The 72,089-nt window shown below is 37.3% G+C and overlaps 1 protein-coding gene and 1 long non-coding RNA gene across 2 annotated transcripts; both read right to left on the bottom strand.

Annotated features, from left to right (window-relative positions):
- Nucleotides 1-32,165: 32,165 nt before the first annotated feature.
- Nucleotides 32,166-52,270, bottom strand: LOC113599748 (uncharacterized). Its single transcript, XM_053221895.1, has 4 exons — nt 52,171-52,270; nt 34,457-34,622; nt 32,896-34,119; nt 32,166-32,296 (listed from the first exon to the last, which is right to left on the bottom strand). The coding sequence occupies exons 1-3, from the start codon at nt 52,268-52,270 to the stop codon at nt 33,375-33,377; spliced, it is 1,011 nt and encodes a 336-aa protein (XP_053077870.1). The 3' UTR covers nt 32,166-32,296; nt 32,896-33,374.
- A 225-nt stretch (nt 52,271-52,495) lies between these two features.
- Nucleotides 52,496-65,240, bottom strand: LOC128315183 (uncharacterized). The gene is made up of 3 exons (XR_008297673.1): nt 65,028-65,240; nt 55,929-56,050; nt 52,496-52,931 (listed from the first exon to the last, which is right to left on the bottom strand). It is a non-coding gene; the product is annotated as an uncharacterized LOC128315183 (long non-coding RNA).
- Between the last annotated feature and the right edge of the window lie 6,849 nt (nt 65,241-72,089).

Genomic DNA, 72,089 nt, shown 5'->3' with positions numbered 1-72,089 from the left:
AGAGTATGAGTGGGGAGAGGGGCAGAGAGAGAGAGAGAAAGAGAGAGAGAGAGAGAGAGAAAGAGAGAGAGAGAGAGAGAGAGAAGCAAGCAAGCAGGCTCCTGACATGGAGCCTGATGTGGGGCTCAATTTTATGACCCTAAGATCATGACCTGAGCTGAAATCAAGAGTCTGGCACTCAACCAACTGAGCCACCCAGGTACCCCAGTTTCTCAGTGTCCTTAAACTCAGCTTTATTGAGGTTTACGTTACATACAATAAAATTCACTAATTTTAACTGCACATTTTGATTAGTATTGAGAAATGTACAGTGTTGTGTATTCTCAGTTAAAATCATGATATAGACCATTTCCTTTAACCTAAGAGTGGCGTTAAGTGCTTTTGTATGTCCTTCCCTCACTCCTAGTTCCTGGCAACGACTGATCTTTCTGTCACTCTGGGTTTTGCCCTTTCTAGAATTTTACGTAAATGGAATAAGACAGCATATTTTGATTTTTGGCTATCGTCTTTCAAATAGTGTAATGCTTTATAGATTCAGTTGTGTTGTTCCATGTATTATGTTTGGAATGTTTAATTCCTGAAAGGTATTCCACTATATGGATATACCACAAATTATTTATCAACTTGTCTAGTTGATGAACATCTGATTTTTTCTAGTACATTGGATATTATAAATAAAGCATCTATGAACATCCACATACAAATCTTTTTGTGATCATATGTTTTCATTTTTCTTGTTTAATACTCAGAAGTGAAATTACTGGATCATATGGTAAGTGTATATTTATAAGAAACTAGTTTTTTTGCCAAAGTGGCTAAGCCATTTTGCATTTCCACCAGCAGTGTCTGAGCATCCCTGTTCCTCCACATTTTCACTGATATCCTATGTAAGTCCAGAACAGTGCACTCTTTTAACCATGAACCACAGTGAGAATTTCATTTTACTTTACAGACCATGATGCACACACACAACTGAAACATGTTTTAGGAAACAATACTTTGGTTTACTACAAAAGCAGTCTGAATTCTATTTTCTATTCTCTTATACCTCTTTTATATCTTGCTAAACAAAAAAAATGCATGACTTAAATATTAAACTAGTGTAGAAATTACTAATACTTTGACCAATGGTTTAAATAACATAGCTCATAGGGACACCTGGGTGGTTCAGTTTGTTAAGCGTCTGACTCTTGGTTTTGACTCAGGTCATGTCAGACTAGAGCCTGGTTGGGATTCTTTCTCTCCCTCTCTCTCTACCCCTCCCCCCCCCCACACTCTCTCTCTCTCTCCCTCAAAAAAACAAAAAACACTTTAAATCACATAGCTCATAATTTGGACACACTAATACATACCCACACAAATATCTAATTTTAGGATTTTGGTTTATTTTTATACTGAGGCTATAAATAATATAAATGATTTTCTCTACCAAGGATCACTTGTTTCAAATTAGAAGCGAAAGCTGAATGAAGAGTTAGTCTGGGTTTGGGGTTTTCCCAAATAGATGAGATTGACATAAAACAAGGCAGGGATTGACAGACGGTGGTGGAACTTTAAATTAAATCGGGCTGGTCTTTTAGTGCTAACAAGCCTGTGCCAGAAGATGGACCACATTGGCCACAGTTTAGAGCCATGATGCAGCCATCACCCTCAGCCACCAAAGTGACTTTTCAAACTATTCACCTTTTCAAATTATTTTGCATCAGAACCTGTGTCAATAAAAGGATGGGTTTAGGAAAAAAAAATGTTATTTCAATGGTTAAACATTTATTTAGAAAAAAGATTGAAATTGTTATCTAAAACTACTAGGCTTAACCATTTTAATTATATATACATTATCCTTAATCTGTTTTTCATGTTTGTTCAGAAATTAGTTATAATAAGGTGATCAGTGATTGAAACTCAAGAGGCTAATAGATCTTAAATGAGGTTGTACTAGAATGGTATTCAATTTTAAGATAGTGGATTCATAAAAGGAGAAAAAATAAAATTATTTTTCTCTGTAACTCATGAATTTCATTTCATTTTTAGGAACTTTGCACAGACCTCTGCTTTTTCTCCTAAAATTTACCAACATTGTTTCTTCCACCAATGAGTATTCAGCTAAAAACTGAGCTTTTAAAGGTCTTATATTAGAGGAAATGGTGTAAAGTTGCAGAAATCGTTAGTACACTGATTCAACATTTCAGATTAGCAGAGGAACATGGTCCAAGGTCACTGAATAAATTACACCATATCGCAAAATGAAAATTACACCCTGACATAGTATGATTTTAATAAAAAATGAAAATGGGATTTATGACCCCCTTTCTTCAGGCCACTAATGTTCATTGCCAAAAGATGAATCCCTTCTGTGACATTAAATGTGCGATGGGCTACAGAAAATGTTGTGGACTAATTCACTTGCCAAGAAAAGAGGCAAAGTGTATACATGCATGTATTTTTATACCCATCTGCTATCACGGTGAAGCCAAATATATTTGAGGCAAACAAGTCGGGCCAAATAAGTTCATTTTTCTCCAGTACAGTAATGGAAACCTAATGAATAAGCGAGATGCAGGTCTACCAGAATTAACAGAAGGAGAGTAACAATGCTGGTTAGAAAGAACTGACAGCCATGTGAACTGAACCACGGAAAAATAATTTAATGTAGCCCTTCTAGGAATCAGTGATAGGCCATGGTCAGTCTGGAGGGACATGTACTGAGTTTCTAATAAGATGCATCTAAGTATATTAATAAATACTATCAGTAACAACTCATAGAATCAAATAAAGGAATATCAAAAGCATAATTTAAAGATGGAACAAGTATAAGGGCACTGTAACACGATGTGAGTTTGGATCAGCATACGTTATACCCTGATTAAATTTGAGAAATTGGTTAAAACCAATACGATGAAATTCATCTCATACGAATATAAAATAGCTTGGTGATGGCAGGTCTTAACAGATGCCTTCATTCAGAATGACAAAAACTGAGACAGACTGTGTAGAATGGTTGGATGCATAGATTAATGAAACTGTTATTAAGATAATATATTACTAAATATGTCATGGATGGATAGGTCCTCTGACAGTATTTTTATTTTGTCCCAAAAAGAAAACACTAGTTTACAAACTAAAATGTCTAGATGCTGCTCATCAATTGTTTTATTAAAACCCCTATAGACAAAACAAGATACGGCAAAGCACAATTACCAAAGAACGGCCTTCTACCAAAGCACCCTTTGCATTTTATAGGATAATGTTTTTAATACAATGGTTGCTTGGTACTGCTCCATCATTATAACTCCTGTTTAGACTGTTTGGTGCCACCCCCTTGAACCTTCCATCTTTATCTCTGTCTCCATTTCCAGCCTACTTATTTTCTGAAGCCCCTATATACAATCTCCTGTTTCTACAGTTTGCTCAAATATTTTCCTTTAAAGACAATAAAAATGTCCCTCGTATCTATGCAGTGACTCCTCAGACTTTATTTTCCTTTGAACGTGTGGCATCAGTGACCCTCTGCCTCTCCTTTAACATGCTTTTCTCTTTTGCCTTCTTCATGCATTCCTTTCTCCTTTCTCTTCCTAACTCTGATTCTTCCTTGTCTCTTTTTCAAGAGCCCCTTCTTTTCTTCTACCTACTAACAGTGAAGTTTCCCAAATCTGTGTCCTGAATACACTCTCCTCTATACACTAAGTCTACTAATGCATTTACTCTTCATGGATACAACTAATATTCTGTCATTATCTAATCCTTCAGTCTACATCTCCAGCCTTGAACTTTTACCATAGTCCTCACTTAGCTACTTCTTTCACTTGCTTAAAATATATGTTTATTTGAATTTCCATATTCCAAATTTAACACTTTCTCTGGGAGCAGGATTACATTTGTAATCATTTTCTTACTTGTTTATATTAATAGAGCCACTGTGCTCCCTCTCTGCTAGATTTTGACTCTTTCATTTTCCGTTTCCCTCATTGATTTCTATCAAATCCCTCAGATTAGATCACACCTCTCCAGGTTCTTTGTGGTCCCTATGCTCCATGCACTTCTTATACAGCAGCTAATTCCTGGGAAGGCTTTCTGCATGGTCTCAGTGCCTTAACTATGTCCAGCCCCCATCCAGCCTGCACTCTGCTGTCCCCACAAATCTCAATACACAACTTCCATCCTATCACTTTTCTGATTAAGAACTTTACATGGTTTCCCAAAACCCAATGCATCAAATCAAAGCTCCTCTGACTATAGTTCAGTCTCTCACAGATTGTCCCCTGGTTACCAGAACAATTTAATTCCCCACTCATTTCCAGTGTAGAGTGCCTGCTATAGTTACAGCATCTTCATGTGTATTCCCACTTTGTGTATTAATCATGATGCTTTCCACATCAGACATAGCAACACTTGAATTTCAGACCAAGATTTACTTATAATTATCTGATAGCCTGTGATTTATCCCCAAAATGTAAGCTCTTTCTTTGTTTCAAAAGAAACAAAGGGTGAATGATGCTCAGTTCCATCGACATTTTTTTCCTTTAATTTCGCCTTACTAAAAGTCACTACAAAATGGTCAAGCTATTCAGAGTTACTATAATTTTAATTCCTAAACGAAAATGAGAAACTTACTATAGTTTCCTGGGGGCATGTATCATTTTGTATTATTTTATTATTGTTTTATTTTATTAAGAATTCTACATATGCCAACATTGCAAAGCTTCTGCTTCACATGAAACAGAGGGTTGGTATGCTTAGAATATTACAGAAAGATTTGGCAGTGGTTGTTACAGGTATAATATCAATGTTATTTTCTTATGGTTTTCATTTTTAGTTAGAGAAAGTTTTGCTTTTACTTCTAAATCAGTGTTAATTTCCTCCATCTTGTTTCATTTAGTTTGTCATGAGTGGATTCATTAATCCTACAGTACCTATTGATGCATATTGTTATCAAAGAATGTTGTCTTACAATTATTGAATTACTAGACTTTATGACACATACAGGTTGCAGTTAAAGTATGAATCCACATACCCCTATTTCCAAGTGCATACAAAAATTTTAAAAGTGTGCATCAGTATATCATTGTTTTCTCCCACAAAGTGGTAACAGGCACAATAGGTCTTTTGCCCTGCCTAAAAATAATTTTAGAAGAATCGGTTTAAAGATCTAATCAGGTTTGCTTAATAGTTCCTTCTTCCCCAAAGCTTGTTCACAGCTTTTATAAAATGTATGTTTGGATCCAAGAATCTCTCTAGGCTAAACTTGTTCTCTCTTTCATTTTAAATCTAGTTCTTGCTTACTATTTAGTCTTCTGGAATTGATGAAGGCAGTAGAGCATCCTAGCAAAAAAACAATGGCTTTGTAGCCTAACCTGGTATGATATTAGGCTCTTCTATTGTCTAGTGTAAAGTTGAAAATATTACTTATGTTCCCTAAGCTTCAGTTTTCTCATATCTAATATGGGATATTGCTTATACATGTGATCATTTGGGAGGACTAAATGAAGCAGTGTGTGGCGTTAAGTAATGCCTCAATAAATGTTGCTATCAATATGCTTTTCCTGTTGAGCCCACCATGGTCTGGGACAAAATACTCAGTTTACCTCTTTTTTTGCATTAGTCAACTTTATTTGGTCTATACGTTCAGAAACAGTTAAACAAGGGTGATATAGTAAAGGTATACAACAATATTTCACACAGGTGGGAAACTATCCTGTGATGGAGGAGAAAAAATGGAGCAAGGGATTTGATAGTTCTCAATTTTCTTTCCTTTTCTTTCAATATTTGCTTCATTATTTACATTCACTTCATTATTCTTCATGTTTTTAGGGTGAATTTTTAGGCTGCTTCTGAGTTTATAAACTAAAATATTGGCTGACAATAGCTTGTGAGTTTTCTGGTTCCCAGTCTGCTCAACCAGACAAAGAAAGAGGACATAAAAACCCAATTCAGAATAGCCACTTGGTCCAACTAGAGGCAAAGAGGATTGTCCTAGTTTGAATATTGGGCCCACTCTGAATCTATCATTTATAGTAGAGGAAAGTACTGTTATATGGACATAACTGCTTCTGCTATAACCTCTACATGGGGCATTTCCCAGAAAATGGGGGTCTGTTTCAGAAAGGAAATCATGAAAGCTGGTTAGATGAATTAGTATATGTCATTTATTATTGTCAATACTTGTTCAACTTTAATTCCCAAGTCCAGATCATAGCTGCAAAGGTCCATCTTTTCCTGGGAAGAAAGGCTAGATTTTAAATTATTTCCCTTTATCTACCTATCCAAATTTTATCCATTCTTAAGATCCAGCTCACTTAGCAAACATCCTCCATTAACACTTTAAAATTATTTATTGTCTAATATCTTTTCAAAAACCTCTGAATATAGAAGTAGGTTAATAGAGTTCATAGAAAGTATAACACTAATTTAGTCTCTTATAATTTCAAGTCTTTGGGCTATTTTCTTTCTATTGTATTGTCTGTCTTTGTCATAATGATATACAAGATACATTTTATGTGTTCTGCGTGAGTCTAGGGTGGTTTAAATAAGTGACCACGACATTTATTGACATTCCTCCTATTTGAGGTGAGGTCTTTGTCTTCTACCCTTGATTCTGGGTGAGGCTGTAATTGCTGTGACCAGTTACAGCATGTAAAAATAATACCATGTGACTTCTGAGGCTAGGTTATAAATGACAATATAGCTTCCACTTTGTCTCCTGGAGCGTTTGTGCTGAAGTCCTGAGCCACCATATAGGAAGTTCTCCTATCTTCATCATGCTGTAGAGGCCATCTGTAAGTGTAGAGAGATCACATTTAAGCTTTATAGTCCCAGCCACAGCACCAGGCACATGAGTAAAGGAATCTCCAGATGATTCTACCTTCAGCTGTCAAGTCACTCTCTGTTTTTGTGTCTGCTCAGCTGTAGGCCAGAGTCAGGATCAGAGACAAGCCATCCTCACAGTGTCATTTGTAAATTTATAGCAAACAAATGCATTAGTATATAAAAATGATTGTTTTATGTCATTAAATTATGGGATAATTTGTTACACAGCAGTAGCAACTGCAGTATCCTTAGTCAGTTGCATGAACTATCCCACTTTGTAGCTTGCCTCTTTTGCCCTTTTTTTTAAGTGTTTATATTGGCATACAATATTGTGTAAGTTTAAGGTGTACAACATATTGATTTGATATATTTATATTGCAGTATGATTGCTGTAATAGTGTTAGCTAACACTTTTAATACCATTATATTCTTTTAATGATAGCTCTTGATGAAGACAATCTGACTTTCAATATTATTATTATGAAAATTGATGTTATAGTAGTTTGCTTTGGTAAATGCTTTCCATCTTGAAAGTCAAGAAGATATTTTCTTATATTAACTGTTAGAAGTCTTAGTGTTTTACTTTTATTTTTAATATGCAATCCAGTTGAAATTATTTTTTATGTGGGATATAAGAGAAGGTTCACTGCTTTTGTTTATGAATATTCAATTGACCCAACAATGTTTATTAAAAAAATATTTTTAATTTATGTTTGGGTTTATTTTTAGAGTATCTATTTTCTTCCAATGGTATACTTAATCTCTCCACCTTACTGTATCTCTAGGTCTTTATATATGACTGCATAGTTGCTTTGACTTTATTTTTTTATGAGAAATTATAGTTCTTGACTATTTTGGGCTTTGTATTTCATATGAAATTTTAAGTCAGCTTTTTACTTTACACATACACACACACTTGTTAGGATTTTTATTGTGAAAATTTATATCTTTACCATATTGACTTTTTTCAATTAATAAACAAGATTTATTTGTTTATTAGAGTATTTTTAGTTTTGCTCAATAACGATATAGGATTTTCTGTGTAGAATTATTACGTAACTTTTGTAGGAGTATGCCTAGATATTTGACTTTTGTTTTATATTATTTATTTATTTATGTTTATTTCCTAAATCCCAGTATAATTAACATACAGCATTATAGTAATACATTCCATGCTGATGGACTGGGAGAACAAATATTATTAAAATGTCCATGCTACCCAAAGCAATCTACAGATGTAATACAATCCCTACCAAAGTACCAACATCATTTTTCACAGAACTGGAACAAATACTCCTAAAATTTATATGGAACCACAAAAGACCCCCAATAGCCAACACATGTTCTTCTTGAAGAAGAACAGAACTGGAAGTATTTTTCATTTTTAAAGGGTATTTCTTTTTCTATTTTATTCCAATATATTGCATTTTTGTTTCATGTGTGTGTGCATGTATTCATCTTGTACAGTGACTTTGCTAAATTTATATATTTAAAGTAATATTTATTTCAAAATGCTTTTTAGATTTTCTTCATATACAATTACATTGCTTAAAGATCATAATACTTTTGGAGCACCCGAGTGGCTCAATTGCCTAAGTGTCCGACTTCAGCCTAGGTCATGATCTCACCATTCCCGAATTCTAGTCCCTGATCAGGCTGTGTGTTAACGCCTGGATCCTGTTTCAGAATCTGTGTCTCTCTCCCTCCCCCTCTCTCTCTCTCTCTCTCTCTCTTGCTCTCTCTCTCTCTGCTCCTCCCCTACTCGCACTCCGTTTCTCTCTCTCTCTCAAAAGTAAATAAGCATTTTAAAAAATCATTTCTTTTTTCTAATTTTTTTAAGTTTATTATTTTTCAGGCCTGACTAGGACCTTTGTTCCAATATATATTTCTTTAATGTTTATTTATTTTTGAGAGAGAGAAGAGAGATTGCCAGTCAGGAGGGGCAGTGAGAGAGACAGGAACAGAGGATCTGAAGTGGGCTCCCTGCTAACAGCAGAGAGCCCAATGCAGGGCTCCAACTTAGCCAGAGATCATGACCTGGGCTGAAGTCAAAAACTTAACTGACTGAACCATCCAGATGCCCTGTTACAATATTTAATAGAAATAGTGATAGCAGTGTCCTTTCTTGTTCTCAAACTAGAGATATAGGGATTGATATTTTATCATACAGGTCAGTAATTGTTTTATTATTGTTTTTTTAGATATACTTTATTGTATTAAGTAACTGCATTATATTTCCTAGTTTGGGAAATGTTGTTTGTTGTTTGTTTGCTTGTTTGAATCATGAAGGAAGTAGAGTTTTATTACATGCTTTAGTTCTCTGTTGACTTCCTCCTTGTTTTGTTAAAATGGTGAATTACAGTAATTGATTCTCAAATGTCAAATGTTAAGGTTAAATTTTGCTAAACTGACTTCACATTCTAAGTAAGTAAAATTTAGTTATGATGTATTATTCTCTTTGTATATTTCTGGATTCTGTTTTTTTTTTTTTTTTTTAATTTGCATCTATGTGGATGAGAGAAATTGGCCTATAATTTCCTTTCTTGAAATTAACTTGTCATATATATATATATATATATATATATATATGCAAATTTCACATATATATCATATATATGTCATATATATACACACACACACACGCATGCACACACACACATATTTAGTGATAGTGTCTCTTTAGGCTCCTCTTTGTTGTGACAGTTTCTCAGATATTCCTTGTTTTTGATGATTTTTATAGTTTTGAGCATTATAGATTAGGTATTTTAGAGAATATGCCTTTTGTGGGAATTTTTTTCTTTATTTTTTCCATGTTTTGACTGAAATGATGTGTTTGGGGGAAAAAGAACACAGAGGTAAAAGTGCCATTTTCATTACAACATGTGAAAGGTAGATACTATCAATGTGATTTATCACTGTTGATGTTAACCTTGATCATCTGGCCTGAGGAAGTGTTTGTCAGGTATATTCATAGTAAAGTCACTCTTTCTTTCCTCCCTTTACATGTTGTACTTTGTGAAGAAAGTCACTATGTGCAGCCCATACTTAAGAACTATGGATTTATGCTCCTTAAAGAGTGTAAGTTGGAATTGTTCTGCACAGGAGATTTGCCTATTCTCCCCATTTATTTCTTTGTTTAGTCATTTCTTTTTATCAGCATGGTCCCATGCATATTTATTTTATATTTCTTGTTATAAAACAGTAATTAGTTTGTTGTTCAAATTGTTCCATCTTTGACTCTTGGGAACACTTTCAGTTGGATCCTGTATCACTTCAGCATACTAACATCATTATGAGATGTTGTTGTTGCCTACTTGTATTCTGAGCATTTTCTTGTTTTCTGGCAACACAACATGGCCGTGGTTCACCTTGTATTTTACCTGCCCCTGTCCTCCCTATAAAAATATTTTCCAAGGAATCTTGCTTTCTTTTATTGGAAAATTGTATTAGAAACCAAGCTCTGGGTGTTAGGTGTGTTCTCTTGTATAATTTTTGATAAGTTATATTTTTCTGGATTTTTTACATTTTCTCCATGTTATCAAAATATTGGAATAACTTGTTTGTAATATGTTCATATAATTTAATTTCATGTGATCTGTAGTGATGTCACTTTTATGATTTATTTTTATCTGTATAATTTCCTTTTTCTTGAATAGTTTTCATAAGGTATAGAAATGTTATTTTTGCCAAAGAAACAAATTTTAGCTTTGTTGAATCCTTCAATTATATGTCTGTTATCTATTTTTTCTTAAATTTTTGGTTATTACTCTCCCTATTTCTTTCAGTTTAAGTTTTTATTCCTTTTAAATAACCTTTTGAGAGAAAGAAGTATATAATTAGTATTTAGTTTTTCTGTTTCTAATAAGTGAGCTTTAAGTTTATACATTTTTCTCAGAGCAGAACTTTAGCCATACTTCACAAGTTTTCATGTGTTATACTTTCATTATTTATTACTTTAAAATATTCTCTATATTTACTGTAATTTTTTTGATCCATGGGTTATTTAGAAATATATTGGTAAATATCCAAACATATGAGGATTTTTTTTTAGTTATCTTCTTGTTGATTTCTTTTTTTTAAATAATTTTCTTAATGTTTATTTATTTATTTTTTGAGAGAGAGAGAGACAGAGACAGAGCATGAGTGGGGAAGTGGCAATGAGAGAGACACACAGAATTTGAAGCAGTCTCCAGGCTCTGTCAGCCCAGAGCCCGATGTAGGGCTTGAACTCACTAACTGTGAGGTCATGACCTGATCCGAAGTAGGACACTCATCTCACTGAGCCACCAGGCACCCCTCTTCTTGATTACTAGCTTAAGTTCACTATAACTACAGACAGTAGTCTATGATTTTAATAATTTGATATTTACTTTGTTTAGCCCATTTGCTTATAGCCCAGGATATGGCCAATCTGGTTAATCTTCCATATACATATCAAAATATGTATTTTTTAATATAATTTACTTTTATTCATTTCTTTCCATGTGTTTTTTTTAATTTTTTTTTTTAAGGTTAACTCATTTTTCTGAGACAGACAGAGTGTGAGGGGGAAGGGGCAGCGAGATAGGAAGATACAAAGTCTGAAGCAGGCTTCAGGCTCTGAGCTGTCAGCACAGAGCCCTATACAGGGCTCAAACCCAGGGACTGAGAGATCATGACCTGAGCTGAAGTCGGACCCTTAACTGGCAGAGCCTCGAAAATATGTATTCTGTAGTTTGGTACAGTGTTGTATATATGCCAGTTAGATTAAATCTATTAACTATGGTAATATAGACAAAATAGTTTATTTATTTTTAAATGTTTATTTATTTTGAGAGGAAGGGAGAGAGAGAGAGAGACAACACAGGAGAAAGCCCCGGGGGAGGGGCGGAGAGAGGGAGGGAGAGAGACAGGATCTCAAGCAGGCCTCTGTGGTGTCAGCACAGAGCCCCAAGATGTGGGGCTTGACCTCAGGAACCCAGAGATCCTGACCTGAGCCAAAATCAAGAGTCAGACGCTTAACCAACTAAGCCATCCAGGCACCCCTAGAAAAAATAGTTTTAGAAAAATAGTAGGTATAATCACATCAGGAACATAGCAACACTTTTTGTCTACATTTTGGTAACATGTTAACTTTAACCTCTTCAGGGAACTGTTAGGTATCTTCAGGTTTGCTATGAGAATTTGGCAAAGTGGTATTAAGGCAGTGACTTTAGTCATTCCACACACATTAACTTAGATTCTAGGAGGGCCAAGCAAAGTGGGGAAATTAGAGAGAATCACTCTAAATTGACAGTATTTTTTTTCATTCATGGATTTATATATCTCACTGTTAATATGTTGCTTACATGCTTATTGCAGCTTCCATTAAAAAGTATTATTACAGCATAGAGTCTAACTGACCACCTTCAAATAGCAAAGAGAAATAACGTTAAGTAAGCAATTATAGATGTCACAAATTTCATTGTGCTATTCTATTTTAATCATTCTAGTAATCATGGAGTTATATGCAATTATTTCCAAATATAGCTAGGGAAACTTAAATATAGGGGGTTTAAATATTTTGTCCAAGATAATAGAGCTAGTAAGGGACAGAGCTGGGATTTTAACTTAGGCTTCTGTTTCCAGAACTTTTACTTTTTGGACTATATTATATCTGTGTTGAAAAAGAGAATAAGAAAGCATACAACCCAATTATTATGGAAATAATTCAAATAGCAGGAAGAAATCCTGGAAATGTGTATTGACTTCATCTACTCTATTTGTTTCTGTCATTTTTTCCTTCTGTTCTCCCAATCATAAAACTGTAAAGTATAAAATCAGGATCGAAGATAAACTCATCAAGCAATATTTTGTCAACACTTCAACACTTAGGGGGAGTTAAGAATGTTAATAATATAAGCAACACTTAAAATTTGTTGAGAAAGATACATGCATGTAACTTCAAACTTTATTTTTTTTTCCAATTTCATGCTCTTTTTACAAAAAAAGGATATCAATTTAGTTGTTCAATTTTAAAAATGAGGTCTATCTATCCAAGAATGAGCGTATAATGGGAAGCCATATTTTGTTTGTTTGAATCTGTTTTATTTAAATTTTCTATTTTATAGCATCTAAAAATGTAAATTATAATGTAATGCCCGAAGTTCCAAAACCTCCCACAAAAGTCCACCAGAGTCATAAGTCAAAGCCAAGCGGCATGGGTCGTTTATTGCAGGTTCGAACCTGGTCCTCTGTGCACTCGTCGCCAGTGACGCAAGAGGCCTCGATCAGGGTTGGTACAGCGTTTTTATAGACAGAGACAAATAGCACAGGGGAGGTTTCAAATTATGAGGGGCCTGATTAGTTGATTTTAAAGTAAGGACATTTGTTGTTCTCTGATTGGGCGTCCTTTGTCTGTCCTTTGGCGGGAAGGCTTTGTCCATTACTTGTGGCGGGAGGAAGAAGGGGGAAGGGGAAAGAGGGTAGGGTAGGTGAGGAATGTGCTAAGCAAGCAGGTTTACAGAAGCGAGAAATGCCGGTTAGTTTATGTACAATCACTCATTCCATTACATATCAGACTACATTTAGGAAGGTTTACAACCCATTCTACTACACAGCGGGTTACATTCAGGAAAGGCCTCACAATGCTCGTAGCAAACAGCAAGCAAAACAGACTTCTCAGCAATTGTATTTCTTATCAAAGATCCATAATAAGCAGAAAAGAGAACCTAGCTTTAAACTAAGGCAGGGCTGTCATTTGGATTGTTCCTTTCAATAAAACACTATAAAGACATTTCAGTGAAACTATGCATCTCCATGAGAAGCTTTCAAAGACAGTATTAATATAGAGCTGACAACTCCTCCACTGTCTACTGACTTTAATTCTCTCATTGAGAGAAGCAGATGTACCATGAGAGAGCTGTTCAAGATGCCACAACTTCCACTGGAAGGACAAAACATATTGCATTATCTCTTCTACAATCTAGCAACTGGCAAAGACAGATGTTTGTTCTCCTTCCTCCCTTCCTTCTTTCCATCCTTTCTTCCTTCCCCCCTCCCCCCTTCCTTCCTTCCTTCCTTCTTTCCTTCCTTCCTTCCTCCCTTCTTTCCTTCTTTCCTTCCTTCTTGCTAGAGTAGAACTTAATGAATCATCACTTACATATAACACCCATTGCTCAGAAAGCCATATTTTTAAATGCCCTTGTTCCTCCATCAGATGACATCGGGACTTCATCTTGCAAGTTCCTGAAACACAGACCAATGAAGAGAACTGAATGAAAGTGAGAGATTGTAAAAGCAAGCTCGGAACATAAGGATAGAGACGTTAATGAATCAAGAAAACCCAGTTATTGAAATAACAAGAAGGAGGGAAAAAAGAAGAAATTAAGAAGAGGGAGAAAAGAAAAGAAACAAGAGAAACAGCAACCTAGAGTAAAAAGTTCCAGTCCTCAGTGAACCAACATCTCCTTCCCCTTCTAGTCTGCACACCCTATTTCTCTTTGCCTACTCTCATAGTTACCAAAAGCTATTTTTTAAAGTATAGGCATTGTGCTGATATGGACTAATTTTACTGGTTCCATCCCTTTTCCTCCTGGGGTTTCCAAGCCAAATAGCACTTCTTACATAGTCCTACATTTTATGTAGGTAATGGTTCAAATGCAGTTCAGAGGTAGATCCGAAGTATATTATGATCTGCTGATATGTGAAGTGCAATTAGTAGCTTAAAAAAAAAAGAATGGAAGAAATGAGAGAAATGGAGTAAGGATGGACATGAAGTAACATCAATACCATGAGGTGAAGTGTGGAGGTAAGAACGGGGAGGGTGCTGACTACACTTGCATAAAATTAAGTGAAATAAGTTCACTTAAAATCAAGTTAGGAGTGGAGAATCCAGGGCAACCCCCATAACTCCCCACCTGCAGGGACAGGAAAATGTGAAGGGAATACTGTTAATTAAATGAGATGGAAAGTGAGAATGATGTGGAAGGTCCACAGGAGGGAGTCAGAGTTATGAGTCTGGAAAAGAAGGGAAAAGGGTGAAAAAGATTGTGATAATATAAGGAATCATTAAAAAAAAAAAGGTATTTAACCCTGTGATTTTCTGATTAATTGCTAAATTCAAGGAAAATTATGTGGGGAAGATCAGAAGAATTTGCCTTTCTTCTCAGACCATTTCTTGTTTTGTTTTCAATTCACTGATCTGTCACTTGAAGAACTTGTAGCAAAAGTTTCCTTCTGAACACAAAGTGTATGGAAATGTGCTACAGTCAGAAAGAGAGAAGAGAATATGTATGTTTTAAATGTGCCCCTAATGGTGTTCAGAAACAGTTTCTTCGCTCAACTACAAGACCAGAAGAATAATTTCTGACTTCAAAAACTCAAAAAGCTGGAAAAGACAGCATGAATGTGCTGACACCTCCTGAGCTTCTGATGAATGAATGATTCAGGTATTTCCAGAACAAAAGATGGTATTTCCAATGGTTGTTCTAGGAGGAATTACTTTTAATAGAAACATGAAATTTCAGTAGTATTTAAGTAGTCTCTTGACTTTTCAAACTATGTATTTATTATTGCACTCTCTATATCCATACACTGTAATCAATTTGCCAGATGGGATCTTTGTCCTTTAGAATGAGTTTCTGTGTTGGATTTTGAGGTATTGTGGGGGTGGGTGTATGTGTATGCTTTTGTACACTTTCTCATCCAATTTGGGAGCTGTAGCTGTGACATTTTTTATTTTGTTGTTTTGCAAAGCTGTTCTTATGCAGGCAAAAGCCGGATGACTTTTATGCTGTTATTGTTTTCAATTAATTAGAAATACCCCCCCTTTGTCCATCCAGTGTTGCTCACTCTTATTCCCTGGAGATTAATGGGGGCAGATCAGCAAATGCAGACGATTGTGCAGCAGGGGTGCCAGAATCATTTTCAGGATTCAGTTTTGAGCCAGCATTTTGGTTCTACCTGCTGCTTGGTGTTACAATCATTATTGAATTTAGCAGATGGAGGGGGAGAGTTTTAAACTTGAGAACACAGATGGAGAGCAGACTTCAGAGAGAGAATTATTCTAGAGTTTAGTGAAAGGTTGTTTCGCTCCAAAACAAATCCTTAGAACTCGAGTGAGTAAGGTCCTATGCTAGGCATGGAGACAATGTACATAATTAAAAATAGTCAACCATCCGAGAAGCATGTTCCAGCCAGTGATTTCAGGTTATCCATCAAGAATTAATCAAACTCAAAAAACTGTAGGCTAGCTTTTTTTCTTTCTCTTTTTTTTTAATTTTTAAAAATGTGTCTTTAAATCTTCTCTTAGTAGTAACAATGCAAATAACTTTTATTTTTATAGCTAATGGGGATCGAGAGGAGCAATGTGACATGAGAAAAGGTACTGGCTGCCTCTTAAAGGCCTTGTAGGTTGGTATTACCTTAGGGAGTTTATAACTATTTATCATATGGCTGAAAGTCCAGCAGATCCAGAAACCTTATTTCCCAGGAGATGACTCACAGTAATCAAACTCATAAGAGAATGAGATATGAAGCCAAAATGACAGTTTACATGTTTTTTGTTTTTGTTTTTGTTTTTTTTAGCAATGCAGCTGTGTCATAAGAATTGAAATATTTAGATAATCTAGTAATGTCTCTGTGTGGAGAGCAATGTGGAAAAAACAAATCATAACCAGATTATAGCAAGTACAGGATTTTTCTTTTTTTAAAAAAGAGAATTTTTTTTTCCCTGGGAAAAATCTCTTGGAAGTTTGTGGAGTAAATTTCATACTTATTTCCATAATAAGGATGACCTTACTGATAGAACTAGAGTGTTAAAATCTCTCTGAACTGTGGAGTAAAGCAACCATGGAGGTAGATGATTCTACAGAGCCAGACTACCTGGGTTTGAGTCCAGCTCTGCCATTTACTAGCTGTGTGACCTTGGACAAGTCATTTAACTCATCTCCTCAGTTATGGTTATCTCATTTATAAAATGAAAGTCATAATAGTGGATATATGACAGGTTTATTATAAGTATTAAATGGATTGATATTTTTCTTAGAAAGCCTAAACTAGAACCTGTTCAAATAGTCTGTTAAATATATGTTGCATATATATATTTATGTTATTTATATATTAAATTTATATCATATATGTTATACATATGATATATATGAGGTCATTCTAAGGCTATATATATTTTATAGGTTATAGATATAGAATATATATGGATATTTAACATAATTACAATATGTCTATATATTCTAAAAGTATTGCCAGCATTCAAGATTTAAAGCTTTGCTCTATCATTTTTTTAGACAAGACCTTGAACAAGATCTCTCTAGCCTACTTGTCACATGTATAAGTAAGAATATGAGCAAGAGTACCTCCTCAAGGGGTATTTTGAAGCTTTAATAATTCATGCACGTGAAGCACTAGGAAAGTGTCTGGCACATAATAGCTGTCCAATAAATATGAATAACCATTATTGTTCTCCCCCTAGACTATACTTAAAATATTGTATTCATTTTTTGTTTCTTCTCCTAGTTCTAAGTTTTCAGAATGCACCCACCAATTCTATCTACTTCTTTGCTCATTCAGTAGGTATCCTTTAGACCTTGAAGACACTTAGACTTCAGATTTTCCTCGCATTTATTGCTAGTTTCTAACAGAAACTAGAGTTTTATCTGCATGTGTGCCTGCCACTATTTTAAAGTTTCTATATCCATCATTACATTTCATTAGCACGTATCTCTGTGATGTAGGTACTGCCTCATACTTAACAGATAGGAATTTAAGGATTGGATGAGATAAGTAATTTGACCAAACACTTCCAGCTCAAATTCAACCCCCAGGGTTGAATTTGGCAGGAAGCCTCACAAGATCTCCAGTGTACTCATGATAGGAACATGCAGTAAAAATTACTCCAAAGTGAGGCATATGAATCAAGAATTTCAGGGGCCCCTGGGTGGCTCAGTCAGTTGAGCCTCTGACTTCGGCTCAGGTCACGATCTCATGGTTCATGGGTTTGAGCCCCACATCAGACTCTGTGCTGACAGCTCAGAGCCTGGAGCCTGCTTTGGATTCCATGTCTCCATCTCTCTCTCTGCCCCTTCCCCACTCATGCGCACTCTCTCTCTCTCTCTCTTTCTCAAAAATAAACATTAAAAAAAAATAATTCAGATAAGATAAGTTTCATCACATAAAAGCAAGATGAGGTCCAAATAAGTTAAAGTCCAAATTGAAAAATACCTTAAAATTCCGGTCAAATCAAATCACTTTCTAGCATTATAAATATTTCAATCTAAGATATAAACTTGCACAGATTATGAAAATATGGCCTGTTCATGAATAAAAGCATACCATTCACAGCAGATCTACATAGCTTCATAAACAATAAACATAAATGAATTTCTCACACAGGTAATTATATTTTAGTATTTAAGATAGTTTTATTTCAATACAAAAAGTAAAAGTATCTTGCATTATTATAGATTTTAAATTAGCCCAGCCTATTCATTTCAGCTCACGTCAATTTAATTTAATTCAATTTTATTTGATTCAATTCTATTTGGTTCAATTAAAGTCAATACTTATTTATAGAATACTAGTAGACAAGTATTGTGCATGGGCTAAGTATATGTGTTAAGGTAAGGCACATGTGAAAGAAAAGAATAAAGCATTTTACTTTATTGGTTTTGTTTTATAAAAATTAAAAATTTTAGTTATATATTTTTCTCAAATTTAAAATGTAAATTCTTCTAAAGTAAAGTATCCTATAAATATGCTTTTGTTTCATATTATTACCTCCTAAAGGAGAAAACAGACAAGGATGAGGAAAGAAAGTGAAGACACACGGAGTTAGGCATACGCTACCACTAAAACCAGTGGTGGACTAGTAAACAGCTCTTCCTGATGAAATTTTTTTTTTCAAATCCTGCATTTGTAATGTTTGCTGATTTCCCTCTCATCATGGCCCATTTCAATCAACTAATGGTTTAACAGCCAGCTCCTGAAGTATCTGAATATTTAACAAATGGCTTTCCGGAGCCATTTCAAGAAAGAGTAGGCTCCAGCACACCACTGCTGTCCTGCGTGTTTCCTTGGTGGAGGCAAAGGTGGCCATTATCATACGTCTTCTCTGTTAGACCCCAAAAGGCCAAAAACAGTATTTGAGTCTAGCATGCATAGCCTTGCAGCCTCCCAACACCTGGCCCAATGCCGGGAATAGATTAGGCTAAGCAAATATTTTTTTAATGAATTTTGTCTATACTGTGTCTCCCTATACCAGAGAATTCATGTCATAATCCTCTTCAGGAAATAAATCTAACTACATGATCCTTCATTCTCTGGGTGTCTGGTATTAAAGAGAATCCTGATAATCAGTGCTACTAACTTTTACCTACATTTATTCATTTAACACACTTTTAATTTAGGTCCCTCTCCAGTGTGGCAAGAATAATGGTAAATTCTACAGATAGAGATGACAGCTATCAAGATCTCATGAAGGAACACACAGTTCAACCAGAAGGAAAGACAAACAGTGATAGGTAGGGCTATGCCCATGAGAGACACACGGGGCTATGCAAACAGCTGGCTACAGCCCAGCCTCTATAGGATGATACTAACTTGTTTCATTCAGTTCTTGTTATGCCCTCCCATGCCTAGTACTGTGTTTTCCTATGATATGTGCTAGGTTAATATTCACAGATGAAATGACTGGTTCTGCCCCCTCCCCGCCCCTTTATCTCCATGAGTATTTCCGTTTTAAAAAAAAAATATTTAAAACATAAACTCTAGTGTCAGGGAGTCAGAAATATACTTTCTTGTATCTATGGGCATAGATCTTTTTGGAAAATTATTTAAAGTCCTGGAAAAAAAAAAAACAAAAAAACATAGGTAGGTGAGTCTATAGCCTAATCATGCCATGTAGCTTTACCAACTACTATAGTTGATCCCGAAACAGAATGATCACCATTCTTGAAAGAACAAGGCACTGTTATGGTAATCAAATAAAAAGGACTTTATTCGTTTCTAAATATGTAGCTGTTAGTTCCAGCATTTAGAACTAAAAGAAAAGCTTGACATACTTTTCTCCTGTCTTATGAGCAAGTTTAGGGGAATGTCAAGCCTGTCCCAGAATAAATTTTTATAAGCGGAGCATTTATAGTGTTCCCTGAATTTGCAACAATATCAGTACTCTTCTCCACATCTCATTCCACCTGTAAAACAGGGCTTAAATTTTATTTAATTCATGCCTTTTTTTGGGGGGGGGGGCTAGATGGAGACAAAATGGTTTTTAACTTTCAACAGGAGATACGTTAATTGTGCTCTCACCTTTTGGTGGAATTGTGCTCAGTGAAGTACCAGTTAGGCTGAGCTGGCTCTTCTTAGAAGAAATGGACCCTCCTCTACATTCAGGCCTGCACTTCCCCCCTGCCCATTGTTTAGATCAGCACCCACTGAGGCACATAGTACTGGTGTGCATGCCATATTCCAGCCTAATCTCATTGACTTTCACATTGGCTGCACTTGGCCAGATGCAAAAACAAGTTCATGCCCACTTACTTAAAAACGGGGTTTTGTTTGTAGGTGCTACAATCAGATATAATGTGGTCACTTTATCCCTATTCTGTTCTAAAATTCTACTTCACCATCACAGAGTTTATAGAAAGGGAAACTTGACACAAACAACATGGGAAAAACACAAAGGCCTGAATCCTATAGCTACCACAGTTACGGGGATAACAAGAGATACCAACTTCCTTTTAAAACCAGGCATCGGGGCTAATGGGCTTAACACTACAAACTCTCAGCCCATGGATGAGGATCAAGCTGACTCATAAAATGCATCCTGTTCAGTTTGCAGTCCTGTTGTTTCTCAAATGGCCTTCTCTGGCAAGAACTGAGCCTGGGAAGGAAAGCCACATGTGAACACTGGGCGGGGCCGACAGAATAAGCCTGCATGTGAGCAGCTGCAAACAATCCATTTTAATTCCAAGTCAGTGTTTAAGGACCCTGGGTGTTATGGTTAGAGAGGTGGAAGGGGGGAGGTTTGAAGTAAAAGTGGAATTGGATTTGGCAGGCCTGTATTTTCCTACGGACTGTGCTCAATTCTTCTAATCATAGTTATTATGAATGTTTCTCTCCAATTTATTCCTCATGTCACTCTGTGCTTTCATGTTCTCCCCACCATCTGCTAGTCGAGGGTATAGAGAGTAGTTTTTGATCCTACAAATAATAAGTTGGAAAGGTGATTACTCTTTAGCCATATAAACACGTACACTCGAATATCCCTGGCTTTTGCCCACAGGGCCAAACAACTGGGCACATTGGACAAAGGTCAGAATTATGTGAAGTGTGCAGTAACCTTGGTCATAATCATGTAATTTTCTAAATACAGATGTCTGAGTGTATGTGTCACAGAATTATCTACAGCTACGTGACCCTGGGCACTTACCTCCATTCTCTGGGTCTCAGTTTCTCCTTCAACAAATCAGGCATAATTCCTAAGGTCTTCTCCAGGCATGCCATTATCATTTGCATAGTTAACTTGTTAGCAGGTCATTTTTACAGCAGGGATCAAGTGCAGAAATGCAAAGCAAAAGGATATTTGATTAATTTGGACCATTTTCCTGCAACGTTTATCCTATTTGTTAAGACACTAATTCTAGCCACCTTCCCTTGTTTGATTCTTTAGTTCACTGCCCATAATCTAGGCTTTCTGTTTTCTCTCATTCTTAACCTCTGGAAGCATGTGTATGTTTTCTATTGGGGTATAGATTGCACCATAATTAAAATTGATGTGATAGCAGGGACCATTTCTATTTGTCTTTTATTTTCTGAAAATTCTGTTTTAGCTGAGATAATAAAGTGCAATTCTGATAAGAATGAGTTTTTAAAGCTTTAGAAAAAGTTTCCCCAAAGCGAAGGATATTAGCTCTGGTATCCTGGCCAAAATCCAAATGAATAATTGCATTGCTCCCTGCTAAATCTTTCCTGTAGTTTTAATTGGAGATGACATTCTTTATTTCTTTACCTCAACTGGTGTCTATTGTTCTTGAGCATCTGTTAAAACTTTGCTGCATTTCACTCCAGTGGAGAATTCTTTGCAGTAGTTAGACTAGTATTAAATGGCCTCTTTAAATACACCCTATTTGCAGTTTATGTGTGGGCGTGAGCAGGTGTGAGTAGAGACTTAAATACAATGATTTATAAAGTACCTTTGGATCCTGGATAGAAAGGGCAATTTAGACCTGGGTTATCAGCATTATGTGAAAAACATGCTTCTGTAAACCAGTTACTAATTACACAATTACCTTTGGTGGCACAAGTAAAAAATGATGTGATGCTTTTCAGCAAATTCTAGTTTTAAGTAAGTAATTCTTGGTGACAAATGATTAATTGTATTAAGTAGACTTTACCAGATGCAATTTAGAGTAAGTCATTTTCTAAAACACACACTCATACAAACTAATAGATGATAAAGTAATTGTAATCTGTAATAAATTTGTCTCCCTAGAAGGAATTTTATACAGGGGGAAAAAAACTTGTTTATTATTTTCCTTTTTAGAAAAGCATTAAAGTATTTTAACTGTATAAAGAAAGTGTATAGGGTAAGCTGTTACATACAAATGAGGTCAGTGAAGTTTCTCACAGTAAAGTGACATTCTCCCAAATCCTATAAACAAAGATACTCCTGATAGGGAGTAACTTGGGGACTGGTATTAGTTCTGATTTGAGAAAAGTTGCACCTAAGGGACAAATAAAGGCATATGCCACTACTATCATAAAACAGTTCTCCCTGGCATGATAAAAAACAATCTGTAACTCTTCAGTTTTGGGATTGTAAGTTTGTACAGTGATGCCCCGGCTCATAAATCTACTAATTAACTCTTATAAGTGTCCAAACTGTCTTCCAGAACAGGGAGGTACAGTAGACACCATGAAGGATGCAATTGACTCTGCTAAGTTTGAGGGATTCAGAGTTGTGATTTTTCCCCCTCACTCTCAATTAATAAAGGATATGGGAAGGTTGAATCACTAGCTCCCTCTCTCCAGTGGGAGAGGTGAATATTGGTGCTTATTTTTTTGTACCAAAGAGGCAGTAATATATTTATATGGGAGACACTGTATTCTAGTTTTAAAAGAGATTTAAATATGCCCTATAAGATCATGGCCCTCTGGCATAATGAGGTATCTATTCACTTTAGTGAGCCCAAATGACAAGTAGACAATCTGGTGAAATAAATCCCCAAATCTTTTCCTTTGTGAAATTGTCATATTCCTAGTTTACATAGACCAACAGGGAGCCTGTGGCTCTGCCTACTTTTAAAAAATGAATGATGTCTACCTTACCAATCAATACATAGCATCAAATGATGAATTGGGCTATAGTGACCAGGATTGATTGTGGAAACAACTAAAATTAATGGATTAGCTATATCCCAACTCACTGTGCTCTTTAGTATAGGGTCTAATGTAATGTCCAATACAGTGTGAACATTCTTGGTAGTATTAATTTATAACGAAATCGGAAAATCTGAGCAACTAGTGGGGAGGGAGAATAGAGAATGTCTTTGGTAGAGTTAGCTGCACCCTCAGTAGGCATCTATTAAAAGTAAATCCAGTTCAACTATTTATCCATTGACATTCTCTAAGATCTCAAGGTGTCGAAAGCTCCAGCTAACTGGACTATCCCAGGAAAAACACTTTTGTATTTGCATACTATTTTCAAAGATGCTCAACTCATCCTGAGCCTGAAGGGATATGTATGTTCTCTGAATATTTTATGTTGCTTTCATTTTCTACAAAGACCTGTTCTAAATTGCAAGATGGAAATGGATGTGCAGTGGATGTTTGTCATGGGCAGTTAGCAGATCTTAATGTGATGAATAAAGTAGAAAAATCCCAAATGTAACTTATCTTATTTGAATTATAATGATCTTGAAAATGATCAATGTTTGAATTGCAGAAGGAATTTTCTTTTCCTTATTTGTGTTCCTTCTAGACCATTTGACTTATTCTTTATAATTATAAATAATTGAATATAAAGAGATTCTTCACATGTCATAGGTTTATTCCAGATTTTTTTTATACTTGAGTTGATGGTTAATAGGTCAGTCAATATTAAGCTTTAAGTTCCTCCTATGGTCTGTTCAAATCCCAGTTGTCTTCTTACTACTGATTTATTCATTTATTCATTCAGCAAATATTCATCCTATGCTTGAGAAGTGCCAGGAACTAATGGTACCAAGAAAAATAAAGCCTAATCCCTATTCTCAATTGTGTTTCAGTTCACATCCTGTTTGGAATTGGTACTTTAGAGGGCCATCACTTTAAAAAACAAACTTTTCCTATGAGATGTTAAAGTAATTCAATTAACATGTTTTTTTCATGAATTATTTCTGAACGAGGGCTCAAATACAGCATTAGGGGGTAATTCAAACTATCTTTCCTTCAAGTGAAATGTAAAATCAAGGTAATCATTTATGGCCATTTAAGATTCCATGATATTTAGCTTTGAACTGTTAGTCTCCTACCAGTTCCCTTTGGGAAATTATATTTCTGTTTTCTATATTTCCTCCAATTTATGAGGCAACCTTGAATTTCTACTCTTCCCTTTTGTACAGAGTTGCTCTTGTTGACTGTTATTATAATGTATTCATAATGTCTACATTTCAGTTACTAGTAAAGGAATCCTGGTATAAAGAACTCAAAAAGTGCTTCTTTGGGATATCTGGTGGTATATTAATTATGATGAACTGAGGGAATAGCTCTGCTTGTATAATAGATTCAGTTTAGTTCTTCCCTGATTTCAGAAATGAAATATGAGATTTATCCAGTTTAATATGTCTCAACCCAGTAGTCAAGTTACCTACTCATAGTTACTTTTGATACTATACAGCCCCTGTGGCAGTTAACAAGGCCTTTGCCCTTTACAACACTGTATCAATCCATATATTTAACCTAAAATGCTTTCTTTAATTTTTCTACCTATTTAATTTCTATTTTTTGGTAATATCCATCTCTAATCTCATCTATTCCAAGAAGTCTTTCCTTAATTATCTTATGCGACAGTGATCTTTCCTTATGGTCAATTATCTCAGTATTCTGACTCCATCAGCCTAGGGGGAAAAACAACAGCGACAAACAACCACAAAAAACTCCTTGATACTTGGACTTTGGAACTATTCTCTAGCTATTTTATATTTCATTCACTTTCATCCATCCAATCGTCCCTCCCTCCCTCCATCCATCCAACCAATCATCCAACCATCCATCCATCCAGCATCCATTGAATGCTTAGCATGTGCCAGACTTTCTGCTAGGTTCTAGCAAAACAGGGAGGCGGGGGAGCTGTAAAGAACTATATAGTCCAATATGTAACACAAAAAGTAAATATTCACTTTATATCCTGCCCCTGCCTCAGCTCTCAACACACCTAAAAGATGGAAAATAATTCCATCAGTAACACTAGCTCTCCATGGTAAAGATCCTCAGGGATGATTACATGTATTTTAGTAGATTAGAAATGAACAAATTATATTCTTTCTTGCCCCACAGTGTGGAAGTTATAGGATAATAGGGGAGATACCAAGAGCCATTATTCTGGAGTATTTGGGGGTACATGTGTGGCTTAAACTAGTCCCTCATATTTTTCTGGATGGTTGTGGAAATTGGCTGGGGTTTGTTATGAAAGAAAAGGACATGCCAAATGAAAAAAAAAAAAAAAGAAAAGAAAAGAAAAGAAAGGGATGTGCACAAAGACACATACATATTACTAGAGTTACATGTGATTTCCTTTTTGTCTTCATTGGAACAAAAGAAAGATGATACTGAGTTGTTCATAGAGTTCTTTGGAAACATATAGAAGGAGCACCTATCTCAATCTTGGGAAGTGATGTGGCTTGATATTGGGGAAGAGTGTTCATTTGAGCTGACTCCTGACGAATGAATAGGAGTTCACCAATTAGAGTAGAGGAAGGGAAAAGGCTAAAGGGGAAGCCATTACAGTTAGAAGTATTATCATTAGTAGAAGCTTGATTGTTAGTGCATTAAAGGGATCAGGTTATTGCTTATGACCTGAGAACAGGATGCAGGTTAAAAAGTGACAGAAAAGCCAAATTAGGGAATAATTATGGAAGGCTTAAATGTGATGCGAAGGATTTAGGGTATTATTTAGAAAGTCACTGAAGAATTCTGAACATGAGTCAGCCATAATTTTAGAGAAATCCTCTGGCAGAAGAACAGAACATGGTTTAAGACTGAGAGCAGGAAGCGGCTCCAGGGTGGCTCAGTCGGTTAAGCTTCCAACTTCGGATCAGGTCATGATCTCATGGTTTTCGAGTTTGAGCCCCATGTGGAATTTCCACTGTCAGCCAGAGCTGGCTTCGGATCTTCTGTCTACCTTCTCTCTGCCCTTCCCCCACTCGCTTTCCCTCACTCTCTCAAGACTAGATAAGCATTAAAAAAACAAAAACAAAAAAACAAAAACAAAAAAAAACCCACAAAAAACAAAGAGTGAGGGCAGGGAAATCAGAGAGATGCTCTTACAGTTATCCCATTATTTCCTACTGTGGTCAACTAAGAAGGATGTCTTGGAATAGGGAGAAGGGAGTGAGTTTGAAAGACAACTGGTGCTTGGTGACTTATTGGGCATGAGCATAAGGTAAGAAAAGTGTATATATTTTTATACACTTTATAAAGTATATTTTATACACTTTATAAAGTATATTATAAAATATAAAATAAAGTTATATTAACAATTAATTGAATAGAATAAGGAAGCACAGATGAACCATTAGCATTTTACTGAGGGGCACAGTGAAGCATAGGAAATAGTTAAGAGAACCACATGTATATTTGCATTAAATATGCATTACATTTGCATACAATTTGAGTAAATCTGTCAAAATAGTTTCATTTTTCATGTGCATTTTAAATACTCAAAATATGTTATTGATGTCTTTTAACAGAGCCTATTCTCATATTAGACAAAACTTCAAGGGACAAACCTACTATCTAGTCATAATCAGATGCCCCAAAAGGGGTATTCACTCTTCTTCCTAATAGCTGTTACACTTGTGATTAACACAACATTGGTTGGAGTTAAGCAATGATCTGGCAAAATTCTCTGTTATCTCAGAAAACCTTAATTTTATGGAGAAGTAACAGTAAAGTTCAGTTACTGAGAACCTACTCATAGAAGGGCTTGAAGAGCACTTATTTTGTAAGGAGAATATAAGATTGTACCCTCATGTCAAACCGTGGGCATCTTATTCTTTCATTGTTTGAATCTCTTTAGAAATAGCTGGATGGCTATTGGGACGATTCTTGGCACTGAATGGAAGTCAAAATAGATGGGTGGTTCCCAACAGCAAGTTCTCCTACTACTTGCCAGTCTGGCCACGTTAGAATCACCTGAAGAGCTTGCCAAAACATGGATTCACATTCCTACTCACCGGAGATTCTCTCTCGATCGAGCTGATGTAGGGCTTAGACAAATATAGTTTAAAGGCTCTTCACACAATTCTGAGGCAGAGCCAGGCTTGGGAATCATTAAACATAGATGAATTTAGAGGGCTCTTGGGATTTAGTGGTTTCAGGATTCTTCTCAACACCTGCCTCCAACAGAGCAGTAAAGCGACCTGGCTTGGGTCTCTGACTCCTCCGAAAACCTGGGAAGGGCTCTGAGGCTGAAACACATGGAAGTGTAATCTAGATTGTTCGCTGAGCCTCTGGGATTCAGTGCGGGTTCATCACAGATTCCATAAACTCAAGCACCATCTCATCTGACCATAATAACACTAATTAGATATCTTGAGCTTGGTGAGCCAAACTTGGGCCTTATCTTTAACCAGGATACTTATACTTACAATATACAGACAATATACTTCTACTCGGCTAATCATATTAGAGTTCTCTTTACTTAGCTGCCAAATACTTCTTCAATTTCTTTCTTTCTTCCATCCTCCCCTCTTCTCTCTTCTCTTTTTCTTATCATTTTCTTTCTTCTGTGAGGTGAAAATTAAGAGAGTTTCACTTTACATGAATCGTTTGTTGAGCAAAAAACAAATCATTTGAGAACAGGAAGACTTTCAACCAGGAGTGGTTGAGAAGCTTGACTGTCAGTAGTTATGACAAAGTTTTGGAATGGTGGACATTCAGAGCTGATGGCCAAGAAAGAATTCTTGGTGCAAAAATTCTTGGTGATTTTATTAAAGCACAGGCACAGGACCCCTGGGCAGAGAGAGCTGCAATTTGGGGTGGAGGGGTAGTTGTGAAGAGTGCAGGGAGGGAGGTAAAGTTAAAGGGAAGCCTCCAGAAGGACTTTGATATGCTAAAGAGGATTCAAAGATACCAGAGGCCTGGCTATTATCAAATAAAGGTCATTTTTCCTCCAGTAAGGCATTAACATTAGGACAATTGGGAGTTCCTGGGGAAATGTTATACTCTGTATTTGCCTCAAGTATTTGTCAAAGGGCTGCAGGTTATAAAGAAATTTAATTTTATTTGCCATTTCCTTCTTGCCTTTGTTTCCCACATCACTATTGAGGGGAAGGTGATATTAGGGCTTCAGAAAACTGAGTCTATAGGTTTCTGGAGATTCGGCTATTGATAAGATTGCCTTTTTTTTTTTTATTGTAATTTACTAAGACATTTGTAAACTGATGGAGACTCAAGTCGTGCATTGACTATGATCTTTATCAGTTAACTATTTGTTTCTTTCTTTTCCTTTGTTCTTGGGCAGCCAGAAGTGCCTGAGGAATATTACAACTATCACACCTTGGGTAGGGGGACAGGGTATAATAGCTTTTACCTTGCCCTCAGCTTGCCTTATGGTACCTCATCAGTTACACCACACCTCAGTTTCTAAAGTATGAGTAAGTATATTTTTGTTTGTTTTATTTGAATTGTGATTGGTTACTAGAATTCTACATTTCTTGTCATTGAATAAACTTACTTGTAGCTAACTAGCTAGGAAGCTGTAAGATCACACTGGTATAAGAAAGCTTGTTTTGTTTGAGGTCAGAATCAGCATTTCAGAGAAATCAAGGCAATTTAAGTTTTGGTGACTCAGCTATGAATGTTTGGTCTAAGGGTATAGTCAAACTGTAGTCTCTGTTCTGGTTTTTCTTTAATACTTCCTTAACAATGGGGAGAAAAATGTGGAGTTACCCATATATCTCATGTGTGGACCACTTTCAACTTCGATCAGTACACGGCCTCTCTCTAACTTATATTTTCTCTTGCTCTTTTTCCTCATTCTTATTATGGAGACACAATCACTCATACTAACATGTTAGATTTGCATTCTTTTTTTAAATGTTTATTTATTTTTGAGAGAAAGCAAGTGGAGTAAGAGCAGAAAGACACAGGGAGACAGAGAATTTCAAGCAGGCTCTGCGCTAAATGCGAAACCGTGAGATCATGCATGACCTGAGCCAAAATCAAGAGTTGGATCCTTAACCCACTGATCCACCCAGGTGCCCCATAGATATGCATTTTTTAAAAATGTTTATTTATTTTTGAGAGAGACAGAGACAGAATGCAAGTGGGTTAGGGGTAGAGAAAGGAAGACACAGAATCTTTGGCAGGCTCCAGGCTCCGAGCTGTCAGCACAGAGCCCAACGCCGGGCTCAAACCCACAAACTGTGAGATCATGACCTGAATCGAAGTTGAAAGCTCAACCGACTGAGCCACCCGGGCACCCCAGATACGCATTCTTAAATGCATGTCTTTATATAATAAATAATGCTGTTTCTGTGGGTCATGTTACATAAATTATATTGTGCTAAGAAGTCTCTATTCCTTATTTTTCCCCCTAGTACAGTTTTTAGGATCTATTCATTTCAGTGTGTTTACATTTAATTTATTTCCTCTCATAACTGATGGTATTGTACTCTAATACATTTTTCAGATCCGCTTCAATTTTTTACTAACATAAGCAGTACTGAGACAAACATTCTTGTTCTGATCGCCTCATAGATTTGTGAAAAACTTTCTCCAGATATGTGTCCAGATATATGTTGCTGCTTTGGAGGTTATGGGTTTAATGACTCCCTCTAAGTACTGCCGCTCCACTACATTGTGGAGTTTATATTCCCACCAGTAATGCTGGGGATTCCCTATTTCCCACCTCCTGCCAGACACAGGGAACCATCCAAATTTAAATTTTGTCAATCTCATCAATGTTAATTGATGGTTCAAGCTTTCATTTTTCTCATCCTGGTCGAGTTTGAATGTGTTTTCATACGTTTTTTTAAACTTTTGGGGTTCATTCCTCATTTGTCCAATGGGCTCCCTGTCTTCTCACCGATTTTAAAGAATTCCTTGGTAACCAAATTATTCATCATGTGCCATCTGGTGTAGAACAACTATCTGCACCTGTAATGCCCGAAGTTCCAAAACCTCCCACAAAAGTCCACCAGAGTCGTAAGTCAAAGCCAAGCGGCAAGGGTCGTTTATTGCAGGTTCGAACCTGGTCCTCTGCGCACTCGTCGCCAGTGACGCAAGAGGCCTCGATCAGGGTTGGTACAGCGTTTTTATAGACAGAGACAAATAGCACAGGGGAGGTTTCAAATTATGAGGGGCCTGATTAGTTGATTTTAAAGTAAGGACATTTGTTGTTCTCTGATTGGGCGTCCTTTGTCTGTCCTTTGGCGGGAAGGCTTTGTCCATTACTTGTGGCGGGAGGAAGAAGGGGGAAGGGGAAAGAGGGTAGGGTAGGTGAGGAATGTGCTAAGCAAGCAGGTTTACAGAAGCGAGAAATGCCGGTTAGTTTATGTACAATCACTCATTCCATTACATATCAGACTACATTTAGGAAGGTTTACAACCCATTCTACTACACAGCGGGTTACATTCAGGAAAGGCCTCACAATGCTCGTAGCAAACAGCAAGCAAAACAGACTTCTCAGCAATTGTATTTCTTATCAAAGATCCATAATAAGCAGAAAAGAGAACCTAGCTTTAAACTAAGGCAGGGCTGTCATTTGGATTGTTCCTTTCACACCCAATCTTTCACTCTTTGTTGAATGAAACTTAAAAAAAAAAAAAATAGTTGTACTGAAAACCATTCATTTTCTGTTTTATAATTTTGCTTTTTGGATCTTATTTAGGAAGTCTTTATCCTAAAGACACTGACATATTGCCCTCCATTTTCTTGCTTTACTTTCATATTTTTATATTTTATATTTGAGTTTAACTCATTTTGAGTTTATTTTTCAACATGATTTGGGGAAGAGACTTAGGTTTACTTTTCTACATTAGTGTGGACCAGTTTTCTCAACATTGTCTACTAAAATGAGTTCTTTTCTTTTCCCATTGATATATAGTGCCATCTTTATATTTCACATTACCATACTTATAAACTTTATTTTCTGTTGCAGAGATGTATCTGTTTCTTCATCAGTACAGTACTATCTTTTTTGCTTTTATTGCTCTTTATTATCTGATGGAATGATGTTCCTCCTGCTCTTTGTTGTCAAAACTGGCCTTTTTGTTTTATTTATATATATTTATTTGTATATATTTTTACACTGGGTGTGTATGTATGAATGTTTGTTAGGTTCTGCAAAATATCATGCTGGAATTTTTGTTAGGATTTCACTTAATTTATGGACCAAATTTAGGAAAAAATAATATCCACATAATAGAAATATATGCTATTTTTAAGTTTAATATATCTCCTCATTTATTCAAATATGGTTTTATGTTTTTTAGGAGGGTTTTTAAATTAACTCCTTAAAGGTCTTATGATTTTAGTGTATTTCTAAGTATTCAGCATGAAGTTTCTGTAATTTTCTGGAATACATTATTCTTCATTTGAGGATGTTCTCTATTTTCAGCTTTCTAAGTTTTAACTGATAGATTATATTTGCAAATAATTTTTCATTGTCTATCGAAATAGCTATGTGGTTATTTACCTTTGCCCATTAATGTAGTGAATTACAATGCTACCTTGCTGATGTTAAATCATCCTAACTTTGGGGATAAATACTTTCTAATCAGAATAAATAATTAATATACTCATTTGATTAGCTAACTTGTTACGGTCAGGCATAAGGCAGGGTAAAGATAGGAGTCAGAGGCTAAAAAATTTTAGCAGTCAAAGGCTTTATTTGGGAACTAAGGTCTCGGGCGAGGTTCCGTGACTCAGGGAGAGAGAGAGAGAGAGAGAGGAGTCAGCGAAGTCGCCCCCAGGTGTGGTGGGTGAGGTTTTTAAGCTGCGGTGGTTTCGGGTTTAGGTCCGTGGGCCTTTTTCGCCTCAGGTCATGCTGTTGCTCGGTGATTGGTTGACCCACAATTTGTTCTGGCACGCTACTAGGTGCTTTTCATTCGGTTGCGCTGGCAAGATGGCCATCCCCTCTACTGTGGTTCCAAGGACATCCTAACATTCCAACCTCTTCTTGGTGATAATGGGCGATGGATCTGATCTGGCTGCTTCCTGTGGGTGTAAGGGCGATGTCATGGTATGTGGGGTCTGAGGTTGGAATGCGGGAATATGGCCGGACCACCATCTGGTGAAATGCAACCTGGGAAACTTCATGAATTCGTTTTCGTATGAAACGGAGAATGCAAGGTAAGAGCATAAGTATTATACAGATAGCAACTAGTGTGACTATGGTGAGGAGCCAAGTTAGGAGGGGTGACTGCCACTAGGAGGTTAGGGGGTCTGAGGATCCTGGGCGGACGGATAGAGTTTTGTGGATTTCCTTTAGGTGTTCTATATTGGTTTCAACTAAGCCTGATTCATTGAGGTAGTAGCAACATTCCTCCTCAGGAACAGGCATGTTCCCCCTTTTTCTGCTGTCAGGAGATCTAGGGCTCGTGGGTTTTGTAGAGTGACCTGTGCTAGGGAGTTGATCTGCCTTTGTAAGGTGAATAGGGAGGTTGCTGAGGCTTCTAATTTATTGAGGATGTGTCAGCCCAACAGGGGGTTGGGACAGGAGGGGATGACTAGGAAGGAGTGGGAGAAGCGGAAGCCATCCAGGCAGCAGGTGAGTACCGGTGTGCATGGGGGAATGGAGGGGGTGCCATTTATGCCCATGACCGAAACGGAGGACGGCGTGGTGGGGCCGGACTAGCTCGGCAGGACGGAATAGGTAGCCCCCGTGTGCAACAGAAAGGAGATGGACTTACCCGCTACCTGGAGTTTTACCCTGGGCTCAGCGTGGGTCACCGGAGTTACTGAGTCTGGGCCTCGTCAGTCGTCATCCTCCATCTCCAGCAGTTGGAAGGCAGAGTCCAATCGGGGTGAAGCCTCGCCACGTGGGGGCGTTGCTAGTCTGTCGTCCCCTGGGTTAGGACAATCGGATTCCCAATGGCCCATTTGCTGGCACAATGGGCATGGACTGGTAGGCTTTTTGGGATGGGGACACTGATGAGACCAATGGCCTTCTTGGCCACATTTAAAGCTTGGCCCCGGAGGGGGCTGTGGTCCAGAGGGCTTTACTGTGGCTGGCCTCAGGGCAGCTACCAAGGCTTGGGTCTGTAATTGTACGTTTTGTTGGAGACGGGCCTATCGCCTTTGTTCTTGAGCTTCCTCTCGGCCATTAAACACTTTAAAAGCCATCTTTACCAGGTCGGCCATAGGGGTTTGAGGACCATCTTCAGCCTTTTTAAGGTTTTTTTTGAATATCAGGGGCTGATTGGGAAATAAAGTAGGTGGCCAATACTGTGGCCCCGGCGGGGGTGGTAGGGTCTAGTCTGGTATACTGGGTAAGTGCCTCTGTGAGCCGGCTAAGGAAGGCTGCGGGGTTTTCATTGGGGTCCTGTATTATTTCTTGAAGTTTGTTAAAATTTACTGATTTGGTTGAGGTTGCCCTCATGCCTGCTAGTAGGCACGGGATGATCTGGTCCCGGCGGCGGTGACCATTGCCTGCATGTTGGTAGTTCCAATTGGGGTCGGCCGCCGGGACAGCATCGGCCCCTACAGGCATAGTGGGGGCGGTCATGTGGGTTTGGTCTGCATGTTCCCTGGCTGCGGCCTGGATGCGCTCCCTCTCCTCAGGGGTGAGGGTAGAGGTGAGGATTACATGGATTTCATACCATGTGAGACTGAAGGCTTGGGCAAGGTATTGGAATTCCTTAATGTATTGGGTGGGGTCAGCCGAGAATGACCCTAGCCGCTTTTCAATGGCGGATGAGTCTTGGAGGGAGAAGGGGACGTGAAAGCCAACCAGTCCTTCAGGTCTTGCCACCTCACGGAGAGGTAAGATGGCCGCTGGGGTCTGTTCGCTGGGAGGAGTCTGAGGAAGAGTTCGGGATGATATGGGAGGCGAGGGCGGGACGGCTGGAGGTTGGGAGTACGGAAGGGGGCGAGGGCTGGTGCGCGAGGGCTGGTGCGCGGCGTGGCTAGATCCTCTAACGGGTTGGAGATCCGGGAAGTTGGTGAGGTGGGGTCATCAGGGGGTTGTGGGCGGGCAAGGAGCATGCATGCAGAGGGGCAGGAAGAACATAGGTTGGGGCGAGACCTGAGGTCCCAAAAGGCCACGACGTAGGGTATTTCTCCCCATTTTCCCAGCCGATGGCAGAAATTGTCCAGATCGGTTAAGATTTGGTATTGTAAAGACCCCTCGGGTGGCCATTGAGAATCATTATCTAATTTGTACTGAGACCAGACTACAGTGCAAAGGCAGATGAGTCGGTTACTACGAAGTTCGCCTTGTAAGCCCAGGAGCCGGAAGTTTTTTTAACAGACATTGGCGGGGAGGTAAGAGATCGAGGAGGTTTAGACTCATTACTCTCCATTGGCGTGGCAGGGCGAGGCGTCCCTCGCGCCACAATAAGGGGCCTATTGGCGTGCGGGCCTTGCGGCGTGCGGAGGAAAGGAGACTGCCTTGCGAGACGTCTCTCGTGGGTGTCAGCTGTAGTCGGAGGAGGGAAGGAGGGGTCTGTCCTACTTACCGCCTCCTGTAGGCGCTTGAGAGAGAGAGAGAGAGAGAGAGAGAGAGAGAGAGAGAGAGAAGTCAGGGAAGTCGCCCCCAGGTGTCGTGGGGTGGGGTTTTTAAGCTGGAGCGGTTCCGGGTTTAGGTCCGGGTGGGCCTTTTTCGAGTCAAGTCGTGCTGTTGCTCGGTGATTGGCTGACCTCCAATTCGTTCTGGCAGCTACTAGGGGCTTTTCCTTGGGTTGCGCTGGCTGGCGAGATGGCAGTCCCCTCTACTGTGGTTCCAAGGACATCCTAACAATAGTAATGTAATGGACCTGTAATTTCCATTTCTTGTACTGTTTTTTAAAATTTGTATTTAAATTCCAGTTAACATACAGTGTAGTATTAGTTTTAGGTGTATAATACACTGTTTAAACACTTCTCTTCATTAAACACTACTTTTCACAAGTGCCCTCTTGAATCCCCATCACCTATTTACTGTTTTGATTCTTTGAATTTGAATAAACCAAGTTACTATTTTTTTTCCATTTTGTAAAATACTTGTAAAATCCAGGAATTATTTATTCCTTAAAATTTTATTAGAATTTATCCATAAAATTAACCTGGACCTAAGTTTGTTTTTTGTTTTGTTTTAGGGGAGAAATTCTTTGATTACCATGTTATTTAACTATCTTTAAATTTCCTGGTTTTTTGTTGTTCTGATTTGGAAATTTCCTACTTTCCTGATATTGTGCTTTTTTAAAAAATTTTCTTTACATTTATTTATTTTTGAGAAACACAGTGAGACAAAGCGTGAGCGGGGGGAGGGGCAGAGAGAGAAGGAGACACAGAATCGGAAACAGGTTCCAGGCTCTAAGCAAGCAGTCAGCACAGAGCCTGATGTGGGGCGTGAACCCACAAACTGTGAGATCATGGCCTGAGCCGAAGTCCGACGCTCAACCACCTGTGCCACCCAGGAGCCCCTGTACTTTTTTTAGATTTGGAAATTCATTAGCAATAGTCCTTTGTAGACATTTTATTATTTTCCTCATTCTTTTGTGTCTGTTGCTCACTTTTCATCTGGGACATTTCCTCCCTTTCTTCTACTCCCCCAACACTCTCTCGCCAACCCCTCCCTCTTTTCTCTCTCTCTTTTTCTCACTTATTTGTGAAGTTTCCCTATTAATTTGCTCAAAAAATCAGCTTTTTGTTTTTGTTATATCTCTTTCACTTTAATAATTTCTAATATTAAAGTTATTTGTTCATTTTTGTTTTTGGATTTACTAAATTCCTGAGTTTAAATGTTTAGCTTAGGGCACTTGGGTGGCTCAACTGGTAAAGCGACCAACTCTTGGTTTCTGCTCAGGTCATGATCTCATGGTTTGTGGGATCAAACCCCTCGTTAGGCTCCATGCTGACACTGTGGAGCCTGCTTGGGATTCTCTTTCTTCCTCCCTCTCTGCCCCTCCCCTCTCACTCTCTCTCTCTCTCTCCCTCAGAATAAATAAACATTAAAAAAATATTTAGCTTATTTGTTTTTCAGTATTTTGTTTTGTTTTGTTTTCAGATAGAAGCACTTAAAGGTACAAATACCTCTCTATGTTACAAGTTATCTGTGCCCACCCATTTTTGAATGTACTGTTTTATATCCTACTTAAGTATTTACTGTTTTATTTTAAGATTTTCTCTTTAGCCAAAGAGTTGTTCAGAAATAAGTTTTTTGTTCGCTTGTTTTTTTGTTTTTTGATTTTTTTTTTTTTTTTGGTGATTTCCAGACAAGTTGTGCATCTTAGCTCTCCTTTTATGAATAATTTCTTATTTTAGTATATTTTTGTCAGAATATTATCTGAATAATGACGAATCTTTGGAATTTATACTTTCTTTGGTTAGTATATAATCAATTTGTTTGGATGTCCTATGTGTACTTGAAAAAAAAAATGTATTTACTGATTACAGGAGGTAAAGTTCTGTATTTGTTAAATAAAACTATTTAAATCACAGTTTTAATATATTTCATGTTTGTTTTTTTAATTTTTTGGTCTGCTTTTTCTGTTGATTGTTGGTTTCAGAGAAGTGTGTATCTTTTTTTTTATTTTTCATTTTTAATGTTTATTTATTTTGAGAGAGAGAGAGAGAGCATGCAGGAGGGACAGAGAGAGAGGGAGAGACAATCCCAAGCCAGCTCTGCCTGGTCATCTCGGAGTCCCACATGGCACTCACTCTCAAGAACTCTTAGGAATCATGACCTGAGCTGAAATCAAGGGTCAGACACTTAACTGACTGAGCCACCCAGGTTCCCCTAGTGGTTTAAATCTCCAAATATATAATTGATTTCTGTCTTTCTCCTCTTAGCTCTGTGAGCTGTTGGTTTATATATTTGGGGGTATATGGTTAGATGCATATGGTTAGATCCTTTTGTCACTCCTTAGCCCTATTGCTATAAACAGTTTCATAGCCAGATATTGATAAACCAACCAGAAAAGTAACATTTTTTTGCCTATTGCCCAGTATCATGTTCTTTTCTAACTCAGGGAATAGATTATGCATATGTGTATGAAGAAATGAATATTGAATTGGCCCTGCTAATACACACCTAACTCCCACATTCTGAGTGGAAAAGATAATTTGTTTCTCCAGTGATAAATGGCAACAAGATACTAGCACCTGGAATGCCTCATTGTTTGAAGGGGAATGTAGGACATGGGCTGATGGATATAAAGGGTAAACTCCGGCATATGGCATGTTACCTCATTTTTCTACCCCTTTTCCAAAGTAAGTGTTATTGTTTCCTCCATTTTACGAATAAAGGAAAAGGTTCAGTGAGGAAGCTTTATTTACCCAGTGCCACAGAGCCAGTAAGTAATGGAAGTGAAAGAGAAGCATAGGTCATTTTGAGTCTGAATTTCACGTTCCTTGAATTAGGCCAAACTGCCATATTCTTCCCCTATTTCAAGGGAATTTGAGGTAGGGGAGTCCCTTTTATCTCAGGATTTTTGATAGGTTGAAAGTCAAGGTGAAAAGACTCTGTTTTTACCCTTTGGTTTGTAAGTGGATAGGGTAACTCTCTACAAAGAAATACAGAGGAGATAGGATTGCTTAAAAGCCAGCACTGCTGACTAGCCTAGCTCCACATTACTGAATGTCTTTCAAGGTTTTTCTTTAAAAAATGCAACAGAGAAATTCAAATTGTTAAAGTTAATTGCAGGATTAAATTGCCATTTGTCAATAGCAATGTAATTTGTATTATAAATTATAGGACTGTAGCTTTCAGGCATATTTTATCAATATGTTTCCAATGATTTAATAACAATATTTCTCAAAAATAAGCCAAGGCACTTTTTTCCTCTTTTTAAATGAACATGTTCAGAGGGTTTTCATCAGTGTGCTAGCCAGCTCTGCAAAATTTCTAGTAAATAAATTATCACCAGGAGGCTCAAAATCCATTACCATAAAAAAAGCCATTTTTCCCTCCCTAATCGATTGCCCACTGTGCGATTGCTAATGGGACCATACACACATGTTGTGCAGAGGGAATTCATTTTCAGGTTCTCTCTCTTTTTTAGAATTTATTTTACAAAGAATTTCTCACTAAACTCATAAATTAGTCAATGCATAAAATGAACACTTCAGCTTCCAGCAGGAGAAACGTTAAGGTTGTACACCCAGAGAATTTTCCAAGCTGGTTCCTAAGGAAATTGAGATTGTGCTAGGTGCTTTGCAAACACTGCAGCACCTGCCTGGGAGAGCCAGCCCTTTTCGTACTCCCAGCATTGTAGTTTCCCTGCTTACTGTCTCTGCAGGAATGCTTTTCCTGTATGTGCTGATATTCCACTGACAAGTGCACTGAGTAATACTGACCTTTGAACTTGGAAGTTTCAAAGTGATCTTGGGACAAATAGATCCATGTTACCAAGTTATCTCAGATGATTTCCACACTCTCATCTTTTACCTCTAGTCCCACCCCTGTATCTTTCATAAATGATATTATAGTTGAATAAATCCCAATTTATAGTGTTTTTTAAGCCCAGAGCCTTGGCTACCAAATCAGCCTTGCCCATGTACATAATAGCCAATCCTAGAGACTAAAATAAAGCAAGTATCATGGAAAGGGCCTATCTTTCAAATTTATTCCAAATGAGAACTGTTAGGTCTGACATTTTATTGAGAAGTTATTTCTTTTGGCCACTCTACTTGCCTTATCTTAACAACTTAGAGTTCTGAAGCTAGAAGCAGACTTAAATTTAATTATTTAATCACCTTTAGTTCACAGATGGTTTGTCTCGATAAAGGTTGGCACTCTATTAAGAGGTAAAGTCTGGAATTTAGTCTACATTTATTAATTCTTTATTTTTGGATGAAATGACCCATTTTCGTTGAGAAACATGTAAGTATTAGTGGAGTTAAGCCAGCCTGAGAAGGAGATGCCTTCAAATATGGGTGTGAAGTAAGGGTTACTAGGAGAAAGTAGGAGAGGGACAGGAGGATGAGGAACATTTAAAGGGATTTAGAGGAAGGGAAATTACAGTGGGGCACATAGTAGACTTAGGCACTTTCTCTGTACGTACAGACTTGGCTCTTCCTGTCAGCATATGCCTTGCTTCTCTTAAACTGTTTTAAAAATTCTCTTATAGTAACCCATTTTTTCCCTCATTTTCTCCTTAGGTAAGTTGCTGTTCCTGCTTTTAAAAACAGTATTGTCCCAGAAAAAGTCATGGCTGTGGGCCAGGTAACTACTATATTATGCCTTCTCTACTCTCCATCTTTGGGTAACTACCTCTCTTTGTCTATTTTTTTTCTTAGCTTGAGACTTAATTGCAGAGTTCAGAGTTTTCATTTACTTAAGAGAGTAGGGGTCTGATGGCATAACCTTTTATGAGCCAAATGGTCATTTGTAGACTGTTATACAAGGACAATAATATTTGCTTGCATATTTATGTTTACTGTTTAGTCCTTTAGGAGTTTCTCATTGGATATTGTCTGATGGATCTTGATGAGGTCTCCAAAACCAAATGACACTCCTAACACTTAGCCATACAAAATGGTGGTACTCAGGTTTTACAGGGGAGTAAAATAGTTTATTTCTCTGTACCAAAGTTACACAGCTATATTATCATTGTGATTTTCATTCATGAGGATAATGTCTTAGATGTATTTTGATTGATCAGGAATTCTTTGCATGGTTATGGTCTGGCATACTCGACACATTTGAGAAATTCTTTTGTCTTTTTGCAATTCTTAAGTTATGTCATCCTTTCTGATAGCCTCCTGGTTATTATTTTACTGTTCTCATAGACATAAAATTTAATGATAGATAGATAGACAGATAGATGGAGAAAGAAAGACCACATGTTTATTTGAATGACTACCAACAAATAACAATGTGGCTATTATTAAAACATCACAAAAACTCGTAAAGAGTAAAGGATGAAGATTTATGATTGGTAGGGAATTTTTTTTTTATCAATGGAGATATTTAATGCCATGTGATTCTGTTCTGATGAGTTATACCCTAAAAAACTGAATCATTTACTGCTGTTTTTCTAAGTACCAAAGCCCCAAGCACATTTGTGTGTGTGTGTGTCTGTGTGTGTGTGTGTGTTGAAACTGGATCCAGTCAAGTCAGAACTTTAAATGGAGTTAATTGAACAAATTCTAGATTGCCAAAATGGTTGGCCTGAAACAGAGGAAATACAAATGTAAATCACCAAGTCCTGAAAATAGCTACAGATACTTAACAGTTTGAAAATAAATAGCTGTAGTGGGATTTATGGTATTAAAGCTTTGGTCTAATTACAAACATTAATTTTCTTTAGTAGCATTGCTATAGCAACTCTATAGCTAGAGGGTCTCAGGCAAGACCCAAATTATGTATCTTAGAAATTCTTTCTTCAGTTATTAACACCTTGCATTATTGAAACTAAGATATTTTACTTCCAAATGGGCTTTCATCAACTACATAATTTGTTTTCTCTTTTAAGAAGTTTTTAAACATTTAAGATAGAAAATATTTCCATGTTTAGATTTTCACTTTATTCCCAATTTCTCAAATACTACCTCAAGTTTCCTTTGTGTTTAGGCTTTTAACACCACAGGAGAACAAATTTTAAAATACGTATTGTATTGATATTTTGAGAAAAAAGAATTATGGTTGCTTTGGGAACTTCAATAGAGAGTTTTCTAATTCCTGTGTAACAATAATCTCAGTCTTAATGATACATTAGCATATTTTTGCATCTAATTCTATAAACAAATGTGAAACTATAATAATGTAGTCTTGAGTGGCAAATCTAAAACCACAGAAGTTAGGTAACCCCTAAACATAAGATGTCTTGAGATAGGAGTGAAATATACATCTCTCTGTCTATATGACATATGTATGAGGTAGAATAGGTAAAATTGTCAATGGCTAACATTATTTCAAGTTGTTAAATAAACAAATTATTATTCCTCTGTACATTGTACTGGTGAAATTACACAATAAAAGTAAACTTGGGTGTAGACTATCTTTTTATCAGGTCTATATATAAAAATAATATATAAAATTAAACATATGTATATAAATATATGTAGAAATTATGTGTATATATATGATATATATATATGATATATATATCATATATTTATATATAAAGAATAGTTTAGTGTTGTTAAGTACAAGAGAAAAATAATATTTTGGACTGAAAAATAAGAGAAAATTTTACGAAAGTATTACTTGTGAGCCACGATTGGAAGATTAATAGAAATTTGATGAATGTAGTTTAGAATCCCACTAGATAGAAAACCCCATGTGAGGGTACTCCTGGGAGACTCGGTTAAGCTTCTGTTTCTTGATTTTGGCTCAGAACATGACCTCACAGTTAGGGAGATGAAGCCCCATGTCGGGCTCTGTGGTGACAATGCAGAGCCTGACTGGGATTCTCTCGCTCCCTCTCCCTCTGCCCCTCCTGGGTTCGCTCAAGTGCCCTCTCTGTCTCTCAAGAAAAAGGGAAAAAAAGGAAAGAAAAGAAAAGAAAATCCCATGAGAAAGACCCTGAAAAGGAAAGGGCATTTTGGGGGAACCTGATGAGTTCTAAAAAGTGATTGTTAGGAAATGTAATTGTCCATAAAGAGAGAGAGAGAGAGAGAGTAGATTAAATAATTCTTTTTTAAATGTTTATTTATTTTGAGAGAGAAAGAGAGAGAGGGTGAGCAGGGGAGGGGCAGAGAGAGAGAGAGGGAGAGAGAGAATCCCAAGCAGGATCCATGCTGTCAGAGGGAAGCTCTGAGGAGTTCACTCTCCAGAACCGTGACATCATGACCTGAGCTGAAATCAAGAGGTGATGGCTTAAACTACTAAGCCACCCAGGCATCCCAGAATAAATAATTCTTAAATTTCCAGTATTAACTAGGTATTTTTGATGCATATGACCTTAAGATTATAAGAATCTTGATTTCATGGCATTGTCCTCTTTTTGATTTAATACTTTACCCTTCATAGGAGTCAGTACATATTTGGCAGTGAGTTAATTATCCTCACTAGAATATAAGTTCCTCCACTGGTTTACAAATTCATCGAGAAAGACACGGCATTGTTGAAGGAAAAGCCATTCATCTTTGTGTGTCTGTTTTTAGCTAAGTTTTTTTCATGTAGTTTACTTTAAATAACATCTCATTGTCTTACTAAGACTTTTGTTTGTTTGTTTTTAATTGTCTTGATTTCTTATTCCACCAAGTCACACCTTACTCTTTCCTCCCTGGGTTCCCAAACTGTCAGAGCATGGGCCCTAGAACAGAACAACAGGACCTTGCAGGTAGCTGCCTCAAGGCAGTGATGCCAAGAACACACACTCTGAAATTGGCCAGTCATTGAGTCTATTTCACCACTACTCCACAGTGCAACTCTGGACAACTTCTGTAATATCTTCGTGCTTCAGTTTCCTCATATACAAAATGGGGATGAAAAATGTAGAGTTATTTTGAAAATAGAATTAATATATCTGAACAGATTGAAATATGCTTGGTTCATAATAGCTATATAAGTGCTTGCTATTTTCATCTTTGAATGCTAAAGTATTCAAAAACCAGCTTTTGTTCAAATAGGGTCTTTTTAAACATTGAATGTAATTAAATACATACTATAATAATTCTTTGGAATTAGCTAATAAATAAAATTTATAGTATATAACATATTCCTGTTTTAACAGTCATTGAACCTATGTATATATAAAAACATATCATTTTATGTAGAATTGTGTGAAGTAGTTTACAAAGAATAAAGCTGAAGCTGGAGAAATTTTAGATGCTGTACCTTATGCAGCAGGTCTTTGCTTATAGCTCAGTGTTTTATTCTTAGCTAATGTGCTGTATATTTGTTTTTCTGACCAGAAATTTTACTAAGGAGGTCAGACTTCTCTTTAATTCTCTTCAGGTGCCTCTCATGTATACTTATATTGCAGTCCCTAACAAACAATCCTATGTCACTCCGCTTTTTAGTATTTCATTCTGCAATGATAACTGAGAAGTGTATTTGGTAATAACAGGTATTGCTGTTTTCATTTGTCTCAAGTGCTATTTCCATTGTCATCTATTGCAGTTTAATGACCCAAACCTTGACAGTACTCTAGGATGAGCTGTATGGTAGGCAACACTTGAGTGAGAAAGAAAGGCTGATCAGCAGGCAGTGGCTCAGTGAGAGAACATGGAGGTGTGAGTTCCTTTAGAACAAGCTTTTCCAGAATAAATAAGGACTCTAATGGGAATGTTTTCAATATTGTTTCCCTGTTCTACAAATAGCAGGAAAATATTGAATAATACAGTTCACTAAAGGTTCATATGTTTTGTAAGCAATTTTACCAGAAATGATGCTATTTTTCTAAATAGCGTTCTTATTAGTCTTTGGATTGTGCCAGAAAACTGTGAATATGTCAAAATGACACAATCACTTTCACTTACAGTCCAGGGTACACCAAATCAAATACTTAACCAGAGGTAAAGTGTAGAGAGTGATTGTGTTTAATGAAGTTCAGCTGCCTTTCCCTTTACTTTGGAAAGTGAGAGAAGAATGTTCTTGGAGCAGCATTTACTTGAAGAAGTGACAAAGCAGAATATAATTTAGAAAGGTTACCATAGAAAAATGCTAGGTGTCAATATGAATGAGATGACCATTGGAGGAGAAGCAGTGTAGCAAATAATAAACAGAATTCAGCCATTTTTTCCCCCTAGAGTTCCTAATTGAATAATGTGTGGAGGTAGAGTTTCATTATGATATTTCAAACTTGGGATTTATTCCCTCAAGGAAAATAGCTATAAAAACCTTTCTGAGTTATAAAGAATTATGCATACACACATAAAAATATTTTGTAGAGTTTGTTATTTGAATTTAATAGTGACATTCACCAAAATTTTGCAATTCATGATATGTTACAGTCATTTTCAGACTACACCCTGACTGTATTTCAAAGTGCATAGTGTGTGTATATATGCATATGTATTTATTTACAGTAGATGGATGGATAGATAGATAGATAATATGTAAATCAGTTGGTTCTTTTGTCTCAAAGACATTCCCTACACTCCCTCCTGTTCTGCTCTATATCACTATTAACTGATCCTACAAACTACATTTTCCTGCTTGGCTTCTGCTAGGTCTAGATTATGAGAGACACTGTTGGAAGATTGCTAGTGAGAATGAATGAGTCAGGCTACCTCTGCCTGTATTTGTGGCTCTGCATCTCTTCCACGGTCCCAGCTCTCACAGGACAGCCTCTGCTTTGATTTCAGGTTTCGTTGGGTGACTTGATTTCCAGGCCATGGGTAACAACTCTTCCTCCCTTGGATTCTGGAGATGGCAGTATCTTTCTTCTATTGCTCATCTCTGGTTTATTTTATCATCTTCTGTTTAGTTTTTAGCTCTTCCGCCGTCATTGCAACTCTTTCCTGGAATAAATTTCCTCATGTGAGCTATCTTCCATGAATTCCACTTTCTTGATTATGCTTGTACTGATTCTGTATGTTGATTTGGGAATTTGGAGGCTCTGTATAAGTTTAATCCATAGTCATTTCACATTGTAAATGGATATTAAGCCATTATACAGGTGCTAGCATGTCCAACACACTCCTAGATCTTTCCATCATAAGGTACAACTTCACCTCTGGTACCTCCACATTAGCCTTGCACCTTTTCAAGCATACCTGGTAATGCTCTTGTTCAATTATTTCCCACTACAGAAGCCAACTGATCGGAGAAGCAATTTGCTTATGTCCTTAAAGCAATTAAAATGTTCCAAACAATGTGATACTGAGAAACCAATAGGAGTTTAAAAAGGAAAAAATAAAGATTTTGGGGGAAAAAAAAGGATTTGGCATAATTCCCCCCCCCCCCCCAAAAGAAGAGTAAGTCTCAGTTACACCTGAAAGGCTAATAGAACATGGATGGGAAATGGCCTTTTGCATAGAAAAAGAATGTGGGAAAATGAGTACCTAATAAACACAGGGAGCCATAAAGGTCTGAGACTGAGTAAAAAAAGACTGTTGAGTGTGGGAGCTTAAAGGAATAATGGTGGTTAACCAGAAGGAAGCACAGTGAAATGTATGTAAAAGAGCTCAAAATGGCAGGTCTCCAACTTCCATTGAAACAGTACAGGAATTCAGATGGAGTGAAAATGGCTGAAATGTAGAGTGATTGGAAACTTGTGGAATGAGGAGTAAGTTTTTAGCTATTGTGGAGGGATAGTTAATCATTAGGTAATGAACCACAGAATTGGCATCTGGAGAGGTAGGGTGAGAATGGTTAGAATTAATCTCTGTTGGGCCAGGTAGAGTGCATTTTTCTCTAAAAACTCACTCTTTGAAGTATTGCACAATATCTTATGATCTTGTACATACCATAAATCTAATATAGGTTTGGAAAATGTATTCAATGGCATATATTAGTTTACTGAAATATGAACCAATGACATTTTTTTCATATTTTTAATATGACCTATCCAATACATGTAGTTCATTTTGGATGAAAGACATAATTTACCAATACCAAAGTGTCAACTTAGATACTACCCAGCCAATGGTAGGGATTATTGTTTTTCCTAAATAACAACCATTTGCAGTTGTTAAGGTAAATCTGATTTACCTTAAAAAATATTTTTTTTTCTTATAAAGTCTCCATCTCTTTGGGATTTCTGATTATAAAGTAACACTTGGTAGATGTATTTGAAAAGCATTAAGTCGAGATGGGAAAGATTTCCATGAACCTGACTCTTCTGATCACTTGCAGATAGTAATACAACATAAATTCAAATTTAAAAGACCAATGATAGACTCCATGTGTTTTCTTTTCAAGTTGTAGTACAGTATATGCTAAATTTAGAAAAGTTTATAAACCAATGTTAGGACTAATATATTTATTACTCTTTTTATCATTTTGTTTTATCTCTTTATCATGAGAAGTGTACTTTTTAATCCCTATCCCCTATTTCCCACATCTCTCTACTCGCTTCCCCTCTGGTAACCATCACTTTGTTCTCTGTACTTAAGAGTCTGTTTCTTGCTTTGTTTCCCTCTCTCTCTCTCTTTTTCCTTTCTTCATTTGTTGTGTTTCTTAAATTCCACATATGAGTAAGATCATATGGTATTTGTCTTTCTCTGGCTGACTTATTCAGCTTAGCATTATACTTTCTAGTTCCATCCATGTTGCATATGGTAAGATTTCATTCTTTTTTTATGGCTGAATAATTATCTCCATCTCTATCATCTGTTTCTATTTCTTTCTATCTATTTATCTATCTATCTTATATCTTCTTTATTCACTTGAACTTCTTCCATAATTTGGCCATTGTAAATAACGCTGCAATAAAAATAGGGGATCCCTTTGAATTAATGTTTTTGTATTTTGGGGATAAATATCCAGTAATACAATTCCTGGATCATAGGATAGTATTATTTTTAAATTTATGAGGAACCTCCATACTATTTTCCACAGTGGCTGCCCCAGTTTGCATTTCCACCAAGAAAGCAAGAGGGTTCCTTTTTCTCCACATCCTCACCAGTCCTTGTTTCTTGTGTTCTTGATTTAAGCCATTCTGACAGGTATGAGGTAATATCTTATTGTAGTTTTGTCTTGCATTCCCTGATGATGAGTGATGTTGAGCATCTTTTCATGTGTCTGTTGGCCATCCATATGTTTTCTTTGAATAAATGTCTGTTCATGTCTTCTGCCCATTTTTTAATTGGATCATTTCTTTTTTTTGATATTGAGTTTTATCAGTTATTTATATACTTTGGATACTAATCCTTAATATTGATATATTCCTGTAAAGTTCATAAAGCATTGTCATCTGTAATATTTATATAATCTTCCTGCAACACTGAAAAGTAGACAATACTTTACATATTTTACCCTTTACATATTATTACTCTTAGAAATCCACATTGAATCTTAAAGGCCAAGTGAAGAGCTAATGTCTTTTAAGGATCATTTATTATAAATTATTTAATTTTAGGTGCCAATTTTCTTACTAAAGTCTGTTAAGCCATTATGAAATTGATGGTCTACCATTACTTCCTTTGGCTTGTTTAGCTTGGACTTCAAGCTACTAGTTTTAAGACTAAAGTCTTTTCAAGTGATAGATGTTAGAGATTCTCTCATCCTTCTGTCTTTCTTCATACAACAGAAAATTGTTTTTGAATAGTAATAAGAAAACTTCAGCCCTAACAAAGTGTTTTGTTTTATCCATCCATCCAACAAAAATAAAAACTCAAATCTCAGCAGTTCCATTTATCAGATGTGTGATCTAAACAGATCATGACTTTGAGAACCAAAGTTTTCTCAAATGTAAAATATGTTAAGTATGTCTACTTTTTAGTGTTTCAGGAGGATTATATAAATATTGCAGATGACAATGCTTTATGAACTTTAGAGGAATATATCAATATTAATGTTTGTCGTTTTAAAAAAAATTTTTTTTAATGTTTATTTATTTTTGAGAGAGACAGAGACAGAATGCGAGTGGGTTGGGACAGAGAGAGAGGGAGACACAGAATCTGAAACAGGCTCCAGGCTCTGAGCTGTCAGCACAGAGCCCAACGCAGGGCTCGAGCTCAGGAGCTGCAAGATCATGACCTGAGCTGAAGTCGGACGCTCAACCGACTGAGCCACCCAGGCACCCCTATTTTTTTTTTTAATCACTATCTACTCTATGAAAAGTATGAGTTAGGTTTGGTTGGGGAAGGTAGGAAATACGACATGACTTCTTGCCTTAAAAAGTTGATAATACAGTTAAGTGGAGCTAGTCAATTTGCTTTATTTGGTTTATAAAGCCAAATGAATCCCTGAGAAGTAGTGTTTTCTGAGGCTAAAACTTGTCTTAAAAAGTAGATTGTTCTTTGATTGTTAAACTAAGTACATTTTGAATATGATGGAAATCAAATAATATCAGAGTTGAAAACATTCTAGCAAGCCTTAGTCCAACATCTTCATTATAACATGATAAAACTATAACCTAAGAAAATGAAGTTATGTGTCTACAGTCACTCATCAAAGTAGAGGATGAGTCAGAAATAGAATTTAGTTCTCTTAATTTCAAGCACAAAATAGGATTAATATTACTTTTACTCGCTCCAAATTCTGTTGATCCACACTTTTTATGTGGGAGCTTTGAAGATAATGTATCAAAAGAAAAATATAAAGAATAAAAGAACACTGCTAAACCTAATGGTCCTTTGTTGCAGAACTTACTGAGAAACATATTTCCTCTTCAAAATTGACCATTGGAAAAAATAGGTCAAAGATACTAAACTGAGAAGTGTTGAGTTTTTAGGAAAGCTCAATGTAAGCAAATAATTAGAATTAAATGACTATTATGTGTAGGCTTTGAGTAAATTCAAGGATAGTTAAAATATATGACTTTTAATTATAAACAGTCATTTCATTGGCTTGAAATTACTAGGAATTATATACTAGTAAGTGCTATGTAAGTAGAGAAATTAGGATAATAGGAAATGGAAGGGTATATCCAAAGTATCTCACCCTAATTTCCAATTGACCTCTGCCACTATAGCTCCAGTTCTGTATAAGATATTGCCAACTTTATATCACATATTTCCACCACCATTGCAGAATTAATAAATGTTAACATTGTCATACTGACTTCTAATTGTTTTTATAAATAAAACATTACAAATTGAGTGATTTTTTTTTTCTATTCCCTTTTTTAAGTTTATCTGTTGCCCATGTGTATTTCTGTAAACCTACATGTTTATAGTTTCTACTATTTGCTGGACACACAACAGATGCTTCACAAGCTTCTTGATTCTAATTTGAGAGAACATGTTACTTTTCTAGGACCTTTTAAAAATTTTTATTTCTGATTTTCTATTTTATATTTCATCTCATTTTTAATATCCAGGAATCAAAATAATATTGAGAAAGGAACATAAAATTAGAGACACTGGAAAATAAGGTATTTTTTCACATTTTACGTATTCTTATCTAAATAGCTCCATTTTCCTTTTGTCTCATGCCTTATTATGTTAGATAACTATTCTTTATACCATATTTACTTGAAGATGATGATGATAATGATGATGATTGTCATGCTCTGAATATATCTGGGAATTTGAGGAGAAACCAGAAGAGGAGAGTCAAACCTAAATATGAAGCCCAAATTGCTTTGGTGGTGTTTTACCCACATGGCAACTCTTTAATTCTAAGTTTTTTCCGAAGCAAGGAAGCAATGAATTTCCTATACTCAATCTTAGAGACAATTGAACAGAAAGATATCAGGAATCATGGTGAACTGTGTATGAGAGAAGCCCCTTAATATATTTTTGGTTATTGTTGAAATAGTCAGTTCTGAATTTTAAGACTATAGCAGGAAGAAAGAAAATAATACAATGACTTCTTTCTACCTAGATGTTAAAAGCCAGAAGACAGTCTAATCTCAGTTTGACATGAAATGTAGGCTCAGTTCTTGAATATAGGTTGTGCCCTAGTTACTTACACTTTTTTTTTGGCCTAATACTATATGACTGTAATGGGCTGGCCTCATGACATCTTCAAAGGCCAGTAAGAGGCTGGGGAGCTAGAACAGGATAAAAGCATTTGGTTTAGTCTGTATTGAAAGGTCTGTATTGAATAGCATGTGTGTTTACATGTGTTCCTCTACCAACTCCCAAGTTGGTATGCAACTCAAGTTATTGACAGGTCTGAAAAGTTATCTATGGTGTATGTATCAACAGAGCCTGAGAAGAACACAAATCACAGAGCATATCATGTGGTTCTATTATCTCAGTTTTCCTTAAATCTATGTTAGCTAATTGCTTTGATTTTGTTCCTGTGGGTATTAGTTCTGTTAACATAATACAAATGTATTATTAAAATCAAACCTAAACACAGGCTGTAGTGTTGCTATTGAACTATCTGCCCACCCACCCAGGTAATGCAATATTTGGTTCGGTCACGACATACTTTTATTAGAGTCACAATGCTCTTTACAAAAATTAATTAATTTATTTAGGCCTCCCTCTGTGGCTCCTATAAAGTATTATATTTTTCAGTTTTTAAGGGGAGAAAGAGAAACACGGGCACATTTTCCTAAGTTTTCACTGAGGATATGAAGACGGGGGGGAAAAAATTATATACTCCTATGAGACCTCCCCCCGCTGCCCCCCCCAAGAGATACAACATTATTTCTTCCTTTGAGCTTGTCACAATGTTTAAAAAAATTTTTTTTTTTACATTTATTCATTTTTGAGAGACATAAAGAGCACAAGCGGTGGAGGGGCAAAGAGAGAGGGAGACACAGAATCCAAAGCAGGCTCCAAGCTGTCAGCACAGAGCCCAACACGGGGCTCAAACTCACAAACCATGAGATCATGACCTGAGCCAAAGTCGAACACTTAAATGACTGAGCCACCCAGCTGCCCCTGAGCTTGTCACAATCTTAAAACTAAGATCTTCTCTTAAAACTCACTGATATTTGATTTCAGGTGAATGATTTTTATCTTCAGGCCTGTCATAGATTCTGGGTCTGGAGTTCTCTCTTGCCCATCAAGAGAGCGGGTGCAGTATTAAAATCCAAGAAAGGCTAATGTCTGGGAGGAGACAAGTGCCCCCCTTGCTCCATTTTTATTAAGATCAGAAGGCTTACAAGTGTGATAGAAGTGCACAAAAAGACAATGAAACTGTGAACATTAACTAATGGTCATGGGGGAAAGGGGTTTTGAAGATATGCGGTGTTAGTGGTTTGGGTCAATAGAAAACAAAATCCTGGAGCTGGGCAGATGGTTGTTTACAGCCAGACATGAGGCCCCACCTCTGTTTACCTAAACTTGCCTAGGGGACAAGAAAGACAGAACATACTACCTCAGGATCAATAAGGCACCACTCTGGGCAACTTTGCCCTGCTGAGGTCTATAGCCTTGTTTACCTAATTTGGTTCTTCCTTCCTGTGAAAGCAGCTTTCTGCTACTGTACTAAGTTGGGGGGTGGGGGCGTTACTGCCCTGAATGCCTAATCTTGTTTACCTCAGTTTTGATGCTTTCATCCTGAGGCTTTTCTACTCCTATGCCTTTGTCCTATACTGGGGGCCTTTGCCCTGTCTATCTCATTTTGTTTACCTAATCTTGGATGCTTTCATCCTGTGGCTTTCTATTTCTTTATGCCTTGTTAACCCATCAGTGCAAGCTCAGGGAATTCCTAAGCTTATTCCCCACACAGGTCAAAGTTTCCTCATATGTAAAATAGTGCAAATAATACATTTGACTAGACTTTTTGAAAGGACTGCATCAGATCCTATTTGTAAACTGCTTCATAGAGTCCTTTCCTGGTATATAGTAAGTGTAAGAAAATGAAACTATTTCTTAATAAATTGAATTGCATTGAGCCTATTTCCAATATTTATAAAGTGCCTAATAATGGAAGTGCTATTTCATAATGTGGTGCATCACCTGTTGCTGGCAGGGTCATACAGAGGCTGAGATTCATTGCTCATGCATGTTGGAGGAAGGACCATGCATTGGTGTATGTTGATAAATAGTTTCTGAGGTCCCTTCCAACTCTATAGGCCATGTGGTAGTAGGTGGTGAGCCATTGTATTGAGGGATGATGAAAATTCTGGATACTGGAACAGCTCTTTATAGTTGAATGTACTATTATTATGTATAATCCTATTTAATCCTCATAATAACCCTATGAAGAAGACAGGAGAGGTGGTGTAATTTTCTTCACTTCATGTATGGGAAAATACTGAGCATCAGAGAAGTTAAATGTCTTTATCAGGACACATTTAGAAAGCTGGAAAGCTGGAACTCCCACCTTGTTTTTCTGACTCCAGGCCCTGGCATTTTGCATCATGGATAGTCATGCATGTTTCTGTTCGTGTCTGAGTACCATTGAAACACTTGAAAGACCCCCTTTTCCTTGTTAGCATCCCTCCTTTGTTCATTCCACATCCACTTGATTCCTTCTGCAGCCACTAAGCACAATGTTGCAATGTCTGCATGCAGTGGTTGATAACCTAGAGTGAGACTAAAAATTGGAAAGAACGTTGCCACTTCACCCCTGACCTCACCTTCCTCCAAATTTTGCTCTGACATCCAAAGTAAGATGAATGCCCAGGGCAGGTACCATCCTGTTATTTTCTGTGTAGCGATGGCATTCTGAAAGGTCATGGAGTAAGAGGAGGAGCATTTCTTGCTATGAATTACTCTTGAGATGAAAAGTGCTTTTTAACCTAAATCTTTGGTTCTGTAGTCATCATTCACTTGGTGACTAATTGAGGTAGCTATGACTGGGATGGTAGCAGGAAGCCCAATGAGAATGGGCTTCCACCTTGCTGTAATTTACCTCCATCATGAAAGGAGGGAAGAACATGCCACACGTATTTAACAGCTAAGCAAAGCATTTTCAGATCCGTTCTTTTTTACATCAAACGTGAGACATACATATCCTAGGAAAGATATTAGTTACCATTCAGTTCAGATCACTTCAGAATTTTTTTTTTCATTTTTCAAGCTTAATTCATGCTGTAGTTTTTTCCATTTACTGCAACGAATACTTTATTTACTTTCTTTAAAATAAACACCATTAGCTGGTGGAGGCATTGGATTTTCTCTTTATTACATCTCCCCAAGGCAGTAAAACAGAACACAACACAACAAAACAACAACAACAACAAAAGTAGAGTGAGTACTATACTTCCAAGACTGGCATATGCTAGAACTTTCTTTCCATTTGTCCTGCTGGGAAGTAGAAAGTTGAACTACAGCATTTGAGGGGGTCCTCCTCAGTCCCGTATTTTGGCCATTCACCATGTCCCATTGTCGTTTTTTCCTGTTACACAGTAAGACCGACAAACAAGTTGTTGTAGAACACATTAGCTCAGTTTATATGTGGTTAGGCAGATTATAAACATATCAGAAGTCAGAATGATTTGTGGAAAAGACAACACCAAGTGAGTGGAATCATCAGTGGATTTCAAAAGGAGAGGTTAATCTTTGTTTTATTCCATCTTTCATTTTTTTATTCATTAAATGCTGAACACCATATAGTGAATATAAAGAAAAATTATAAAACTTTGAGCGCTTCTAGTAACTTACAGCCCTTTATGGAAGACATACAAGAAATAAGACAATGAACTCTGTGTAGTACTAGATAGGAATTCATGTGTTTGAAAGGCGGAGAAGAAGGGACCCTGATTATATTTTAGGAGAGCTGAAGGATTTCCCCAGAGGTAGAAACATTTGTATAAAGTCTCAGAGAATGAACTCATGAGGCAGATTAAGGAAAAGGAGTCTTTCCAGACAGCAGGATAAAGAAATTCATGGATGTGTAAAGGAGTGTGCCATGTTCAAGACAGTTTGGTGTGACTGAAGCAATATGTACACCTGAAACAGTGGCAAAAGTATTTTGAGAGCTATGGAGAGGTGACTGTTAAAACTCCTCAGATGTCTTATGAAGGAGTTTTGATTTCAGTTTTGATGAGAGGTGATCTGGAGAAGTTTTTAGGTTGAAATGATTTGAAAAGCTATCATGCTCTAGCATCTGATAGATGTAAGTAGCAGCTGGTAAATGTCCCTGTCTTCAACTTGCATTCTGTTTAAGGTGAGGTTGAGACACCCAGTTTCCAGAGCTTGGATGGGATGGATATAATCCATCTGCATCACTGTGCTGAAAGAGTAGACTTAACTAGATGAAAAAATGTAAAAAAAAAAAAAAAAATCACTTCATTACCTTTAAGGAAATCTTAGGAGCTATCTAAGGCTATCACAATGGGGCTGGAGAAGTGAGAAACTGGAGAAGAATGGTATGGGGAAAAAGTGGCAGTACTTTGACCATGACTCCGTGAACCATGCAGAGTCAATGGTAAATGATTAGACGATTATTCTGAGAAATGTAAGTTGGGATACAGGAGATAAGATTTCCTACTCTGAAAAAAAAGCAGACATATAAAAGAACTGTGGTACAAGAGAAACAGCTTAAAATCCTATATTCAGCTGAAGTTGATGGCTTACAAATAGTTCAAAGTATCTAATTGTCCTTGATGTTTCTATGGCAGTATTTGTGAATTAGAATTGTGTGTAAGATGGCATTGTGGGAACAAGAGGGGACCTGTAAGTTTTTGTTAAAGTATATATGTAAATAATATAAATAAGTAATAGAATATAACAGTCTTGATTATTATACACAATAATGTAATAAAATATAACAGCCTATGGTAAGCATATTACATATAGTATCTCATTTAATCATCACAACTGTAGGAGGGAGGTAGTCTCATAATTATCATTTTTATGGAAAACAAAAACAAAAACAATGTAAGAACTAGTAAGGGCATATGATTTCCCAGTCTTGGATTATCAAGTTACATAAAAAAAATTTAGATCCAGGCTTCATTCGGAAAAAAAAAAGGGTCTAATGTAGGTGTGTGAGGCTGACTTGTGTATCAGTAATAACCCACAGAGCATCAGGCAGACTATCATCATGAAGCTCCCAAGCAAAAGCCTTTATTGTTCCCCTAAATTGTTTCTTTAAGAAGTCTAAACTTATTAGGCCAGAAAGAGACAGGCAGATCGAGAGAGAGGAGACACAGAAACTTAAGTCTATAAAGACTTCAAAAACTACCATGTAACTAGAGTGTATTTATTCCATCACAGGTCATAAGGGAAGTATTAATTTGTAGTTTGGAAGATAGAGCCACCCTTAAAGCAACCCTTAAGAAAATAGCCGGGATGATTCTGCAGGGACTTCTACTAATGAACTGCCTTTACTCACTGGAGATGTACCTAAAAGTGGCCTCCAGGCTATACTCATAGGCATTGGCACTGACATCCCGGTGTTGAAACAGAAAAGCTGGCTGTAGACTGCTGCGTGAACTTTCCTCACTAAGAACTGGAGGGTGGTAACTTTGATCTCTCTTTCCGTCTATCTGTACACATAGTTTTTGGCATCTTGGTTTCACTAATAGTGGAAAGTGATTTTTTTTAAGGTATACTTACTTTCAGATATGTCAAAGTCTACCCTGTCTTCTTCCTCCCAGTGGTTCTTTTTCTAAGACTTACAGTAAGAAAATAAATGTGCTCTAATATCTTGGCTCAAATCCAAGCCAGGAAATTCTATTAGGTTTTAAAAATTAATTTCTCCAACAGTTCCAATTAGATAAGATATTCTTCTTCCTCCCTTCTTTAGATATCCTAGTATCTTCCTTTGGATTCAGAAACAAAAATGTACTTGTTAAGAAATACATTTGACAACTAGGGGATTGCAAGATTCTGTAGAAATGTGAGGTTAGTGCCGTATTTCTGTGAAAATCTATAGCCCAACCTCTGGCCTTTTAGGGGAAAAATAATGTGCTCTTTCTACAATCAAAATATCCAGTGGTGCCATTACTCCCAACACAAGGAAGTAAACACATAAATAAAATATTAGTGGTGATTATAACAGCATGTTCTATTTAAGTCTGTTATCACTTTCAGTACCTTGAACAATGCATCCTGAAATTCACCAAAGTCATCTGTGCATACCTCTTTCTGCAGGAAATTTGTACTCATTGATCTTGAGACTTAAAAGGAAGCATTTGAACTGTATTTGGCTATCATTATGGAGTATCTTCCTTATGTTACATATACGGAATTTACTTTTCCAGATTTTGCTATGCCTGTCTTCCTCTTTTCTCCCCCTTAAACAAGGATTTTGTGCAAAAAGAATGCTTTGAGAGAAATTAGAAGTGATAATGGAAGGAAAGGATACCCAGTACCTTAGCAAGAAAGATGTACCAAATGGAAGCAATAATGGAAGAGGATTATGAGAAAATGAAACAGATAAATTTACAGAAACACCAAATAATTCTTTCCATGAATTTCTTTATCTCTTTCCATTATTCTCTTTGAAGAGTATGAGCCATGTAATTCTTCTCTTTGTCTTTCTTGTCCTCCACTAAATCTCCAGGACTTCTAAAACAAATCAAGAATTAGCCTTTTAAGCGTGAAATATACCTATATGCTATGCTGTACATGTCCTCTATGAATCATTCTGTGGAAGAAGTCTGGGAGATATGCATGTCTCCAATCCTCAGGTGCCAGCTCAACTCAGGAAATGCTAGCAGCAGCCCCCCTCATTTACTGTGATGGTCTTTCTCTGGCTGAAATACTATTTTTCTACAGCCTTAGGTAGAAACAAGTGCTTCAAATAGCTTCTTTATGCACTATACAGCAACAGCACAATAATAAACCTAGCACAGTGGCAAGGTTATAGGCCCAGAGGAAAGAATGGTAAAACATAATTATTTGTGAGTAACAAAGTAATTCCATGGCCAAAAGCTGTCAAAATATGCTAAAACTAAATCACAGGGGAAAATATCAAGAAAGCAAGGCAATCTTGGGTTCTTAGAACCTTTCTTATCTAATTTTACCCAAGGCTGCTTCTCCCACAGAACTCTGAGCTGCTGGTTCCCTGCCATCTCATCACCCCTCGCCACAGCAGTCATGACAATAACAATGGCGACCATTTACTGCATGCCTAATCTATGCCAGGCAAGGGACACTGTTCCCACTAATCCATCCCTTAGCCCCGCAAAGTTGGTACATTGATAGTTGGTATCATTGTACAAAGACTTAGCTTGTCCAAGGTCACAAAGGGAGGTGTTAGAAGACTTATAATCCAACAGGGCAGCCTAACTCAAACTCAGTCCTTGCCTTGACTCAAGAGGACAGTGCAGACAACCCACAGGTCTTTGATATCTTCCCACTGTCTGTAAGTAGCTCTGCTTTAAATGCATTTTCTTCAAGAGAAGGAGAATCCTAAGAGGGGAAGAGGATTTTCTTCTAAGGCAGTGTTTTTGAACCTTCATTGATGTTGCCATACCCCATGATTATCCTCCTCTCATGAAATTTTAATACAATGATATACTCTGTGTGTGTGTGTGTGTGTGTGTGTACAATATACTGTGGCCCATTAGAAGACTACAGATTACAACAGCTAAGATTATAAGGGCACCTGGGTGACTCAGTCAGTTAAGCATCTGATTCTTGATTTCGGCTCAGGTCATGATATTACAGTTCATAAGTTCAAACCCCACATGAGGCTCCATGCTGACAGTGTGGAGCATGTTGGGGATTCTCTTTCTCTCTCCTCTCTCTCTCTGCCCCTGCCCTGCTCACTCTCGTGCTCTCTCTCACTCTCAAAATAAATACATGAAATAATCAATTAAAAAAAAAAAGATGGTTTTACCCTCTTGGGGCTGATAATGCCCCTGTTGAGAATGTATGTTGCTAAAGTGACAAAGCACATGGTTGAAGCTCTCCTGTTTTTTTTTTTTTCTTTAATGTTTTTAATGTTTATTTTTGAGAGAGAGAAGAGAGAGACAGAGTGCAAACAGAGGAGGGGCAGAGAGAGAGAGAGACAGATAGACAGAATCTGAGGTAGGCTCCAGGCTCTGAGCTGTCACTACAGAGCCTGATGTGTGGGACTTGAACCCACAAACCGTGAGATCATGACCTGAGCCAAAGGTGGAAGTTTAACCAACTGAGCCACCCAGGTGCCCCTGAAGCTCTTCTTTTATTCAGAGCACCCAACAGTGACCACAGAGGTCTTCTTCCCCTCCTACCCACCTGGAAGATGAAATCCATTGTGGAAGAATCTCATTGGTGAGCTCCCACGGGGGATAGACTTAGTAAAGAAAGGGAACTCTTCAGAGAATCCTGAGCCCTTGCAGACCCCTCACTTGGGACCATGTAATGTCAGAGAAAGCAGAGCAAGCAACGATACAGTTGTATGATCAAACCCATTGATGGACATTAATTGTTTTTCTTGTAATGATTCATTGATGTATAATTTGATAGTGAATCTGGAATTTTATATAAACCTTGGGCTGAGCTATCCAATTAAGAATATAGAGGCTCAAAGGAATCCAAACACATGACTGGATTTACTAAGAGACCAAGATGATTTTTAGCAGAGGGACCAATTAAAATCTGGAAAGTGAGAAGAGATTTAGCTTTAGATTGAATTAGCCTTTATTAAGCACCACTATACACCAGGTATTGGTGGGGATGTTTTTATGTTATCATATATCTAAGCTTCACAATAACTCTCAGAGGCAGATGGAATCATTCACCTTTTACAGCCCAAGATCTTGAAACTCAACACATATTCTTAGCCTACTTGTGCAAGATCGTACAACTGTCGAGCAGCAGGATAAAGAGCCACGGCCAAACATGCTTCATTAAAATCCCAACTCTTACTTTGTTTGTGGTTACAGTTTTTCTCCTCTTTATACGAATCTGACATATTAAAATGTACTTTTATACAAGCAACACATTTTATAACAAATCACAAAAATATTAGCATTAATATATATTTAAAAATTGCATCACACTTATTTAGAGAATTTGACATTAACTTATATTGTTTATACTTTTTAAATGAAGAACGTTAGAAAACCATACATTTTAAAGGTGTCTGAACTGCTGACTGGCAAGGAAAGATGATTTTTTATTCTCTTGCCAAGCCTCTTCTATTCTCTTAATTTCTTTTTCCTTTATCTAAAACTGTCACAGATCAAAACTTAGAACAAAGGAGCAGAATATAAATTACTGTGCTTGGGTGTGGGATCTAAGCTAATAAGAATCTGTCTTAAATTGACTATAACATGCAAAATTTGGGAAGAATAATCCTAAGCATCTCTGCTCATTGCTCATTCCGTGGAAAGCAGTGTACTGTACTTGGATTTTCTTAACTCTTCATATCCTGACTAAACATCACAGAGAATAGCTGCTTAGAAAAACAGAATTGATTCATTTGGCAAATAATAATAAGCAAATAAGATGTGCCAGGCTTGTGTTAGACTCTGGCTAGGTAGAAATATGTTACTTAGACAAGAATCCCTGCCCTCAAGGAGCTATAGTACAGGTCTAATGAAACAAGAGGTATAAATTAAACAAACAAAAAACAAGTCCATAAATATCTACATTCCTCATGGAATCTGTGCAGATGGGCCCTGATTGTGGATGGGAACTTGGCCATGAGCTAAGAAGGAAGAGAGGCTGAAGCCTAAAGGAACAAGTAGGCTCTGAGGAAGAATGGGTTTGACAAATTTGAGGGAAGAAAGGAGGAGAAAGTGTCTGGAGTGCTGTAGGCAAGGGGAGAGCAGCCTGGGAGACGCTGGAGAATCCAGGAGGACCGACTCAGGCAGGCCATTGAAAGCCTGGGATCTTATTCTAAGAACTACGGGGAACTTTTAAAGGAGTTTAAACCAGAGAAGAGGAGGATCTGCTTTATATATGTAGAAGCTTCCTTTGGCTGACTGAATCAGGAGAATAAGGCAATATGGATACCTGTAAATAGTCTATTGTATTGCAGCATCCAGATATAATAGGCTGGTTGGCTATACTGGTGTGGTATCCAAGGCAAATGGAAATGACTCAAAGACTGATCTTCAGTTGTGTGAGGGAGTAATTCCTGACAGCTCTAGCTGGTGAAAGACAAAAATATCTAGGACCACTGTAACCACTCTAAGGCCAGCCCACATTGGAGCAGACCCTACTTTTACTAGGACAAAATTAGCATGTGGCTGTTAATCCCCTAGTTCTTTTTGATTATTTGTATTCTTTGAGATTTTAGTTCCCTTAAAAGTAGTCTTGAGTGTGTTTTTTTTTTCAGAAAAAAAATACAAAAATAAAAAAACAAAAAAACTCCTATATGTAAGTATCAGGGATAAGGTTGGAGGAGAGGTATATAGATCTATTGATTTGCCCCACAGCTATTTCTTCATAAACACTATTCTTAAGATATATGACATCAGATGGTTTTTAAAAACAAAAGAAAGCAACGTACTTGATTCCTCCCACCACAGAAGCCTAGCCTAGAGAATAAAAATTCCTGCCATACTATACTAGGAAAAACAATGGGAGGGATGAATGTTAACAGCTTCTCCAACTGAAATATAAACACTGGCATGCTACGTGTGTTTGCTAATAGGCGCATTTGGCAGAAGTATACTGTGAAAGCAAAGGGATGAAGCAGATGACGACTCTTGGGTCAGAATACTTCCTGCTTCTTCTGGGGTCTCCAACTGATTGCACTTTCTGGGCAACAGCCTGCGGTCTAGCCTTCACCTTTACCTGCCTCCAATGTGACAGCTTTTTCTGTATCCCACTCTAGCTACGTGGTGATCATATTAGAAAACAACCTGATATGCCCCCATTTTAGAGCACTAAAGAGTATTTCCAGTCTATAGTGTGACTCCTGCAGACATTCTGCGTTATGACAGAAGACTCCTAGAGCCCAGATTTTTAACCTAAGAAATAGAAACTTCTAGTGTTGAAGCATCTCAGGGACAGGCTGGTGAGAATGTTATTTGGGGGCATCTGTCTTGTGAGCTGCTCTCCTCTGATCAGATTGCAGAGCCAAATGGCTGTTCCATATGCCTGGGAGGCCAGTCCTGCTGCTCAGGGTTCTAGATGGTTTGTTTTCTGCTCTTGCTTGTATGCTCAGAGATGACAGCAGCCCCTCAGCATTGGAAAGGGGCCAACAGTCAGTCAACCGGCAAGTATTTATTAAACACCCTAGAGTGCATTGCCCTCTTGAGGCCTGGTCTGGTTGCAGCTTCTGTACTTTTCTGTGAGCCATAGTTTTCCTGACATGACTTAGCTCAGGGAGGTTTTTCATTTTGAATGCAAATGTTTATGGGTTAAAAGCTTATTTAAGTGTCCCCCGGGTAGGTTGAGTGGGAGACCAGTGTTGCCTTCTTGTCACACATACTCTATCTGGAGCCAGTTAAAGACCGGAAAAATTGCTTGAGGAAGCATATGGAAATTTAAGAGGTAGAAAGCAATCAAGGCAACATTTTCTGAGAATAGTGTTAAAATCATGCTTAGGAATAGAAATAAATATGAATCAGTCTCTTTTTCCCTTATAAAATCATCAATATAATTTCCTGACTATCTGGGATGGCTTAGGGGATGGGTGGGATAAATTACCATATTAAGAGTCACATGTTTTATGTTTTTTCAAATGTTACAGAATTGTTCTTCTCACAGTGAGTAGATCTAGCTGATGCCTGACATCCAAAGTATACTAGGAACAGAGAAGACTCAAGATAAAACATATTGCTTAAGAGTTCATGGTGATATTGGCAGAACACACTTTCCTGGGCCACTAAGCTTGTGGATTTAGGACTGATGGCTGAGCGTCACAGTGCATTGCCCCTTGTAGGCAGAGAGTTCCCTGGCACTTCTGATATGAGTAGAGAGGAGATGACATCTCTTGGCAAGGATACTGACCTGAGGTGCCATGACACTAGGGTCTTCCTAGCTCAAGGGAGAGAATAGATTCTGTGATTAAATGCATAAGCATGTGTGTGCGTGTGTGTGTGTGTGCGTGCGTGCATGTGTGCTTCATGGTGGCTGGAAAGAGTTTTTGTAGAAGTCTAAAATTCCTGCCTAGGCAAAAAAGCACAGGCAAAGATGTTCCTCCATTGACTTGATTCAGTTTTAATCAGCATTTCCCATTTTTCCTTAATGTTAAAGTTGCCTGCAAAATATTTATAGGATATGTAAATGTCTCTCATATTTACATATCTTTCTCCTCCATTCATTCAGGTCCACATATTGAAAAAATTTTACCTTTAACATCTTCCAATCTGTTGTTGTCTCTCAGTCCCTGATGCTTTAGCTCAGGCCTTGTAGTTTCTTATCTAGACAATTTTAATAGCCTTCCAACTAATTTCCTTACCACCTGTGTCGCCTCTCTCCACCTTATCCTTCTCCTACTGCCCAAGTGATTATTCTAAATCCCAGATCTTATTGAATTACTTTCTGCTTAAAATCACTAAGTGGCTTCTAATAGCTTGAGCTATTATCTAATAGCTAACAATCATATCCTTTATTAAACCCAACCCATGTAGTAAGACACTATGCTAGACATTTTCACATGAATTCATGTGTTGAAACCTCACCATTTCTTTGTTTTAGATGCTGGGACTAGTTTGCAAACTTTAACATAAGGAGTGAGTGGTAAGATTCAGAACACCAAGAGGCAAAAATCAACCAAATGGTGTTCTAGTACCTTTACTTTCAATCCAAAACAATATTAAACAGTATCAAGATATTACCCGTGTAACAGATATGTCATTTATCACATATCTGAGTCTATGTATGGGATTAATTCCTAAGGGGAATTGCTCAATAAAAGGGTTTGTACGATTTTACAAGCCAGAATTGTATATCCAGACCGCCTTCCCTAAAGGTCTCCAATCTGTGTTCACAGCAGCCATGTGCAACTGCTTTTCACTCATCTCCTGCTGCACATAAATTACTTGATTTTTGCTTCTCTGATAAATGACAAATAGCATCACCTTGCAGTTTTAATTGGTGTTTCTCATTACCTGAGGGAGATTATATAAAAGGGGAACTTGCCAATGATCTTCCAGAACAGTTGTGAGACAGGTGCTGTTATTATTCAGCTTTGTATGGGGAGGAAACTGAGTCAAGATTCTCTGTAGCTTAATTCTTTAACCTGCTGTTACTAATTAACTTTATTTAGTGGAGAGTTAGTGCTTGCCTACTGTGTCAGAATTGTATTCAATACTGAACCGTGTGGGCTTCAGTATTCCCCACCTCCATATCTTGGCACTTGCTGCCCTGAAATGGGCCCCCCATTTCCCAATCAGCTAATTCTTCCTTATCCTCCAAATCCTTGTCAAAGTATCTCCTTCTCCTGGAAGACTTTCCTCACTTGCATCCTTTTATGTGCCCTAAGAACACCCTCTTCTGGCCTTGATCTACCCCTTAACATCCTGCATTATAATCTTGTTTTATTATATGATCCTTGATGGCGAGATGACCTATTATTTGGCTTTGTTTCCCAAATAATTAGCCCAAGATCTGGCACGTGGTAAGTGCTAAACGTGTGTTTGTAGAATCAGCTGAAAGAATGAATGATTGAATACAAGAAACTAATTGAAAATTCAAAGGATGAAAAATAAAAATAAATTTTGAATATACCTTTTCTTCTCTCAAGATGATGCAGTAATTGTTAAGACGATTTTATTTTCTCAGAGTCTTTATACTTTTTAAGAAGCTGTCATGTAAGGTATTCTGGCTTATTTTTCATTTGAAAAGAAAAAAAGAGAAAGGGTCTTATATTTCAAGAGTTTTCAATTGTCTTAGGGACTTAGGGACCCTCTGAAGGGCCCTGAAAGAGTTGGTAGGGTTGGGGGCACTACTTGCCCTCCACACTCCCCCTCAGCCCTTCACACTCACCTCATTTCTTTGCACAAAGTGTCATTTGTCTTTCATCTTGGTTCCTGTGTAAGGTTTTCTAATAGAAAGAGTTCTGTGTTTGTAAAATGTTTAATAGTCTTTAGAAGAGAAGAAAGCCCAGCTCTTTCCAACAGGAAATTTGGGTTGTAGTCCTGCCCCTGTCCTTTGCTAGTTTCAGGGCTTCACACTAGCCATGTACTCATTTCGGGTTCAGTATCTTAATCCGTGAGCTGAATCCTTTGGGCTAGATGAGGCCAAAGTCTCTTGTAGCTCTAGAACAATGTGTCTATTTATATCCATGTATTACATCTAAGGATCTAAATCTCTGGTTCTGAACACTATAGTTAAAATTTCCCTTTTTCATTTACCACTTTGATTGTAAAACCCTGCGACTGTCTCCATCCTTTCAAAGAGTCACCATTAAGGGGCACCTGGGTGGCTCAGTCAGTTAAATGTCCCACTTCTGCTCAGGTCATGATCTTACGGTTTGTGAATTTGAGCCCCGTGTCTGACTCCAACTCTATGCTGACAGCTCAGAGCCTGGAGCCTGCTTCGAATTCTGTGTCTCCCCCTCTCTCTGCCCCTCCCCTGCTCATGCTCTGTCTCTCTCTCTCTCTCAAAAATAAAATAAATATTAAAAAAAAAATTAAAGAGTCACCATTAGTTTCCAGTGCTTAATATATCAAGAACAGTTTTTTGTTTTGTTTTTGTTTTGGTTTGGTTTTTGGTTTTTGTGTTTTGTTTTTTTGTCCTCACCTCAGAATCTCTAAGAGGGGAATCTATACCAAGCAACACTTTTCATTTCATTGGTCCTCTTGTGTGTCTGCTCATCACACTGGAAGTCAGTCATTCATACTTCCTTTATCTTCTAACTTGCTTCACCAAACCTAAAAATTCTTCAGTTTTACTTCATTCATGTATGTTTATTTTAAAACACTGTACCAGGGCACCTGGGTAGCTCAGTCAGTTAAGCATCCAACTCTTGATTTCCACTTCAGTCATGATCTTACAGCTGGGAAGATGGAGCCCCACATCAGGCTCTGTGCTGACAGGGCTGAGCCTGCTCTGGATTCTCTCTCTCCCTCTCTCTCTCTGCTCCTCCCCAACACACATAACTTGCATTCGTTCTCTCTCTTTCTCTCCCTCTTTCTCTCTCTCTGTCCTAAACAAACAAACAAACAAACAAACACACACACACAAATATTTTTAAAACATTTTTAAAAATAAAATACTCTCCTAATTAGGCATGGTCCATGAAATCAACTCCATAGGACTAGTTAAGGGGCAATGTTTACTACTTCATTTTTGTTTTACTCATAAGTCAAAACACCCTATCATGATAGACTACCTTAAAATAAAATAAAAAAAAATACCTGTTGTTATCATTTACTTTCTATGAAAAAGCCTCTTTATTATTGAGATCATATTGATTATAGATTACAAGATCCTTGAAGACTACATTTATGTCTAACTAGTACATAAAGCACACATAAAACACATATGTGAATGTGTGCATCTATAGCTTTCTGTGTCTATTAGGGCTCAGATTTAAACTACAAGGGGTAGAGGACTTCTGGTTTAGAACTAGAAATGCTTTGAAAGTAAAATATAATTTAAACATTATTCTCAAATATAGGTTTCTTAGTTCTTTTTGATCATATCTCTCTACCTGTAAAGGAAGAACATCTATAATTTTGTGAACAGCAGGAATGTATTTTCAAAAGAAGTTCCTTCTACATAGTGATAATATCCTGGAAGAGGAGAAGTAGTTTGTGGAGTAGAAGGAAAATCCACTTCTGCCATTTCCTTTGTTCTGTCATTGTTGAAAGTCTGAAAGATTAAAAAAAAAAATCTGTCTCAAGGACACTTTTCACTACTTCCTTCTCCAAATTCTAATCTTTTTGCTATACTTGAAAAACACTGGCCTAAGTTGTGAAACAGGCCTAGGTGGCCAAGTCTCTCATGTGACATGTCCCTATTAATAAACTAGTGTGGCCCTAAGAGGCAGCCTGGCTTCCTCTCTGGGGGCCCAAGTACTTCTGCAGTTGTTCAGGTAGCTCTCTGTCTGTCCCCCACCTCTATGTAATGAGCTGGCTCTTCCCTTTATCTGGGACACCTCAAAGGCCTCACTCCCCCTGGGCCACTGTGGGGAATGGCTTTTTTTGCTATCAATTTTTCCAATGAGGGTGACACCTCTACCTCCTGTGAGGCAAATTACTCTCTGAACTGCAGTTTCTGTGAGTTTCAATGGCTTCCTTTCTGTGTCTCAGAGAGCAGCAGCTGTTCCTTAGACACTGGGATCCGTACTGTGTGTCACCACCTTTTATAAAGCCAAGAATCCCTCTTCACTGGAGGTTAACATTTTGTCCTGGAAAATTTCAGTGGCACATCAGTTGTGAGTAGGCTAGACAACGTAGTCTAGCAATGCAGCAAAGAGGAAGTTTTTCAGTTAGGAAATTACCCTCTTCAATTGGCCCTAAGAGTTTAGCCCAACACAAAATGACCCAGCAGACTAAATAAATACCTGAAGCCCTATATACTCACCCATGGTATTCTTCTACTCCACCTGACATTGGATCACCAGTAGATGGAATGAGCCCTACAGTCAACATCCTAAATGCTAACTGGAGCAAAGGAGGCAGAATGTCAGTACCCTGCCTCCCACTCACCTCCAACCTTTTCTCTCTTCCTGTGAGGGAGCCCTCTGATTTTATGGCTTAATTTATTCTACAAGTTCCTTTTCACCGATAAATCAAAAAAGTCAATACCATCCCACACACATTTCCTAAATAACAGTACCAACTAAACCAGATTCTTCATGCCATCATGTGGATCTACATAGTTCTGATTGCAAAGATGCTGTGAAGTATGCAGGGATGGGAGAAGACAAGAAGGAGGAGGAGGAGGAGGAGGAGGAGGAGGAGAATGGAGAGAGACAGACACTGAGATGCGTGTCCATAACACACACACATGGAGACCTATGTCACTAAGTTCTGGTCTCCAAATCTTTAGAAAGCCTAGACTATGGAGGCTGAGGTATCACTGGGAAGTGATTTGGATTTTAATACTGTCACTTGTTTGAAATGTGTTTGCATAAAGACAGAACATAAGACAGGAAGAAAAATAAAATTACCTTTTATAATTTCTTACCTGTTATGGATGGGAAATTGACCTGTATCACAGACACAGGTTATAGTTTTAATTTGTTTTGTTTGTTTTCCTTTTCTTTGTAGTTCTCAAACTTTTCAATCTACTTACTTAGGTCTGTTTCAAGAAGCTTTCAAATGAAGGCTTGAATGAAATGCAGCCCTTCATCAGCTGTAGGGTTTGGTCCAGCTCTCTTCTTCCTGTGAGCCATGTTTAATTTTGCCCAAATTCTTATCAAGATAAAACTCGGGGAGACTTTCTGTGTTAGGTGCAGAATCAGGCTGAATTTGTCTATGGCTATTGGACTTACTCATATTGGGACTATGCTTACTTCTCTCCATGTTTCTTATGTACCAGAAACATCCTGTGAGATGTTGTTTTGTACATGCAAGGCAACATTTAAAGCTGCTTCTCCAGTACTCACTGTGATACTGAGGGTTCCACCTGGCCTATGTGTGGTAAATTGTTAAGAAACTGAGGTTTATATTACCTTCTCGGCAGTGATGTATCAAAGCTATGTTTCTTTCCAAATCAGAAACCTCCCAGAAGCTCCTCATTACTAATATTTGGTTGAGGTTTTTAGATGTTAATTACCAACAAAGGTACATATAACTTAGAATCTGGGTCTCTATACCATTCCAATCATAATAGTAAAATTTTAATGCTTAATACTCAAAACACTTAGATGGAAGTCAGCAAGTCACTTTACAAAATATTTTCTACTGTAATCACCCCACCACCACCAAAGAGCTGTGGACTGTAATAGCAAACATATATAGGATTGAGGGCAAATAAAGTTGGGGGACTTCTTGCTTGAGGTAATGCTCCAAATTACATGCAACGTACAGTTGGTTCTCATTATTTGCATTCGTTATAGTCTGTAAAATTCCTGTGAACACTGAATTGGCAAATACGGAACTATTGCTCCTAGGGTAAATATAGGATTAGGTTCCTGCAAGCCTTAGGTCACAATGATGAATACATAACCTTGTTTTATGTGTGTTTCTGTTTAAAGACCCCTTATTGTGTATATGTTGTTAAATGTTAATCTGTAAGCTGAATTCTTTGGTGGTTGATTCACTAACACCAAACTTACTCCAACAGCACTATAATTCACACACATGAAGTTTATCTTGCTCAAATTCTGAAGGCAGGTCACACCTTCTTGCAGTTAGGAACAATAGGTGACCCTTCAGCACTACACATGGGAGCCTTTGTCAACAGTAAAATCACCAAGACAAAACAGAAAAATGCTTTGTGAAACATGTGAAAAATGCAACACTAAGCAGACCACAGAAAAGACTTTTGTTTATAGGATGAGTGCTGAATCAACAGGCAGCTCAGCTGGGAGCATGCATTATGTGTTGGTCTTCTCAAATTTTTCACCATTCAGCACATGTCTACAAATGACTATGAAGTATAGTGAGTGTTGAATTGGGGATAAATTCTGATGAGTAGGCTTATTCACAAATATTGGAATCCCCAAATGATGAGGAACAACTGTAACTTACAATTGAGACTGAAGAGCCAGACAGTGCATGTTCCTGGAGAATAAACAATTCCCAACCCAAAGACCTCCATGATCTGATTGATGTCCTTTATCTTCCAGAAAGCCCTTCCCTGGAACATAGGCTTCTCCAGATAGCTCTGGGCTGATAAATAAAATTCATCAAGTAGTACAGATAGCAGTGTACATGTAACTACCCATCACACTCTGTAGATGCTTTTCATTAAACCTAATTCTTGTAACATTCAGATTTTAGCCTTTTAAAATTATTTTTTCCTACTTAAATATCTAAAATTTTGCTTATCATTGCATTTCAGATGTTGCCTATTTCTGTCTTACACCTACTTTTCCTTCCTACCTGAAATAATCAATAACCACCTCATTCTTTGTGACCCTCTAGAAGGGTATTCTTCCGAGCTACCTAAGCCAAGTACAGAGCTTTACTTTTTTTTTTTAAGTTTATGTATTTATTTTTGAGGTGGGGGGTGGGGCAGAGAGAGAGAAGCAGAGAGAGAGAATCCCAAGCAGCCTTCATGCTGTCAACATAGGGCTCGACTCAGAGCTTGATCCCACAAACTCTGTGATCTTGACCTGAGTGGAAATCCAGAATCGGATGCTTAATTGAATGAGCCACTCAGGCACCCGAGAGCTTCACTTTTTCACAAGGTATTTTAAAGTGGAAAAATACTTTATAAGTGCACACACACATACACACACACACACACACTTCATAAGCATGTGTGTGTGTGTGTGTGTATATGTATATATGTGTGTGTGTATATATATATATGTGTGTGTATATATGTGTGTATATATATATATATATATATATATATATATATATAATGAAGAGGAGAGTTATCCTTATAATAGCTGTAAGATTTGAATTTACTTTAATATTCAATTTTAAAATAAGAAAACATAAGATTCAGGCTGTGTAATTTAAGTTCTTTTTCCTCATGTTAGTATCTGAAATTGATGTTAAAAAAATCAAGAACACTGAAAAAAGGTGATAGACTAGGTTTCGTCCCAGTAGTTCTTAGGTAAAGTAGAGTTCTTCGTGACCCTGCTGAATTGCACTCTAGAGAAGGCAGAGAGAACAAAGGGAAGAAATTAAGTATCTTACTGAAACTTCTTTAAGAAGAGTGACTCATTTCTTCTCAAAAGGTGGAATTGTTTCATTAAACTTGTCTCTGTTTTCTAGTAGCTGTATGGCTTAAGGGGACTTTTATAAAGATTTCAGATATCCTGATAATAATTCTTTTTATACTTTTAGCCACTGCTCATATTTCTTCTGAGTGACCTGAACAAAATACACATCACTTTCTTCATGTTACTGGTCTTATTAAAATCTGTCTGTGACTTCCTGTTTCTAATTCATCTAATGCAATTCTGCTTGTAATTTTAGGTCTTATGCCACCTGGTCAGGGTTATTTCCTCTAACCGAGCAGTTCTCAAACCTGAGTGAGCATCAGGATCACCCAGAAAGTTGGTTAAAATACAAATTAAAATACAGATTTTCTGATTAGTTCTGGAGTGGGGCCTACGAATTTGCATTTGTAATAATTTCCAGGTCTACTGATGCTGCTGGCCTGGGGACATCACACTTTTAGAAACACTAACCCTAATACAGCCTGTTCATTCAGATGTTTTTGTACAATGCCTGCCACATTGTAAATACTCAATAAATTCTTACTATATACCAGTTCAATTTTCCTACTATCCAATAAATAAGCCATTTTCAATCCTGTCTTTGTTTAGTTGCGTGCACTTTATAAATAGGCTATTTTCACTAAATCTTTGCCTACTGTGGGATCCATCAGGTAAAATCGCAATCAATTTTGTTTAAAACTTTGAAGTCATCACTAACTTTTTCTTTCCTGAATATACGTTGATTTATGTCATTTATTTAATTTAGTATCACATATTGGCATAAATGTGTCCTAAATTTGTGTCCTCGGTAATTTTTTTTTTATCAAATGAGGAGGCTAAGGCTATATCTGGCACATGATTCTACCCCATCAGTGTCCCAAGGAACCATTGAATGGACAGGATGTATTATTTGCTTTTAGGTGCTGAAATATGCATCTGCTTTGTATCTAGGTTGCAAAGAAACTGGTAAAACCATATTCGTCTAATGAGAAAATAGAGGGTGAGGGTAAAAATATTTAATGCCTCTTAAAGTACTAAAAGAAGACTTAAAAACTTAAAAACTCTCTTGTCAAATTAAAATCTACCTTTCACTTCTTTCTTATTGTAAAGTTTGAGTGTTTTGCATTTTAAATCCCACTGTATAGCTGAACCTGTTGTCTTCATTGTAAATATTTAACATATGTGCGTATACTGCATGCAATATAATGTTAGTGATAACAAGTAAAAGTGACTTAAATGTTATAGAGGCTCTGTTTGCTTCCCTTGAATTCCATATCTGTACCTCACTATCAAAATCAAGCAAAGACTGCGGAGAAAAGCAATTTCAAGGAGGCGACTATTATTGCTTCCATGACTGAGGATTGTGAGCAGTAGTGCTAGGATTTGTGAGCACCAAGCAGTTTTTTATAAAGTTATCAATGTTTTTTTTTCAAGAATGCTGAGAGTTTCTAGTTAAGAGACTTATCAACCTTTTGCTCATATTTGAACCTTCTCCTTTCAAAAGAGCCACACGAGCAATTACCCCTTGAATTAAGTCATTGCTCATCAGCAACATGGTAACTCCTCTGCATTTAAGTGGTTGACTTGTAGTTGATTTTATATAGAAGGGAATTAGCTAAGCACCAGTAAGCTTATTAGATACCTCTCTAGAAAGTAACTTCGGTTTAGCAGAAACTGTAAGTTAATTCATTTATTAATTCATTCAGTAAACATTTACTGAGTGTCTATTGGTGCTGAGCATCGTATTAAATATTTTGGAGGATAAAAAGATGTGTCAGATACGGATTCTACTTGCAATCAGCTTAGACAAAATATATGTTCATAAAGACCACATTTTAAGGTAGAAAGAACTAAGTGTCTTTTTTTTTTAATGTTTATTTTTTTGAGGAAGACGGAGTGGGGAGGGGCAGAGAGAGAAGACACAGAATCTGAAGCAGACTCCGGACTCTGAGCTGTCAGCACAGAGACCCACGCAGGGCTTGAACTCCCAAACTGTGAGGTCATAACCTGAGCTGAAGTCCAAAGTTGGATACTTAACTGACTGAACCATCCAGATGCTCCAAGAATTAAGTGACTTAAGAAAGCTTAGATGTGATGCATGTTGAAAAGAGTACAGACTCTCTAGAGGACATTAGGGAAATTTGACGGCAGAAACTGTGTTTAGGTTGGGTCAGCAAGGATGTACGTAGATGTATGAAGTTAGAACTCCTTAACTATGTGTGGACATGAACTGCCTTTTAAACGTGGTCACTCTTCACTCCAGTTGAATTCTAGAGAGACGGACCTGCCTAGGGGTCAAGTGGAGGGATGTAAATGATGAAACCCCATGTTCAGTTTTGCTGGAGCTCAAGGGGCAGCAGGAAGAAGGTTGGAAGAGTCGGCTGTTGCCAGTTCAAGGAGCACTCTGGATGTTAGGCCAGAGAGAATAGGGTTTTGCTATGCATGATGGGAGGGGGAAAGTGAATGAATCCATCTATGCTTTAATGAAATTAGTCTGGCAATAGAGTGTAAATGGAATTGTCTATAATCTCACTTCTGGTCTCCTATCTATTATTTTGATTAATCAGTCCCTCGATCATATTGATCCGATCCCTTCCAGATCTTGAGACTTGCAGGAATTTCTTGGGCTGTGTTGCTTTTCCTCAGTAAGAGATGGCCGTAGATCCATGACCACCTTAGCAAAAGGACTTGTCTAGAGGGTTGCAAAATAGATTGAATAGACAAGATTCCTGAAAGAAATAGATGAACCTCTGTGCCTCAGTTGTACGTATACCTTATTGACTCAAGGGGTATATACAGACTTTCAAAAAGTATTTAAAGACAAAAATCAAGATGTGTCAGCAATGCAAACACATCATTGCAGGTAGCAGAGGTGACTTTTATCAAGCCCAAGCTGTAGTCTGGATATATTCACTAGGTAAATAC

This window comes from Acinonyx jubatus, chromosome C2 (assembly GCF_027475565.1).
Source record: "Acinonyx jubatus isolate Ajub_Pintada_27869175 chromosome C2, VMU_Ajub_asm_v1.0, whole genome shotgun sequence".
Taxonomy (NCBI): domain Eukaryota; kingdom Metazoa; phylum Chordata; class Mammalia; order Carnivora; family Felidae; genus Acinonyx; species Acinonyx jubatus.
This window is presented reverse-complemented; position numbering and strand designations above follow the sequence as displayed.

Excerpts from the sequence above, each read along its gene's own strand:
- LOC113599748 (XM_053221895.1), bottom strand. The coding sequence starts at position 52,270 with ATGACCTTTCAGAATGCCATCGCTACACAGAAAATAACAGGATGGTAC. Across the intron at positions 34,623-52,170 it reads AGAGCAAAATTTGGAGGAAG|CTGACACCCACGAGAGACGT; the intron begins GTGAGGTCAGGG and ends CTCCGACTACAG. Across the intron at positions 34,120-34,456 it reads TCTCTTACCTCCCCGCCAAT|AGGATCTAGCCACGCCGCGC; the intron begins GTCTGTTAAAAA and ends CCAACCCGTTAG.